Here is a 72,089-nt window from a genome sequence, read left to right on the forward strand (position 1 = left end):
GTGTTTGTTTGTTCTGATGAGACGTGGAGGCTCAGAGCGAGGAAGAGATTCTGTTGCTTCCTATCTGGAGCCATTTGTGTGAGTTGGGATGTAGTGACAACAGTGATGGACAGCTCTACAGAGAGAAAAGATTGAGATTCAAAGAAATTAAAGAAAAGTATAGCATCAGAAGTTACAAAGATCTTATGTGAGATCACTGTTTGTACAAAATTGTTTGTGTTTTCATATTTATTCCTCTGGGAGATCAAATTCTCATGGGCCCTAAACTGCTCAGTGACAAAAGTGATTCATTCAGGCATCTGGGCAAGATCTGACTTTCCTTTCCCGAATCTCTTTCCAGACAGAAGCACTGAGCTAAAGAGGATGAGTTATTCAGACCAGTCCCAATCCATAACCATAGTCATAAAAACAGTGAAAATCAAAGCTCAAACTGGAATGGATAAGTTACAGGTGTGATTTTCCATGTCTTTGCAGCTTCATCCATTCCTGAAAAGCTTCCAGCTTCACAACATTTCTGCGCGTGGAGTTTATTTGGACAAGAATGGAATTCCTGCTGCTGACTTTGATATCATGAACTGGGCGGTGTTTCCCAACAGGTCTACTGCTGGGGTGAAAGTTGGGAGTGTAGAAAGAGACGCCTCCTCAGACGTCAAGGTCTCCATTGATCGAAGTGCTATTATATGGCCAACATCATTTAATAAGGTACTTGATGTGGCTTGTTTTTGGCTTTATTATTTGTCTGTCTGTCTTACATACAGCTGCTTAAAAAATAATTCCCTTTGAGTTCAGTGGGGATTATGTGTCTGTAACGGAGCATAAAGCCTCATTAATTCAGTAGACATTATGCAGAATTACATGTTCTTGGATGCTGTGCATAATACATCAAGGGTGCAAAATCTGTCTCAATGATTTCAGTCAGCTGAGGCAGGAAGCACAGTAAAGTTGTGTAGGGTTGTCTCCTGTTACACCAAACACACAGAAAGGTGTTTATAATGCTCCAGTTTAGGAAAGCTATAGAGGCATTTCCCTTTGTCAGGTCTTCATCAGGCAAAACAGGCATCTCTCTATTATGACCTATTTTTCCTAATATCACTGCCAGACATTTTGGCTTTCAGAACTATTTGGTGTGTACCAGGAAGGCTCCAAGGTTCTGGTTATGAATCTGCTACAACCTATTTCCTGGGTCAGAAGAGAAACATTCAAAACATCACTCATTCTTTATATATATTTCCTGATGTTTCAATATAGTAAAAGTATACAAAGCAAACTGAAAAAAGAAAGTGAGAAAAAGAGAAAAAGAAAGGGAATGAAAAGAACACATACAATTATGCCTTCCTCTCTTCTTTCCTTCAGCTAATTATCATCTTATTCTTTTCCTCATCCTATTGGCCCCTTTTTAATCCCCAAATCCAAAAATCATCCATTCAATCTTTTCTTCTTTCAACAAAATTCCATATAAGGTTTTCAGTCTTTCACACACACAAAAAAACTTTATCATTTTTTCTCTGACCTAAAAAAATCTTTGTTGCTTTTTCTCTGACCCCAAATCACTGATTCTTATTTTACTGAATAACTGTTACTCCTGGGATCTGAGGATCTATGAGGTTCTTAGTGTCAGAGACTTGTTTCCTTCATCCTTGGTTTGTGATATCTATCCAAGAACATTGGGTTTTGGGCAGCTTAAATGGGGAGGAGGAAGAAGAGGATGAGGAAGATGCAGCTGGAAAAAACTGTTTGGCTGGGTCTAGGTCTGGTAAGTGGTGAAGCGCAGCTACTCAGAGGAATTGGTCTAATTTGAACCCACAAAATTCTTGAATTTATCTTCAAGCTGCAAATATTTTCTTGGGGGAAGGCAATATAGTAATGAAGAAATGGCTGTCTCAGAACTCCAGATGATCTTGGATTACATCAATGATCTGAGCTACTTTCAGTCATAACAGCTTTGGCACCTTGGTGAAAGTCTATGCTGGGAAAAGGGTATGAAGTTGATCTTGCTATTTCTTCTGGAGAGCTGATTCCAGCAGATCCCAGCATTGTTCTGGTCCATTGGGGGAAATGTTGTTGTTGGTTAACCCAAAACTCTTGAAGCCTTATGAGGAAAACCAAGTAGGCTAGGAAGGCCCTTTGAGAGAGGAAGGACTTCAAGTAATACAGGGGCTGTCAAACTGTGGGTCATGACCTCTTTGGTGGGTGACAAATAGTTGAGGGCTTGAACACACAGGGCAGACTTGCTGCTCAAATGATTCCCGTTCTGCCTGAACAGATGCTTGCCTGGGTAGAGCAGGAGCAAAGTCTGGCAGGGATCTAGCCTTAGCTTATTCAAAGGTCTCCTGGTGGAGATTTTTAGCAGTTGCCACTATGGAGAGCAAATGTTGATCAGGATGAATATAGATGGGGGAGTGAGTATGGCTGCCTCAAAAGTGAGGTTCTGCACATCGAGTTCTTCCCAAGAACCTAGGATGTCATAATATACTGGCATGGAATATGTGCAGATCCAAGCAATGTGGCCTTTTGCAACTGACAGGTGGAAATTCAGCCAATGCACAGATTTTCTAAGTGCCATCCAAGGCTTTTTGGTATGGCACCCTGTATGCCGATAACTACTGGCACCACCATTGCTGGTTTATGCCACAATCTTTCCACTTCAGTTTTCAGGATCTTGATACATTATGATCTTCTCCAGTTCTTTTTCTTCTATTCTACTATCCCTTGGTATTGTCACATCAATTATCCACACTTTCTTCTTTTCAACCACAGTTAAATCCAGTGTGTTATACACCAAAACTTTATCAGTTTGTATTTGGAAGTCCATTGCTATTTTAACCTGCTCATTTTTGACTACTTTTCCACTATATGTCCCCACCTATTTTTCATTACTGGCAGATGATAATTTTTACAGATATTCCAGTGAATCATTTTGGCGACTGTGTGATGTCGTGGTTTATAGTCAGCTCGTGCAATCTTTTTGCACGAGCTGAGTATATGATCTCCTGTTTCTTCTGCTTCTTTGCACAATCTGCACTTTGAATCATTTGATGATTTTTCAATTCTGGCCTTGATTAGATTAGTATGAATAGCTTGCTCCTAAGCAGCTAAAATGAAGCCTTCAGTTTCTTTTTTTAATCTTCCAGTTATAAGCCATTGCCAGGTTTTATCTTCATCCACTTCACCCTTGATCTTTTGTAGAAACTCTCCAATAATGGTCAGTGTAATCCTTGCCAGAATTCCATTCATGTTTTTATTACATTGTTTCCATATTCATGTTTTTGTTCCTGTACATTCAGTCAGTTCCAATTTTTAACTCGCATCGGTGCTTGTTCTTGACTGTCTTTTACATAATCAGTCAATGCATGCTTTTCTTCCTTGACAATTTGCTTGACTTGAAGTAAAGCTCTACCTACATTTCTGCAGGGCAGGTATAATCTATCAGTGTCACTACGGGGATGTAATGCATAGTGAATAATCATGAGTTTTCTTGTTTTTGGGTCCAAACTGTCCATTTCAGTTTGTGTCCTGTTAATAATTCTAGCAGTGTATCTGTGATGGAATGGAATTATGAAGGCCACGCTCAGGGAGGCAAGTATCCTCTTTCGTCTCCAGAAGGGCGAGGAAGAGATAAGAGGATGAGGCTGGCACCTCCCTGAGGAATTCACTCTGTTTTCATAGCTACTGTGGGAACAGAGTTTCAGTCTGGGAAGATTGATGTCAGGCCTAGCCCAAGGAACTCCAGGAGACTATACAGATTCAGTTCAGCAATGTTTATTAGCTACAACCTCTATCAAGAGTCTTCCCAGACTGAAACTCTGTTCCCACAGTAGCTATGAAAACAGAGTGAATTCCTCAGGGAGGTGCCAGCCTCATCCTCTTATCTCTTCCTCGCCCTTCTGAAAATGAAAGAGGATGCTTCTCTCCCTGAGTCTGGCCTTCATAATTCCATTCCATCACAGTATCGTATAAAAGGTATGGCCCAGGTATTGATGGCTTTGATGGTGTTTCCATCTTTCAGTTTTGTCTTTAACAATTTTCTCACTCTTTGGATGTATTCTTTACTTTTCACACTTGTCCATGCTTGATGTTATCCAGCTCTAAAATGCCCAGATACTTGTAGGCTTCATCCTGATGGCTCCTGATGGTTTGGCCATTCGGCATTGCAATTCCATTACTCTTTGTGATTTTACCAAGATTTATTGCTACTGTAGCACATTTCTCTGGGCCAAATTCCATTGCTATATCTGTGCTAAAAATTCTTACAGTATTTGTCAATGACTGGATTTCCATTTCTGATTTTCCATAAATATTCAGTTCATCCATATAAAGTAAATGTGAGAGCCTTTTTACCGTTTGGTAGCCAAAATTTTTTTTTTTCAAAATCACTGAAAGTGGGATCATACCAATGACAAATAATAAGGGCGATAATGAGTCACCCTGGAAGATAACTCTCCTAATGTTGACAAGCCCATATTTTTCATTTCCAACCTCCAATTCTGTCTTCCACTGCTTCATTCTTTTTTTTATAAACATTCTGATGTTTTTGCTAACACCAATTGTTTCCAAACATTTGGTGATCCAACTACATGGCAATGAATTAAACACCTTTTTGTAATCAATCCAAACCATATGTAAATTGGTTTTTTGGCTTTTGCAATTCTCCAAAGCCAGTTTCCAAAACCAATTCTCCAAAACCTATGATTATCATGGTTGTTCGCACAGTCAGCCAGATGTTTAGACTGGATGTGGCATTTTTATCCACCTATCAAGTCCTTCCCAAGGATCTGGGATAGGCAAATGTTGTTTGACGGTGTTAAAGGTATCGTCACAGGATATAAGCTGTTCCAAGTAAAGCTGCCTTTTGCAATTGACTGATGGTGATTTTGTCAATGCCGATAGTCTTCAAGTGGTGCTCCAGATGTTTTGGGATTGCACCTAAGGCACCTATTACTATCTTTGGTTTCTTTTGCCATAGTCATTCTACTTCTATTTGCAAATCTTTATATTTTGTGATTTTCTCCAGTTCTTTCTCTTTTATTCTTCTGTCTCCAGGTATTGCAATGTCCACTATCCAGACTTCTTTGTCTTTCTTTTCAACAATTGTTAAGTCTGGGGTGTTGTGTGGCAGGTGCTTGTCTGTTTGAATTCTGAAGTCCCAGAGCACTTTAGCTTCTTCATTTTCTGTTACTTTGTCTGTTTTGTGGTCCCACCAGTTCTTGCTTGCAGGCAAATAGTATTTCTTGCAGATACTCCAATGCACCATTGTTGCTACTTTGTCATGCCATTGTTTGTAGTCAGTCTGTGTAATCTTCTTGCAGCAGTTAACTAGGTGGTCCACCGTTTTTTCAACTTCTTTGCAGAGGTGGTATTTGCTGTCTGTTGCTCAGTGGAAGGACTGATACTGAAGCTCAAGCTCAAATACTTTGGTCACCTAATGCGAAGAGAGGACTCTTTGGAAAAGACCCTGATGCTGGGAAAGACTGAAGGCAAAAGGAGAAGGGGACAGCAGAGGATGAGATGGTTAGATAGTATCATTGAAGCAATGAGCATGAAACTGAGCAAACACAGGGAGGCAGTGAAGGACAGGAAGGACTGGCACGATATGGTTCATGGGGTCACGAAGAGTTGGAGATGACTTAATGACTGAACAACAACAATGCGTTTGTTCCTAAGGCATGGTCTTATACAGCCAGAATTAGCCCCTCTGTCTCTTCCTTCAACTTTCTTGCTCTTAGCTGTTGCCAGGTCTTGTTGCTATCTGCTTTGCCTATTTTTTTTTGTCTACTGTCTGTGTGATACTTTGCTTTGCCATGTCTCTTTTCTATTCTTCATTTGATCTTTTTTATAGGCCAGTTTGGTTTCTTTGGTTATTCAGTAAGCCTTCATAGTGTACTAGTTTCAGTTCATCTTTTTCACTGCCCTTCAGATATTCTTCCAATGCCCTTTTTTCTTCATCAGCTGTCTGGTGTACTTGTAACATTCAACTTATGCTCCTTCGTAAGTAGAGTCTGTCAATGTCGCTGCGTGGATGAAGGACATGATTCATTGTCATTATTTTTCTGGCCTTCCTATCCAGGGCTTTACTTCAGCTTGAGTCCAGTCCATTATTCCAGCTGTATATCTAATGATTGAAATTGCCCAGATGTTAATGGCCTTGATGGTATTTCCACTACAGGTTTGGACTTTAAAATCTTCTTCACTCTTCTGATGTATTCACTACTAGCCTTCTTCTTGACTTCAGTGTGCTTGATGTTGTTACCTTGAAGGATTCCAAGGTATTTGTAGTGATCTTCTTCATCCAGACTCTTGATGTTATTTCCATAGGGCATCTTGATTCCTTCAGTTTTCACTATTTTTCCCTTGTTGATGGTACGGGTGGCACATTTGTCCAGTCCAAACTCTATTGCAATATCTTGGCTATGTATTTGGACAGTGTTGACTAGCGATTCCATTTCAGATGGTGTTTTTTCATACAGCTTCAGATTGTCTATGTAAAGGAGGTAGGATAACCTGGCAGATGTTTTAGATGTTTGGTAGTCATGTCCTGACTTGTTCAGTATTGCTGACAGAGGAATCAATGCAATGACAAATGGTAGTGGTGATAGTGAGTCTCCTTGAAAGATTCCTCTCTTGATTTTAACCACTCCCAGTCTATCGTCATTGACCAGCAACTGTGTCTTCCATTGTGCCCAGCAACTGTGTCTTCCATTGTGCCATTGATATTTGTCCAAAGCTTCTGATGTTTCTACTGACTCCTGTTATTTCTAGGCACTTGATTATCAAGTCATCTGGTAGGGAGTCAAATGCCTTCTTGTATTCAATCCATGCTACATTCAAATTGGTCTTCTTTCTCTTACATTTTTCCAAAATCATCTTGTCAATTAGCAGCTAAGTTTGAAAATGAATTTCTGAAAAAAATATTTTCACTAAACTTGGAAGGAAACCTTGAAGTCTATTCTTGAGTTTCATGAACTGGATATAATTGGCTTAGAGAATCAGGAGATTTGGGAAGTACAGATCCTTTACCATTTTGGGTTAAGAAGGTTAAACACTATTATAGTCAAGAATGAGCTAGAATACAGCTTCTGTTTTGCTCCATCCCAAATCCTGCTCTCAGAAAGGATCCCAGGATCTCAGGAGGTAAACCCATCAGTGACTAGGTTCATTGATTATATCAAGATATTATGAGAGTAATTTAGCCCAGGGTGGGAACCCACTCTGTGATTCATTTCCATTCAAATAAATAACCCCCTAATTCACTCTTTATTTTTATGTTTAGAAGGTGCCTTTTTCTAGATGTACTGAAAGTTGTCACCCAGGATACACCAAACTCACCAGAGAGGAAGCACCAATCTGCTGCTATGACTGTTCCCCATGTATAGAAGGAACTATTTCCATCCAAGAAGGTAGGTGGCTCCAGAGCAAAACAGTGCTTGAAGGTCCAAGCAAACAATTGTTCATGTTCTTAATGGAAGACTTTCAGGGAACGATGGGCCATGGTTTAATGGAGCACAGGGAAGAGAAATCTGGGGGACAAAGTCCCCCAGATTTGTCTGGAGCTGAATGCCAGCTAGGCAAATCCTATGAAGGTGGTGGTGCCTATCTCTTGCAAAGTTAACTTGAATGAGTTTGAACCTGTTGGTCCTAAGGAAGTGGAAAATGTGCTCTGTGAGGTTAGCTCTGCCACCTATGATCTAGATCCCTGTCCTGTTCTGAGCAGACACCCACACACACTGAGATGCAGTGATCAAGTGGGAGACTTGCTTGGGAGAGCAGAATGCAAGCAGTGGCTGGTGGGGCATGGAGATGCGCACATGCACACAGTCCTATTCAGGCTCAGAGTCCCACTTAGTTTGCCTAAGGAATGAGTCAAAGTGTGGTCCAAGATAGTCTGAGGGTCTGAGCATTGTAGTGAGGTCGCCAGCCAGCCAGGTACAGAGGAGCAAAGGAGGAGCTCCAGACACAAATGGACAGAGTTTTCAATAAGCAGAGAAATTGTCTGCAGCAGAAAAGTACTGGGTAGTAACAGTTGTTAAATGGAACCTGCACCAAGTTCAGGCAACCAAGGCCATGCGAGGAACCTCACAGATCTCCTCTCTTCTGCTCTGCACTCGGCTCTACATGCTCTAGTGCTGGAAGGAGGTTCTAGATCCAGCCCCTCACCTTCTGCAGCCCTCAGCTGACTTGAATGTTCCTTGGCCATGTCAGTCTCGGGTGCTTGATTCCTAGGTTTCCGCTGAGGCTGGTATTCATCTGATGCATCCTCATCAGCTTCCTGCTCATCATTATCCCAGCCCTTCCTGGCTAGGGGAAGAGTCTAGGCAGATAACACAGGTGGGGTCAGGGCAGTGGCTAATGAATCCTTGAGAGAAAGGGTGGTTCTACCTGTTTTGAAGGAAGTGGTGTTTCACCCCCTCCTCAAGAACCCATCTCTGGCTCAGCAATCTTAGGCCATTATTGGCCTGTCTCCTCAAGGTTGTTGAGAAGATGGTGGAATTTACAAGAATTCTGGAGAACGTTGAATATTTCTATCCTGTTTTCAGGCCTGGATGTGGTTCAGGTTGTCCAGAACCCTGAACTTGTTGATTATTTGGGCCTCACTGGTGAAACAACCTTTTTCAGTCATGGATCATGATTGGCTCTTAACTGACAAGCTGAGGGATGCAGTCCAAAAAGAAGGTGTAGACAAGACAAAAGTTAAGATTCAACTTCAATCCAATTAAAAATAATGAATACAACTATTACCCATTCATTCAATAACTTCCTTCTTCTGCCAGGCTAAAAATTAGTCTGGTAATTAATTTAGGAGGAACTTTGAAGCCAAATTTCAGGATTTCAGGGGCAGTCCAAGAGATGGTCTCCTAAGCCAGAGACAGGGGCTTTCAATGGGAAGACTAAGGAACCTCAGGGCTTTTGTCTACCTGATGAAATAGAACTCTACAAATCCTTCATGGAGGTCCTTCAGAACACACAGGAGTGCCCAAAAAAAGCACATCTTTTTGTATCATTAAAAATTGCATCTTTTTCCAGGCTTTCATTATTGCCTTGGAAACTGTTCTTGGCTCTAATGCAGGCATATGAATGCAGCTGGGCAAATCTGGGAAAATTTCACGATTTCATGATTCCAAAAGAGGTAGTTGCTCCTTTGTATTTCATAGCTCCACTTTCAAAGGTTTTGCACATCCCAATGGCAGAATAGTTGTGAGAACCAAAGGGGAAAACTTTATATGGATTCTGTGCTGTCTTATAGAGGAAGGAGAAGAAATATGAAACTGGATCCATTCTATTCTATTCTATTCTATTCTATTCTATTCTATTCTATTCTATTCTATTCTATTCTATTCTATTCTATTCTATTCTATTCTATTCTATATTCTATATTCTATATTCTATATTCTATTCTATTCTATTCTATTCTATTCTATTCTATTCTATTCTATTCTATTCTATTCTATTCTATTCTATTCTATTCTATTCTATTCTATTCTTTTTTGTGCCTTCAAGTCAGTTTTTGACTCCTGGTGACTGCCAGGACTAGTCCCTGCAGTTTTCTTGGCAAGGTTTTTTGGAAGTGGTTTACCATTGACTCCTTCTTACAGCCCAAGGTCACTCAGCTGGCCCAGGGTCACCCAGATGGCTTCATGCCTAAGGTAGGACTAGAACTCACACTCTCCCAGTTTCTAGCCTGGTGCCTTGACCACTACATCAAACTGGCTGTCAGTGTTATTGATTAAGAAGAATAAAAGTCTGATGAGAGCCAAACATAGCAACATTGCATTGGAGGGAAAGAATGATGGCTTAACTTAACTAATCAACGAAATAGATAAAGCCTTCTTATAGTCAAGCTCAACTCCTGGTGATTTCATAGATACATCTGTATTATTTTCTTGGCAACTCTGTGCAAGAGATTTGCCATTGCCTTGTTCCAGTCCCAGTTCCCAGTCTGACCTACAATTCCCCTGATCTTCCCTAAAAGTTTCAATTCCAAGTACTAACTGAGCTTCCAGATCCAGAAAAGATTAGCCAGGTGTTGTCATCTTCTGAAGGAGTTTACCTGTTTACATCCTGCTAATCTACTACTTTTGCAAATACCACCATTGCACCATCACAGGAGTACTACTGTTTACTTTTCTTGCCAGAGACTTACCCAAATATCAGTGAAAGACTGTTCTGACCTTTCATTTTGAACTGCATTGTGGATGCTGCTGGAATTTTCTGTGTGCACAACATACTGGTTTCTACCCTGTGTAAGGTTTGCCCCGTTCGACAGAGAAACTCCCGTGACACGTGTGGTTCACAAAAGAGGTTTACTCATGCGTAACATAGCAGTCACAAGCAAAGCCAGGGCTGGCTTGGTACAATTGCATCACTCGTTATATTCCCCCCTTCCCGCGCTTTTTTCGCCCCGCGATCGCGTTACCGCTGCGGATTATCGGCCCCCCAATAATCCCTCTTGATTGTCCATGATGGCAGGTTCGGTCAGGGTCCATTGTCCTTGATTGGCAGTCCCCCTCCGGCTTGGGTTGGTCCCCCCCCCCGTTACGTGCAAGCCTGAGGGTTCTGCGTTGCACGGTAATCTTGTTTCGCTGCCTGTGGCCCCGTTCATTGTTGGCTCGCGCCGTTATCAGTGTAGAGTTAAAACTTCTGCTGCGGTTTTCCTGTTTGGCTGGGCGCAGGTGGCCCATTAATTAGCGGCGCTTTCAGTTCCTCTTTCCCTCGCTAGCTGCCGCCGGTGGAGTTCGCGTGGTCTGGCTGCGAGCTTCCCCGAAGCCCCGTGCTGACCGAACCTGACACCCTGGACAGTTACCTCTGCTAAGATTCAGAAACAATGACCAAATTCTACTTTTTCTGGCAAATTCTATTCAGCACCACATTGCATCTGAATCTGGAAGTTCCATAGCACCTCCTCACTGTTACACACTGAGTCTTCTTTCTTCCATGAATGCTGCTTTTTCTATTTCATAACAACATTAGATTCTGATCCAGCACTGTTAGATGTGGGCTGCATCTATTCCTTTCAAAATGTTGTTCTCCAGAAACAGTTTTACATAATGTGGGTGAGATTGTTGGGTATATACATGCAGACTCTTATGTGTACAAGATATGTGCTAATTAAGCAAAAAAATTGCTTCTGCTTTTCAGATGCTGCTCATTGCAAAAGGTGTCCGGATGATCAGCATTCCAATAAAAAGCGAGATCATTGTGATCCCAAAGTTATAAATTTCCTGACCTATGAAGAAACATTAGGTGTCATCCTGGCTATTTCTGCCCTTTTTTTATCACTAACCACTGGCTTTGTTCTACACATCTTCATTAAATACCAAGAAACTCCGATAGTCAAAGCCAACAACCGTGATCTCACCTACATTCTTCTGGTCTCCCTCCTCCTTTCCTTCTTGACCTCCCTCCTATTCATTGGTCGCCCCAAGAAAGTGACCTGCTTTCTTCGACAAACTGCCTTCAGTGTTGTATTCTCAGTTGCCATTTCTTCCTTGCTGGCCAAGACTATCATGGTGGTGGTGGCATTTCTGGCCACAAAGCCAGGCAGCAGGATGAGGAAATGGCTGGGGAAGAGTCTGGCCAACTCCATTGTCTTGTCCTGTTCTGGGATTCAGATGGGCATCTGCCTTATATGGCTGGGAATCTCTCCCCCATTCCCAGACTCTGACATGCATTCCCAGCCAGGGTACATCCTACTGCAATGTAATGAAGGCTCAGTCACTATGTTCTACACTACACTGGGCTACATGGGCTTTCTGGCTGCCATCTGCTTCTTGGTGGCTTTCCTGGTCCGGAAGCTGCCAGAAACTTTCAATGAAGCCAAGTGGATCACCTTCAGCATGCTAGTTTTCTGCAGCGTTTGGGTGTCCTTTGTTCCCACCTACCTGAGCACCAAAGGGAAATCCATGGTGGCTGTGCAGATCTTCTCCATCCTGGCCTCCAGCCTGGGCTTACTGGGCTGCATTTTCATCCCCAAATGCTATATCATTATCCTGAGAGCTGACCTGAACATGAAGGAGCATCTTATGATGAAAAAGAATGAGGGGGGCTGAGTTTGTTAATTACTTTTTGTAGTGTATGCAATTGAAAACATTTTTTTAAAAAAAATAACTTTATGATAAACGTTTAGTCACTTAACATTTGGGGTGATAATATACTATAAAGAATATAGATACTAAAGAATCCGACACTTAAATTAAAATTCTTTAAGAAGTATATAAATAATGTAAGGGGAAAAAAAAAATCTTTAGCAAAATTTCATCTTCCCTTTCATTATTCCCAACAATTAACCACTACTCAGATGTTTATACTTTTCTTTGAAGATTAAAGATTGCTTATATCTATTTAAATCATGTCATCTGTTATCTTTCTTCAGTCTCTTAACTCTTTTTCTTAGAATCCATATCCTAAATGTTTCCAAAATATATCTTCTAACAAATCTTTTTTTCCAGCCATGTGAGATTTGAATTATGGCTCAATAATGAAACTGATATAGCAACAGATCATCTTCTTTTATATAATTAGCACCCTCTGAATTTAGGTACATTATTGTAAGGGATGGCATGAGCGGGGAAGATTCTGGAATGGAACTTCAAGGTTGTCAGGAGGGGGAAGAGTTATTCCAGGGCAAGCGCCTCCTACCCTAACCCTAACCCTAACCCTAACTCTTAGGCCAGTCTCTCCCTCTCAGCCCTAGGAAGAGGGCAATGGCCAACTACTCCCAAAAGTCTTGCCAAGAAAACCCTGACTGAAAGATTTCACAGAAGCTGGAGAGGTAAAAGTTTCTGCAAAGAAAACATTGTAAATGCCATGCCAGGCAGTGTGCCAGGTGCAATAGAGATAGCGAGGATCATGGCAGAAAGTCTTTTCCCAGAGACGTATCCCATTTCTGAGAGCCCAGAAAGATGGCATTGAGGTAGCCTCTGATGCAAAGAGCTCCCTCTAAAGCCATTTCCTAATTTTTTAAACTGGATCTTTTGCTTTTATTCCACTCCATTTTATCTTATTTTTATTTCATTTTCTTTTATTCTTATATACCATTTCATGGCAGCAGCCTTCAGTATAGCACTTTTCAAAGTTCCTATTTTCAAGAGAGACGTGCTGCCTCAAGTGAGATTTTTGTCCTGGATTTGCAATGGAATGATCTCCTTTAGGCATCCTTTATCTTCCCCTTGCTTCCCAAGATTTTATACACAGACACCCAGGCACACAGGCACACAGACACACAGGGGTTTGGAGACTTCTCCCTCCGTTCTCCATGAGAGAAACCATCCTGGAGAAAGATTTCATACGGTTCTCTTTTTGGTTATCTCTGTCTCCTTTGGGGGACGGGGAGAAAGATTTATGCTTAGGTTTCATTTGTGCTTTCCCTTGTCAATTTTTCACTTGCTTCTGTAGGTTGATGTTTGTGCATGTGTGTGTAAGAGATGGTTGGAGGGTATGTGCATATGTTTGTGACAAAGAGGGGGAGGTCACACTCTGGTTTTGCCGGGGGGAGGAGAAGGCGAGGAGGAAGCAGATGTGAAAGGCTCGGCATTGAACTTGGATGCAACGTCTGCCTGGAGGGCACAATCAATCATCCCACATCCAAAAGTCTTACAAATGGCACCAAACGTTACTTAAGATAATACTGTATAGAAGTCAGAAGTAAAATCGTAAGTATTGTCACCTGATTTTTTGCTTGGCAACTGCAGTGCTTCGCTTAATGATTGAACGGGAAGTAAGGTTAAAAGCCCATCATGGTTATGTGATTTTCTACATAGTGACTGCATTGCTTAGCGACCGAGTTGTCGGTCCCAATTGTGGTCACTAAGTGAGGGCTATGTTAAATAAATATACATAAATATTGAAAGCAAATAATCAAATTTGTAATAATAATATGTTTCTGAGGAAATGGCCTTGAAGGACAGAAGGATGAGATGCTACCAAGGCAATGGTCAGATAAGTGGGGCATGAGCCGGAGGCAAGAAAATAACATGAGTAAACTTCTCAAACAACCTCCTCCCTAGTTCATATGAACATAAGGTGAGGAAGGGGGAAGTGCATTCAGACTTGCAAGATTCTGTTAATGTAACATTACAATAAAAGTTGTACTGACCCACATGGCCTTTGGTTTCCTAATCTGGTGTACTTCAGAGGACTGATCTATCCAGATTTCTGCTTCTTCCCTTGATGCAAGTGTGGGGTCAGGCCTTCAGAGCCCCCCAGGCTTTGCAAAGGTCTTCAACTGAGATCCTCAATGTAGGAGCACACCTGTCTGCTAGTAGGCATCACATTCATTTCAGCACTGAGCAATAACAATTGACATTTTCAGTAAAAATAGTGAAAATACTAAGTGGTCAGGGACCTTGGGAGAATTTTGTTCAACCCAGATTGAATTTTAGGCAGGTTGCATGACTTGATTTGTTCCCCTCTGAGAGTTTCAATCAGCTGAATTAGCTGCTCCCGACCCAAGAAGAGAAGCCTTCTGGAGCTCCGCATGGCTGCCTCAATAGGAGATGGTGCATTCTGGGTCTGTTGGAGAGAAAGAGGAAGACCAATGCTGCAGCAAAAGTTGCAGATGTCAGCTGAGCAAAGCCAGAGATGCCCAGGACAAAGCTAGCTGAGGACTGCATGGGGCCAAAGCATGGTGGATGGCTGAAGACGGAGGAAAAGCCAGAGTTCCTTCAGAAATGCAGCCAACTGAGTGGCTGCTTGCTGCGGCTACCGACTGAGCAGAAATGAGCAGAAAAGCATCCTTAGGCAGGCACAACAACTTCAAGAGATGCACCAACTACCAACTGCCAACCTGAAGCTGAGAAACCCCCAAGTCCCAGGGGCAGCTTGGGCCAAAGGCAACCAATCCCTGATTGTAGAGCCTGGAAGACACCAGCCACCAACCAAGCTGCAATATTCTACAGTTTCAAATCTGACTTTCTTTTCCATAAAGTGTCTCAGTGAAAAACCTTGCCTGGATAATTCTGACCTTGAAGTGCAAATGTTCGGAAGAGATAGGGAAGGTCTTCCTGTCTGTGAGACTTGCTAACTCCAGGTTAAGTTTGCTTATCCCACTCTTTAAGGTTAGGCAATCCAAGAAGGACATCCTAGAGGGAAGGAAGGAAGCTATTTGGGAAGGGGTTGAGAGAGCTACTTCAGGAACAGATATCAGACCTGAACTCTGGATGTGGGAATGGAGAAGATTCTGCAGTCAAACACTTATATGTGCTCGGTCCATATATCCAAATTAAAGTACATCACAGACCGTTGGTTGCCTATCCCATGCTTCAACACATCCAAAGGTGAAATGAAACCCACCTCTTCCCTAGGTCCTTGGCATTCATCTTCACCTGCTTGTAGGATTAGCATGTTCCCCCCCCCCCCAAAACATTGAATCAGAATCTATTTATAACTTAAAGCTATTGCTACATGAGAAAAGAGGGAAAATTAGTATTGCCAGGGCATGATTCTGCCTTAGTTAGAAAAAGCCAATTAAAAAGTATTAGCACTGGTTCCCAGTGTTTTTTCAGATACAATTCAAGATGCTGGGAGTCAGTTTTAAAGTCCTTCATGGCTTGGGACCAGGCTATTTATGGGACCGTCTCTCCCCAATTGTTTCTACCTGTCCCACCCTGTCTGGCAGGAGGGGTATATTCCAGGTGCCATTGGCTAAGGAGTGTCAGCTGGCAGGGCCATGGAGGACAACTTTTCTGCCATGGCGCCTGCCCTGTGGATCATTTCCTCTGAGATAGGTTAGCTCTGACTCTGATGGCCTCTCGCAAGGCCCACAGAACTTGGTCTTGTGCCCAGGCTTGGGAACCCAGATATGTGTGATATAGCCTGTCTCTTGGCTTTGTTGACGTTATGTTATGATGCTCAGCTGCCATATGTTCTTAATTTATATTATATATTTTATTGATTTCATCTATTTTATTGTAAGCCACCAGAGTCACATATATGAGGTGGGCAGATATATATGAGGGAGGGAGGGAGGGAGGGAGGGAGGGAGGAAGGAAGGAAGGAAGGAAGGAAGGAAGGAAGGAAGGAAGGAAGGAAGGAAGGAAGGAAGGAAGGAAGGAAGGAAGGAGATCCTTTTGTCTGGCCATGTCCTCTACAGCAGCCATTTTGGAATAGCCATTATAAGCTTTCAAACTTCCAAATTCACCCACTCATCCAAAAGGATAGGAACTCTGCCTTGTAACATATCAACACTTGTGCAAAGGAACCTAGTTTTCATGATGACGGTACACAGGGAATGTAATCATTTTTCGCTTTTGGAGAAGTGTTTGCAGCAATTCCCTCTAACGGTTGGTCAGGATGATGTACCATCTCCTAGATATAGTTCTCCTGGGGTATCTGACCTCATCTATACAAGAACAAGATAGGTGAAGTGGAGGGTAGAGATGGCCTTGACGAAAATATGTAGCAACTGTGAGAAAAAACATGAACTTGGCCCTGAAAAACAAGAAAGAGAAGGAAACTCTTAAGATTATTCTGCCATACCTATCTTTGGAATAAAAGAGAGGAAAGAAGAAATGCTGTAGGGCTTTAAAGATTCTGTTTTATAACATCTGTCTGTCTGTCTGTCTGTCTGTCTGTCTGTCTGTCTGTCTATCTATCTATCTATCTATCTATCTATCTATCTATCTATCTATCTATCTATCAATCATCTATCCAGCTATATTTGTGCCTATGAACAATTGTTGACTCCTGGCGACTGCCTGGACAAGTCCCTGCGGCTCCCTTGGCAACATTTTTGGAAGTGTTTTGCCCTTGCCTCCTTCTTCCTAGGGCTGAGAAAGAGTGACTGGTCCCAGGTCACCTCCCTCTTGCTTTCTAGCCTGGTGCCTTCACCACTACACCAACTCGCTCTTGTGTCAATAAAAAGGAGTTCTGGTATTTCTTTGGTGCCTGTTTCCTGACCTGGCCTACCTCAAAGGGCTGATATTAATCTTGAAAGCCTGATAGTGGAAAGGAATCTTACTGTTCCTACTGCCTACTGAAAAATCTTATGTTTTCTTATGGTATTACAACCTTCAGTATCTCAAGTACTAACAGAAGTCAAACTTTCCTGAATTGTTGCCTTGATGGAACAAATAAACTCCACAACTGGAATATGCCCCTGGGTCACACACATTGATTTCCCCGGCTGTGCATCTCCAGATGAAGTCAGCGAGAGAGTCCACTGTGATCCCTAAACCCTTCATGATTATCCAAATCATGGTGATTTATTCTATTTCCAACAAAGCCTATGAGATTCCCCCCCTACCCCCCCGCAGATCATCTTTGAAAGCAAAATAAGGAATATTTCATAAAAAGTCATCAACAAAACTTGACAACATTTGGTAACTCTTTCAAAACCAAAACAAAACAAAAACAAAAAATTGAATATACCACAAGCTGTACAGAGAGGATATGGCAGGATTAACACAGGCAGTGACTATGCCACTCTGAAATTTAATGTTGCCCTTTCAGATCTGGTGCCAGACTTCATTTCATCACCCTCAGTAAAGTCAGTGCAGTTCTCCTTTATAATTATGAAAGTCATGGTGATTTACTTTATTTCCATCAAAGCCTGTGGGATGGCCACCCACTCCATTCCCAGTCATGCTTGAAACCATAATAAGAAATACTTAGAAACTCCCTATCAAGAAAACCTGATCAATATTTGGTATCTTCTCATATAAAACACTTCAAAATACATCCACCTCCATGGAGAGCATCTGGTGGGATTCCTATAGGGAGGGACTGTGCAGGTCTGAAATTCAGTGCTGCCCCTTTAATGCGCCAGGCTGCATTTCACCTCCCTTGATAGAGTCAGTGTGGCTGAGCTCTTGGGTGAGAGGATTGTGCTTTTCCTCAGACAGCTCTGAGACCAAAGACGGTGGCACCTGTCTCAGAAAACTGAAGCAGATCTCCATCATGGTATCTCAAACGCTGCTGCTGCTTCTCTTGGTGTCCCACTTTCCTTGTGGGACATTCGTGACCAGATGTCCATTGAATGTACAAAAAGAGGAAAAAACCATGTTTAATTACTACAAGCCTGGAGATTTCCTGATTATTGGAGTCATATCTACATGGACTTGTATATCCCAACCATACTTTTTCTCCTTTCCACCAAGAAATATGTTTCTAAGGTAATTACTGATGTGTAGTTAACTATGCTAATTGTTTCTATCCTTTCCACTGCCTTCTTTTTAATAAGGAATTGTTCCTATTTCCTGGTACGTGGGCACTGTTGATCTGCTCATCCTTTTTTCTCCTATTTGGTTGAAGGAAAAGGGTTAAGGGTGGGTGTGGCCTTGGCTGACTCTCTGGGATACCAGGTAAAGTCACCAAACATCCTTTTAGCAGATGGCAAACAAGTGAGATTCCTTCCCACCACATCTTTCCCATTCTCTACAATGCTTCTATGACCTACTGCTATGTAACTGTATCATTCATCTCTCTCTCTCTCTCTCTCTCTCCCCCCCCCCAATCTTATCTCTAGTCATCCATCCATCTATCCATCTTCTCCATCTCCTGGGCTGGTGAGCCCAGTCCTCATCAATTGGTTTATAGCTTTCTTGTAAGATCGCTTGTCAGACACTTTGGTTTCCAGAAGAAAAAAGAGGCTGGCATTCTGCTATGGATGGAGAAAGTCCAGCTTCCTGTTTAATTTTTCTTTAAAGTAAAGGAAAATTTCTTTAAAAGTAAAGAATGTACAGAGCATGCCAGGCACCAAGGGAGTTGGCCATCGGCATATTGTGTATTGAGACTGGGAAAGGACTGGGAATTCAAGTGAGACGAAAACCATTTTTAATAAGTGGTTCGTTCTATACACCTGGAGGTATAAAATGGGTTACTAATTTGATGATATAGCTATGATATCCTACTTTTATAATCCTATTTTATGTGTTCTATTTCCGTCAATGACCCGTGTAATATAACATTCAAACTAACTCATATGAAAAAAAAATTAAGAAGAAAGTAACAAATAGATTAAAATGAATATTAAGGTAGAACTACAGAACCATTGCAGGGTTAAATGATTACAGTTTTTTATAACTAATATGAAATGTAAAACTTCATATAGTATAAATCTTAGTATGGGTATGTAAGACAATCGCCATCCACTGTTAAAAAGTAAGGAAACATTATAAGATATTATTCTATGCAGTATACTCTCTGGAAAGAAGATAAAATAGAAAGTAAAATACTATTGTGTGCCAAAGATATATTAAGACATAGCAGTAAAAAGTACAATTCTAAGTGATTAAAAGTCACTAAGCATAATAATTAAGGATCCAACAGGGCAAGTGTCTTAATGCAAATGCAAATGGTCTACAAGCTCTAGTAATGAAATCCAAGGACCCTAATGAAAAAATGGGACTAAGATTAACTATAAAGGAGGCCAAACTGATGACAACAGACCTTGTTCTTTCAACCTGGTGCACTCATCACCACTTTAATGGAGTCTATCCACCTTGCTGCTGATCATCCTTTTCTTCTCTTTTCTTCTACCTCTCCCAGCATTAGAGTCTTCTCCAGAGATCTAGGTCATTGCACAATGTGTCTGAAGTAGGATAATTTGAGCCTGGTTATTTGTGCCTTGAGTGAGAACTCTGGGTTCGTTTGTTTGATGGTCTGTTGGTTTGTTTTCTTGACTGTCCACAATATTCTCCAACAGCAAAGTCCAAATGGGGCAATACTCTTCCTATCCTGCTTCTTCAAAATCCAACTTTTCCTTGCAAACAGTATCACAGGTAATACCATGACTTGCATGATTCGAATCTTTGTAGTTATGGACACATCATAGTATTTAAATATTTTTTCCAAGGACTTCATGGTTGCCCCTCCAAGTGCTCTTTTGTGGTCTATTTCTTGACTGTTCCTTTACTTCTGATGGTTGATCCTGAGAGGCAGAAGTTATCCACCACTTTGATATCTTCATTTTCTGGTTGTTCTATCTGTTGTTAGTTTGGTCTTCTTTATCTTTAATTTTCTTCCTGTGTTTTCCCTCTGCTCCTTGACTTTTATTACTACCCCTTTCAGATCCTTTGTATTTGCTCACCATCCAGAAAATACAGGTTATTGATGCATCTTCCTCCAATTTTAAACCATGCTGATCTTCTTCCAATCCAGCTTCTCTTAATACAGTATATAAATTCAGGATATAGGCTAAATATATATGGGGAGACACTATAGCGTTGTCACACTCCTTTGCCCACCTGAACCAGTCTGATTCAACATGTTCTCCCCATACTGTACTTTCCTGACCTGTATATAAGTTGCCCACGAGGACAGTGATCTGCCCTCCACCTGGCCTTTAAGTTCTCTCAGTAGGGAGATTAGGAACCAAATTTAAAAAAAAAACCAAGAAGAACTGGGGGCAATCCATATGGTAAGTTTGTGATTCAGTGCATTGTGCAAATTCCAGAAATTCAGCAACCAAGTTAAGTCTACTGTAGCAACCACCCAAAGTATGTATGAAAGAGGACCAGATGAGAACCTTTTGATATAGAGCAATGGCAGTGCAAATTTTGGACAGAATATTTCCTTTGAATATACACACAGTCTATAATCAGATAAAACCCTAGATGAAATACTGAACAAAAGAGACATTATTTAGTAGAAATAGTTTAGTAGAAACTATTTGGGGATGGTTTTTGAAAGTTAATTTTACAGAAATGTTTCCGGTTGCTAAGACACTTGGTGCAGTTGTACCCATCTGGATCCTTAATATAAATGTCTTAATGTTGCTGGAAGTCTGTTCCTCCAAGTCATAATTAAGAGAAAATAGTAGTTTGGATCAGCTCTAGGGCTTCTGATGAGGATTACTTGGAGCATGATGTAAAAGCATTTCTTCCTGCTATTTGACTTGGGAAGAAACTCCCACTGGTGTCAATGAAGCTGTGATCAAATGAGAACATCCAGAAAATGGTATGACCTAGAAAGGCCCTGGAAATAAATGATCAGGAATTTGGTATTGTTTCATCAAACAATGAACGTCTGATAATATTTCCAATGTAGTGAGATTGAGCTTCAGGTAAACCTTTGCCCTTCTTGGCCCTTCATGAGATCAGTCAAATTAGTTGGTATCATTTTTAAGGTGATCCATGACATCAATTTTCCACAGAATTAAAAATGTGGATATCTACTATCCAGAGTATAGCCACAAGATAAGGATCCACTTCTTTTTATGAACTGAAGATGAAAATCCAAAACAAAGATGAAGGTCTATTAATATTTCTTGTCTAGCAGTACAAAAGCTATGAGCTTCTCCCACATCCTGCCCTTCTTCTTTGCCATTCATGAGATCAACCAGAATCCAAGGCTCTTACCCAACATCACCCTGGGCTACAACATCTATCAGAACTTGTTCAATGCAAGATTGACATATGAGGCTATGATGGACTTGCTGTCTAGTGGGCAGGACAATGTCCCAAACTACAGTTGTGGAGGACCAAGAAATCTTTTGACCGTACTTGAAGGGACTGGTTCTGAGCTTTTAAATCATTTGTCAGCCATGCTGGGCATCTACAAAATTCCACAGGTATGAATGTACATTAAAGCTAATTCCATTTTGTAAATTCTGCATGTAGTACAGAAGGTAGAACTGGAGTATTTCATCAAATAAAGTAAGTCAGATGATAGAACCTAAAGGCCGGCTGTGTCAGGCCCCACCCAAGAACAACAGAGAAACAGTTCAGCTGAGTTCAATTCCTTTATTGTTACACCATATAGCCAAAATCTTGCCAAACTAAATCTGTACTACTGGAAGTACCCTGGGAGAATCTAGGGAGTGGCTGTTCCAAATCTCTTACACTTCCCACGCTCCTTCTCTGGACGGTGTTGTGTCTTGTCTGTCTTCACTTCCTGGAATGAGCCCCCTCCTTCCTGAGAAACTACCTCTCTTCTGCAATGCACATCCCCCCTCACCCTCATAGTTACATCCCATCACAGATAAAATCGTTCAGGAAATCCTTGCTCATCAATCACTCATTCAGCGACAGTTCTAAATTGGAATGGGAGTAAATAAGAGGTTCTTATGACTAGTATGTTCCCCCTTATTCCAACCATGCTCAAGGAAGCCTCGGGATTGTTATTGAGGAAAAAGAAGGGAAAGATTTCTTCAAGAGGGTCTTTCCTCACTTACACCTACAGATAATACAGAATCTGGGGACAACATTTTTCTATTGAGGTCCCTTAATGTTGCATCATCCCCAATCAGGAAGGCACACTTAGCTGAACAGTATATTAATAGTATTTTGTACTATGTTCTGACACTGTCCAAGGTGTATAAAATCTGCTATATTTCTCCTCCCGTGACCTTGGAGGGAACGTAGGTAACTCTCAATGATTGAGAAGAGAAGCGAGTAAGACACAGCACAGTTCAAGGCTTGGTGTAGAGAAATTCTCTGCAGTGGGAAAAAGGCCTTAGGTTTAATCTTTGAATTCTGTTTCTAAAGGCAGAACAATAACCCACCTTTTTTTATTTCATTGTAGATTAATTACGGGGTTATCAGTCACACTCCTGAGCATAAAGAGCATTTTCCTTTTTTCTATCGGATGAGTCCAAAACAAGAGCCTCCTCACTTGGCCATTGTCAAGCTGCTCCTGCATTTCCGATGGACGTGGATCGGCCTTGCTGCTCCAGACAATGAAAATGGAGAGAAGTTCAGAAGAAACTTTGAGCTTGTGGCCATCAACAAAGGCGTTTGTGTGGCCTTCTCAGAAAGTATCCCAAAGTTGGAAACACAGAAAAAGAAGGACTTCCTTTTGTATTTCAGCCACATTGATATAAAAATTATAGTTTGTCAGTTGGACTTTCAGGCCACATTAACATTAGCCCTGATAATATTAGAAATTGAAAAAGCTAAAAAAGTTTTTGGGGAGAAAGTATGGATTGCAACAACTCTGCCAGCCATATCTATGGTATTTTTTAATCTAATCATTGATCTCCAGCATAAACATCTCTTGTTATCTTTCCAAATTCTGGCAAACAAAAGGATACCAGATTTTCATTTGAATACCTATTTCTCTAGCAGTGAGAAGTTTGGGGAGACAGCATTTCAGTGTTCCTTTTCACACCCTGTTTTGTCTAAGAAAGTTTGGAAAAGATGCACAGAAACAGAAACCTGGGAAATCCCACCACGAGATATGGTTGTAGAAATTCTGTCTCAGGATGGATCCAGTATTTCCAGTTCAATCCAGGCTGTGGCCAGAGCGCTCAATGCTGCCTACTCCTCCCACCTGAGTCAGAGGAGAATCAGGGTTGGAGACCATCTCATACCCCAGGTGGTACAGCCATGGCACGTAAGATTTTTCTTTCAATTTCTGCTAATGATCCCCCTTAAATTCCTTAGTCTTTGTTAGAAAAGGGGGGGGGGTTGGAAATGCAATGGGATATTCCCCACAGCATTTGCCCAAGTCTGAGTGTTTGTTCTGACCAAACATGGAGGCTTGGAGAGAAAGAAGGAGAGAGTAGCAGTTGGGCTTGTTTGGGAAGCTGGCAGGACAAGTAGTGAAGATGACAGGTCTTGAGATGTGGAAGGAAGACCCATCCTTTTTCCTCAAGATGTGTCTCCCCTTTCAAACTGGATTTAAAGCCCCAACCATTTTTAATATATTTCTAGCTCCCAATCATTCCTTCTTTTTTAATATCACCAACGCTCAAAGCTTGTTTGCCCGTTAGGAGGGCACAGTCCTTCCACATTAGAGGGATGTGTAGATGTGGGACCCCTGTTGTGCAGATCTATTGGACCATCCCTCACAGTTGCTGTGTCTAGCTCTTTAGAGAGACAACAGCAGAATGGCAACTGCTGACCAGTGACCAATGCAGAGAGAGCATCTCCACTTCAGCCTGAAAAGGTCAATATCACACCCCTGCTGCCCACCTCAATTACTCTTCACATTCTGCAGCTCTCACTCACAAAAAATACAACTTTTATGGGGTGCAGCTGAGGTTGACCTGAGGATTTCTCACTGAAGAGCTGTAGATGAGATGAAGGCCACGTGGAAGGGACAAGGTATGAGAACAGTATTGCGAAGGCTGGTTTCTGACATGGTTAGGTTCAAGTGAGAAAAGGCCCAGAAAAGACCTTTCATACATTTCCAAATCCCCAAGACTTCTTGTCCATTTCAGAGGCCTTCTCGAACACTAGTAACTTCAGTTTCCTGCCAATGTACCAGGGACTTGCCCTCCATATAATCCTTAAATAGATTTCTCCCAAACATTGGAGAAAGAGGAAGTGAGCTGAAGAACCCCTATTTGGACGTAGGGATCAGATAGGAATGTATAGAGTACAGCTGTCATTCCTCATGTCTTTCTAGCTTCATCCTTTTCTAAGAAACTTCCAGCTTTACAATCTTTCAGTGGGTAATATCTATTTGGATGAGAATGGAGATCCTGCTGCTGACTTTGATATCATGGACTGGGCAGTATTACCCAATAAGACTGCTGCTGTAGTGAAAATTGGAAGGATAAAGAGAAAGGCTTTTTCAGAAGTCAAGCTCTCCATCGATCAGAGTGCCATCATCTGGCCAACTTCATTTAACCAGGTGGCTGAGGATGCTTGTTTGGGGGGTGGCAGGAAGTATCATTTATCTTAGATCTTAGAGATTCATCTAAGTTTGCAGCTTAGCAGCCTTTCCATAATGATGGATGGTCTGTAGTGAAGGCACATAGAAGGACGCTCTATTATTTCTCTTGAACCTCAAAAGGTCTCCTGCTGGATGTGGAAATGCCAAAGGGGAAATGTAGGAAATGATGGGGTTGTTCAGCTCAATGAGGTGACCTGCAAGAAAGGTAAGCAGGCTAGCAAATCCTTTTCACATAGGAGGGACCTACTGTAGGGCATCTTACCAATGGCTTCCTTGGTGCTCCAGTCTACCTCTTGACTGAGCTGGTAGGAAGTTGAGATTCTCAAGAAGCACATTAGACTAAGGCACAGACTCGAGGAAGTTGTGGGAGATGCTGCCCTACCAAGATGGAAGCAAGGAGCCTTCTGCATTCCCTGCTTTGGACTACCTTTGCCACCATTCTTTGCTAGTGCTACTCGTGCTGACACGGGCAGGGCTTGAAGTTCAAAGCAGATATTGCCACTTCCAGGAAGAACAGAAACCTTTGACTTAAGATGCCTAACCACATTGGCCATCAGCCTTTCATGAGCGTTGAGGGTATTCTGGGAGCAAATAATGCTGAAATGAGATTAGTACTGGGAATATTTCACCAAAACCTGAAAACGAGTTACTTAAAAAAAGAATAGACTTAGAAAAGACCTTGATAGTATATTATTGGGTTTTACGAACTGGATGTAACAGGAATTTAGACATTTGGAAAGAATATATTCTTTAATGCTTAAGGTCAAAAAACTGCTTGGGGCAGCTTCTCTTTCTGCTGCTTGCAAATCCTGCTCTTCGAAAGGAGCCAAGGATTACAGGAAGATAATGCCAGCTCAATGACTGGGTTCATTAAGATTTCCTTGGATTTTGTTTCCGTTTAGGAGGTGCCATTTTCCAGATGTACTCCAAGTTGTCTCCCAGGATACACCAAGCTCATGAGAGAGGGAGCACCGGTTTGCTGCTATGACTGTTCTCCATGTGTAGAAGGAACAATCTCCACAGAGGAGGGTAAGTGCCCCAAGAGCAAAGAAGGAGCACCATCAGAGTCCAAAGCAAGGTTGACCTTGCTTAGTCCCCAAGGCCCACCAAGCCTCTTAAATTCTGCCATCTGCTGAGGCACCTCAGCTGTGCCTAACTTACTGAATTATTTCTCTCACAAAATGCTCCATAAGCTGGACCATTGAGTTGGAAGTCTGTGTGGGTTTTCTTGAGAGTGGGAAGCTGATCTTTGATTAGGAAAAGAAGTTTTATAAAAGAAAGGAGATTTATTTATGGGAAATACTTTACAGGGAGAGGCAACGTTAGCTAACTACTTCTTACCAGGAGGGGTGTCCAAGAGAAGGCAGATCATATAGATGTTCCTTGGAACATAGAGCAGGTAGAAGGAAATGACCTACCTTACCAATTTTTTAACAAAGCATGGTCAGCTTGATAAAGAGGGAAGAGAGAGGAAATCCTTACTGCTCTACAGATACCCAGCTGTCCCCTTGGGTCAGTTTGTCATCAGCTGCTGAATGCCACTGAATTCACTAGCTAAAAATACAACTGCTTGCTTTTCAGATGCAGCCCATTGTGAGAAGTGCCCAGATGACCAGCATTCCAATAAAAAGCGAGACCAGTGTGTCCCCAAGATTATAAGTTTCCTGTCTTATCAAGAAATGTTGGGTCTCATCCTGACCCTCTTTGCACTTGGGTTGTCCTTAACCACTGCATTTGTTCTGGGAGTCTTCATTAAATACCGAGAAACTCCCATAGTCAAAGCCAACAACCGGGACCTCACCTACATTCTCCTGGTTGCCCTCCTCCTTTCCTTCTTGACCTCTCTTCTATTCATTGGTCACCCCAAGAAACTGACCTGCCTCCTTCGACAAAGCACCTTCAGTGTTGTTTTCTCAGTTGCTGTCTCTTCCTTGCTGGCCAAGACTGTCATGGTCGTGGTGGCATTTTTGGCCACAAAGCCAGGCAGCACCCTGAGGAAATGGCTGGGGAAAAGTCTGGCCAACTCCATTGTCTTGTCCTGCTCTGGGGTTCAGGTGGGTATCTGCATCATATGGCTGGGAATGTCTCCCCCATTCCCAGATGCCGACCAATATTCTTACCCCAGACAGATCCTGCTGCAATGCAATGAAGGCTTGGTCACCATGTTCTACATTGCCCTCGGCTACATGGGCTTTCTTGCCTCCATCTGCTTCTTGGTGGCTTTCCTGGCCCGGAAGCTGCCAGGAACCTTCAACGAAGCCAAGTTGATCACCTTCAGCATGTTGGTTTTCTGCAGTGTTTGGGTCTCCTTTGTGCCCACCTACCTGAGCACCAAAGGGAAATACATGGTGGCTGTGCAGATCTTCTCCATCCTGGCTTCCAGCCTGGGCTTACTGGGCTGCATCTTTATCCCCAAATGCTATATCATTATACTAAGACCTGATGTGAACACCAAGGAGCACCTGACGATGAAAAACTAGGAGGGCTCCTGATTTGGATGGTTATTTTCTGTACCACCTAGTGGTGATATAAGATAGCTTGGAAGTAAATTCTTTTTAATGTCTTCTAAGAACTTCTTTCTCCCATCTTAACTTTTAATTGAGACTGCTAAACTAAACTGATGTGGGAAGAGGCCCTTTTATTTTAAATCATTATTTTATTACAAACTGCATTCTTCTAGAATGATAAACTATCATTAATGTTAATGTAGTTTCAAAACCCAAAAATAGAAAGCATTGTATTGGAGCTTTGCTCCTTGTAATTTTTAGAGGAGAGGAAATTCTGTTGCTAATCATGAGGATGGCTTTTGTTTTAACTTGTTTTGTTTTTATTAGTGTATTTTATGTTATTTCCTCCTGTTATGGGTTAAGCTTTCATTCTACTCCATGGATCATTATATGCTTTGACATTTTTCTTTGCTCCTACATTTTTTTCTTCCTCCCTTTTCTTCTAATGGCATTTTGAATGAGGTAGAAGTTTGGAAAGGATCATGTTTTCTGTAGAGAAAAGAAGTGGACCAGCTCATTTCGGGAGGGAAACTGTGATGCTCTCTTCTAGCTATAAAGAATCTTTGGCCAGCTAAAAGTCTGGTCAATTTATTATGGTTATGAGTTTCCTTTAATCTGAATACTGTTTTTCCAAGGGCAATCTGAGAGTCCCTTGGACTGAGATGAGCGGCTATAGAAATTGCATAAATAAACAAACAAATAAATAAATAAGTCTCAGAAACAGTTGTATGTAAATTAATTACAAAGATTGGAATAGTTGAGGCAGTTTTATTCTCTGTAAGCTTGAGTGAATTATAGGGGTATCCACAAAAGGGAGAAATTTAAAGAAAGTGGCAAAGACTCTTGGTGCTCCCTATTTGCAAATCACAACACAGGCCACATGGTCTCAATACCTGATCCATTTTTGGTGGGGAATTTTTTTCTCTCAAAACATTCACCTTCATAACCAGCAAAGTCTCTATCAGGGTGCCCTTAAACTTTGAGAGGCACTGAATACAGGAAATATTTTCTTTTGGCCCCAACTTCTTAATTCAGAAGGAAATCCAACTGCAGAGGGACCACAGAAATGTTCTGACTGTGAGAAATATCTTGGTAAATAGGCACAGCTTGTGGATTGTCAGAGTATTCACATGGAAGAGATGTGTCCTGATGGGATAAATCGTTTTACTTCTCTTGTCAGAACACCAGAAGTTTCACAGTGGGGAAAGACGCTATAAATACTTTTGAAGTGGGATTTTTTTCCACAGTCGTACCTTAAAACCCTATTTATAAAACTCTATCTATGCAACAAAAAGAAAAGAAAAGAAAAGAAAAAACCCTCCAATTCTATCTGAGGATGCTCAAAGAGGCCACAGAAGTAGACAGAATTCGCCACTCTGAGGAAAGTTTTTCTTGAAGACCAGATTTTCTGAAAGATCACAAGTTCCAGAAAGGAAGCAAACAAAACTCTGTTGTCTGTGAACTAAAAACATTCACTTGAGAGGTGCCCTAATGTGTAGTTTGTGGGGCCAGTAGATATACAGCATCAATTTGCAATATTGCACAGAAACCTGGAGGGAGGGCGGGTGGAAGAATCCTGTGTTTTACTGTGTATATCCTATATAAAGTGCCTCCTGAATTCCTCAGGCAGTAGGCAGGATTCATTTTTTCTCAAGCTGTATCTTGGGATTTGATCATGACACTCATGAATATTTAACCATTTACACTGCAGATTAGCCCTTGGTAGGGTAGCAATGCAAACCTTGGAGAAGGTATTCAGATACCATGATGCAGCTAGTATTGATGCTTTTGAAATTTGGTGTAGCAGAAGACTCTTGAGAATCCAATGGATAGCCAAGAAAACAAAAATGGATCCTAGAACAAATCAATTCAGAGTTCTCACTCAAGATAGAAATGAGTAGGCTGAAATTATCATCCTTTGGACACATGGTTCAAAGACCTAGCTCTCTTGAGAAGTCTATGATTCTGGGAAAGGTGGAAGAAAAGTTAACATGGATAGCCAGCAGCAAAGTGGATATATTCCGTGACAAGGGCAGTGGGGAGAGTGTTAGAAGAACTGACCATGTTGGGGACTGATCACCCTGGAGAATTCTACCTAGGGATTGGTAACAGTTGACACCAATGTGATGGCATGTAATTCAGCAATCAAAAATATGACAGAGAAGAAGAGGGACAGGTTCCAGTCAGGAACTTGGAACCTTCAGCAGCAACATCAAGGTGGACTCTATGGCAGGCATGCCATCCCCTTCTCTGGTTTCTTCTAGGCTGTGAGTCAATCAGAGGCATTCAGACTGCTCTGTTTATCCCTATATCTTAAAAAATATTCCTTGCCCCCTAGGAAACATAATTTTTATGCTTGTTCCCATGACACTATCTTCATCTCATCCCTTGCCAACAAGTGAGACATCTTTAAGCCACCCTTCGTTGTAGGATCATACAAGATCCGACCACTTGGGGTGAGGTAACATCAGTATGCCAATGATACCCAGCTTTATATCTCCACCCTGGGCTGCCTGAGCGATGCTGTGGATGTCCTGTCTCAGTGCCTGGAGGCTGTAGGGGCCGGGATGGAGCGCAATAGGCTTTGGCTCAACCCAAGAAGACTCAGCTGCTTTGAGTGCTTGGGCTTCCCAATGTCAAGGGTTTTCCACCTCTGGTCCTGGATGGGGTGTCACTGCACAATCCGGGGGTCCTCTTGGACTCATGGCTCCTGCTGGAAAAACAGGTGGTAGATGGCCAAGAGGGCCTTTGCACACCTTTGGGTTGTACACCAGTTGCACCCATTCCTGGACCAGGAGGCTCTGCTCACTGTCACTCATGCCCTCGTGACCTCGCATTTGGACTACTGCAACACACTCTACATGGGTCTGCCCTTGAAAAGCACTCGGAAGCTTCAGCTGGTGCAGAATGTAGCTGCATGGGTTATAAATGGTGTCGGTTATTTGGCACATGTAACACTACTTGCTTCAGGGGCTGCATTGGTTGCCGGTATGTTTCTGTGTGCAGTCAAGGTGCTGGTTGTCACCATTAAGGCCTTTCATGGCTTGGGACCAGGTTACCTGAGGAACTGTCTTCTCCCAGGTGTTTCTAGCCATCGAATCTGGTCTGGCAGGATGGGCATCCTCCGGGTTCCATGAGCCAAGGAATGTCACCTGGCAGGGACCAGGAGACGTGCCTTCTCTGCCATAGCACCTGCCCTCTGGAACAGCCTCCCTCCTGAGATTAGGATGGCCCTGACTGTGTTCACCTTTTGGAAGGCCTTGAAGACCTGATTGTGTGCCTGGGCCTGAGGTCCTGAGTGTGTGAAGGGCCCCGTTTCTTGGTTATGTTGACACCAATGAATTGTAATATCTCTTGGCTGCTATCTGTATTTATTTATTTATTTTTTCTGTATTATATCTTAACTGTTTAATTCTTTTTATGATCGTTTGCCACCCAGACTCACTGGCTTGAGATGGGCGGGTCTGCAAACTGAATCAATCAATCAATCAATCAATCAATCAATCAAACCCAGAGTTTATCTGTAAAATCCGTTAGATTTTGTCATCAGCTATCTTGAAGGGACATCTGATGACCGGTCCTGACTGAGAAGCAAAAACGACTGGATAAGAATTGGTGGGATTGTTCTTTTCAACAAACGGTGCAGACCAGAGACAAGGAGGGAAGTTTTTTCTTCTTTTATCCCAAGGAAAGTTTTATTTTAGAAAAACAAACATGTCTTTTGAAATAAGGAGATATCTGTTTCTGAACCTTATGAGAAATATAAGATTTGGAAAAAGATGAAGAGATTCTGCAGAAGGGAAAATGCAGCAACGTGACAGACACTCCACCCATCTGTACACGTGTGTGAAGTCAATGTATGAACCAAAGGGCGTGGCTTCATTAGCATTGCTGTGACTGCTATCGTGACTTTTCTGAGCCTTCCTGAGCAGGCCACTGTTCCTATGGACCATATTCAATGAGTTTTCTATGGGTTTTCTATCGCTCTGAGCTTCTTTGAACTCCTCTACTCATTTGGTATGTATCTCATTCTATGAGTCCTTTACTGGGCCTGCATCTACACTTTCTCTATCCTTCTTTTCCTCCTCTCCCCACTTTTCTTGTATCGGAAGGTGAATGGCATACCTGGATGAAATCTCAGGGCTCAGCTACCCCTCTCCTTAGCCATAGTGGGAGGAGGCCCAACGATAGCAAAGGACCAAGATGGCGATGGCAGACACATCCCACAGAGGAGGCTCCAATTGCACAGTTGCCATGGCCATCTTGCTATTGTGACCTCCCAGGCAGACACAGCTAATCAGCCCCTCTCACAACTGTTCAGGGAGGAGAAGCACAACTCTTTTGTCCTCAGTCTGAGCCCTGATGTCTTTTCTGTACGTTGCTCCAGGAACATTCCAGGAACCATAATGGGAAGAAATAATAACTTTCCAGCAAAGCCCAGGTGGGATAATATTCTAGTAAATTTTCATCCCACATATTGATAGCTGCTAACATATGAGCCCTGGGGATATTTTAGCAAGTCCAATAAACTGAAGCTCCCACACTTCAAATGGTAGTTCAATTTAGCTAATGACAACCCTGGTGGATTAGTATCCCAAATACATTTTCCTGAATGACTTACAGTCTGAAGAAAAGATTGATTTGGTATTAGCACTGAGATGCCTTTAAGGACATAAATTAAATGAGGGACAATGTTCATTTTAATAACATTAATTTTGTCTCACAGACCTAATGGGATTTTAATCCAGCTATTTAAATCCAATTCCATCTTTTCTAAAAGTTTCAACATATTTATTTCCATGTATTTAGAAATCCTTCTGGGGATATAGAGTCCCACGTAATTGATGTACTCAGTAGAAATGGCAAAACCCAACCATCAAACTGTGCTGATATATCAGGGCCTAAAGAAAGCAAACAAGATTGATTCCAGTTGATTTTATAGCCAGCAGGCTTTCCAAAATACTGTACTCTCCATATAAAATTAGGTGGAGAAATGGAATACTTATCCAAAATTGCTAATATAATTTTTACATGCTGATGATAATTAATACCCTGCCAAATTAACACCTATAATGTCTGGAAATTCCCTTACAGTAAGAGGTAAAGGTTCAAGAATTAAAATTAAAAGCAAGTGCCAAAGTGAGCATCCTGCCAAGTTCTCTACTGTCTCTCGAAAGAATCTGAAACTTTCAGTTACTATGATTTTAGCACACGGTTGTCAATAATAAATCTCTATCCAATGAACCAAATCCCTTGGGAAAAAATGCAAAGGTTCACTTATCCACTGACTTGTGCAGCGACTGTTTGAAGTTACAACAGTTGAAAAAAACAACTCGAGAAGGCTTCTCTTCTTGGGTCAGGAGCAGCTAATTCAACAAACCAAGTCATCCAACCTGCCTAAAATTCAATCTGGGTTGAACAGAATTCTTTCCAAGGTCTCTGACCACTTAGAATTTTCACTAGTTTTATGAAAAATGTCAATCTTTATTGTTGAGGTGCTGAACTGAGTGTGATGCCTACTAACAGGCAGGTGTGCTCCTTCTGTGAGGATCTCAGTTGAACTCCTTTGCAAACCCTGGGTGGCTCCAAAAACCTGACCCCACACTTGCATCAAGAGAAGAAGCTGAAATCTGGATATAGCCATGTTGCACTTACTCTCAAGGGTTGGGGGGGGGGGATGGGGTGGAAAAAGGAATTGGACACTGACATCAATAGGACATTTATACTTCCCCAATCCTATCCCTCAACAGCTTGAGAAAAAACGAATCCTGCCGACTGCTTGGGGAACTCAATAGGCACTTTATTCAGGATATGCACTGTAAGACACAGGATTCTTCCACCCCCACCCCAGATTTCTGTGCAATATTACAAATTGATGCTGTATATCTACTGGCCCCACAAACTGCACATTAGGGCACCTCTCAAGTGAATGATTTTAATTCACATAAAAAGAGTTCTGTTTGCTTCCTTTCTGGAACTTGTGATCTTTCAGAAAATCCGGTCTTCAAGAAAAACTTTCCTCAGAGTGGCGAATTCTGTCTACCTCTGTGGCCTCTTTGAGCATCCTCAGATAGAATTGGAGTTTTTTTTTCTTTTCTTTTCTTTTCTTTTTGTTGCATAGATAGAGTTTTATAAATAGGATTTTAAGGTATGGCTGTGGAAGAAAATCCCACTTCAAAAGTATTTATAGTGTCTCTCCTCCGTGTGAAACTTCTGGTGTTCTAACAAGAGAAGTAAAACATTTTATCCCATCAGGACACATCTCTTCCGTGTGAATACTCTGACGATCCACAAGCTGTGCCTATTTACCAAGATATTTCTCACAGTCAGAACATTTCTGTGGTCCCTCTGCAGTTGGATTTCCTTCTGAATAAAGAAGTTAGGGCCAAAAGAAAATATTTCCTGTATTCAGTGCTCTCCAGGGTTAGGGGCACCCTGATAGAGACTTTGCTGGTTATGAAGGTGAATGTTTTGAGAAAAAAAATTCCCCACCAAAGATGGATCAGGTATTGAGACCATGTGGCCTATATAATTCACTCAGGCTGACTGGGAATAAAACAGCCTCGACTATTCCAATCTTTGTAATTAATTTACATACTACTGATTCTGAGATTTATTTATTTATTTGTTTGTTTGTTTATGCAATTTCTATAGCCGCTCATCTCAGTCCAAGGGACTCTCGGATTGCCCTTGCAAAAAGCATATCCAAATTAAAGGAAACTCATAACATAATAAATTGACCAGACTTTTAGCTGGCCAAAGATTCTTTATAGCTACAAGAGAGTATCATAGTTTCCCTCCCGAAATGAGCTGGTCCACTTCTTTTCGCTATAGAAAAGGTGATTCTTTCCAAACTTCTACCTTTTTCAAAATGGCATGTGCTTGATCAGTGCCTTCAAATCAGCATATATTGTTTTCAAATGAACAATTAGAATATCCTAGATAATCTGTTAGAAAAAAAGAGGGGAAGAAAAAAATGTAGGAGCAAAGAAATAAGTCAAAGCATATAATGATCCAGGGAGTAGAATGAAAGCTCAACCCACAACAAAAGGGAAAAATAAAATAAAATAAAATAAAATAAAATAAACAAAACAAAACAAAACAAAAAATGAAATGAAATGAAATGAAATGAAATGAAATAATAAAACAAAACAAAACAAAACCAAAACCATCCTCATCATTAGCAACAGAATTTCCTGCCCTCCAAAAATTAGGTTGAACAAAGCTGCAATACAATGCTTTCCCTTTTCTGGTTTCAGAAACTACGTTAACATTACTGATAGTTTATGATTCTAGATGAATGCAGATTGTAATAAAATAATGATTTAAAATAAAATGGCCTCTTCCAAAATCAGTTTCATATAGCAGTCATAATTAAAAGTTAAGGTGGAAGAAGGAAAGTTCTTAGAAGACATAAAAAAGAATTTACTTCCAAGCTATCTTATATCACCACTAGGTGGTACAAAAAATAACCACCCAAATGAGAAGCCCTCCTAGTTTTTCATCATGAGATGCTCCTTGGTGTTCAGGTCAGGTCTCAGGAGGATGATGTAGCATTTGGGGACAAAGATGCAGCCCAGTAAGCCCAGGCTGGAGGCCAGGATGGAGAAGATCTGCACAGCCACCATGTATTTCCCTTTGGTGCTCAGGTAGGTGGGGACAAAGGAGACCCAAACACTACAGAAAACCAACATGCTGAAGGTGATCAACTTGGCTTCATTAAACGTCCCTGGCAGTTTGCGGGCCAGGAAAGCCACCAAGAAACAAGTGGAGGCCAGAAACCCCATGTAGCTGAGGACAGTGTAGAACATGGTGACCGAGCCTTCACTGCATTGCAGCAGGATCTGTCCTGGGTGGGAATATAGGTTGGCATCTGGAAATGGGGGAGAGATTCCCAGCCATATGATGCAGATGCCCACCTGAATCCCAGAGCAGGACAAGACAATGGAGTTGGCCAGACTCTTTCCCAGCCATTTCCTCATCCTGCTGCCTGGCTTTGTGGCCAGAAAGGCTACCACCACCATGACAGTCTTGGCCAGCAAGCAGGATACAGCAACTGAGAAAACAACACTGAAGGTGACTTGGAGGAGGCAGGTCACTTTCTTGGGGCGACCGATGAACAGCAGGGAAGTCAAGAAGGAAAGCAGGAGGGAGACCAGGAGAATGTAGGTGAGGTCCCGGTTGTTGGCTTTGACTATGGGAGTTTCTCGGTATTTAATAACGATTCCTAGAACAAAGGCAGTAGTTATGGACAACCCAAGTGCAAAGAGAGTCAGGATGAGACCCAACATTTCTTGATGGGACAGGAAACTTATAATCTTGGGGACACACTGGTCTCGCTTTTTATTGGAATGCTGGTCATCTGGGCACTTCTCACAATGGGCTGCATCTGAAAAGCAAGCAGTTGTATTTGTAGCTAGTGAATTCAGTGGCATTCAGCAGCTGATGACAAACTGACCCAAGGGGACAGCTGGGTATATGTTGAGCAGTAAGGATTTCCTCTCTCTTCCCTCTTTGTCAAGCTGACCACTCTTTGTTAAAAATTTTTTTAAGGTAAGTCACTTCCTTCTACCTATCTTCCAAGGAACACCTACATGATCTGCCTGCTCTTGCACGCCCCTCCCAGTGAGAAGTAGTTAGTTAGCTTTGGTTCTCCCTATAATGTATTTCCAATAAATAAATCTCCTCTCTTAGAAAGCCTGTTTTACTAATAAGGGGTCAGGTTCCCATTGTCATGAAAACCCACATGCACCTCCCACACAACTGTCTGGTTCACACTGGGGACAAAGCAAGATCAGGCCTGCTTTGGACTCTGGTGGTGCTCCTTCTTTGTTCTTGGGGCACTTACCTTCCTCTGTGGAGATTGTTCCATCTGTACATGGAGAGCAGTCATAGCAGCAAACTGGTGCTCCCTCTCTCACGAGCTTGGTGTATCCTGGGAGGCAACTTGGAGTACATCTAGAAAATGGCACCTTCTAAACAGAAAGAAAATCCAGGGAAATCTGAATGAACCCAGTCATTGAGCTGGCATTATCTTCCTATAATCCTTGGCTCCTTTCGAAGAGCAGGATTTGCAACGAGCAGAAAGAGAAGCTGCCCCAAGCAGTTTTTTTACCTTAAGCAGTAAAGAATATATTCTTTCCAAAAGTCTAAATGCCTGTTACATCCAGTTCTTAAAACCAAAACCAAAAATCTACTATCAAGGTCTTTTCTAAGTCTATTCTTTTTTCAGTAACTCATGTTCAACATCATACTCTTTTGATGAAACATTCTCAGTACTAATCTCATTTCAGCATTATTTGCTCCCAGAATACCCTCAATACAAATGAAAGGCTGATGGCTCATGTGGTTGGGCAACTTAAGTCAAAGGTTTCTGTTCTTCCTGGAAGTGGCAATATCTGCTTTGGACTTCAAGTACTGCCCGTGTCAGCTCGAGTAGCACTAGCAAAGAATGGTGGCAAAAGTAGTCCAAAGCAGGGAATGCAGAAGGCTCCTTGCTTCCATCTTGGTAGGGCAGCATCTTCCATAACTCCCTTGAGTCTCTGCCTTATTCTAATGTGTTTCTTGAGAATCTCAACTTCCTACCAGCTCACTCGAGAGGTAGACTGCAGTACCCAGGAAGCCATGGGTAAGATGCCCTCCTATGTGAAAGGGCTTTGCTAGCCTGCTTACCTTACTTGCAGGCCACCAGAGGCTTTGAGTGGACCAACCACATCATTTCCTACATTTCCCCTTTGGCATTCCCACAGCCAGCAGGAGACTTTTTGAGTTTCAAGAGTAAATAATAGAGTGTCATTCTATGTGCCTTCACTACAGACCATCCATCATAGTGCTAAAGTTGCTAAGCTGTAAACTCAGATGAATCTCTAAGATCTAAGAGAAACGATACTACCTGCCACCCCCCAAACAAGCATCCTTAGCTACCTGGTTAAATGAAGTCGGCCAGATGATGGCACTCTGATCGATGGAGAGCTTGACTTCCGAAAAGGGCTTTTGTTCTACATTCCCAATTTTCACTACAGCATCAGACTTGTTGGGAAATACTGCCCAGTCCATGATATCAAAGTCAGCAGCAGGATTTCCATTCTCATCCAAATAGAGATCACCCACTGAAAGATTGTAAAGCTGGAAGTTTCTTAGAAAAGGATGAAGCTAGAAAGACATGAGCAATGACAGCTGTACTCTATACATTCCTATCTGATCCCTACGTCCAAATAAGGTTTCTTCAGCTCAGTTCCTCTTTCTCCAATGTTTGGGAGAAATCTAGTTAAGGATTATATGGAGGGCACGTCAGGTACATTGGCAGGAAACTGAAGTCACTAGTGTTACAGAAGGCCCCTGAAATGGGCAAGAAATCTTGGGGATTTGGAAATGTGTGAAAGGTCTTTTCTGGGCCTTTTCTCACTTGAACCTAACCATGTCAGAAACCAGCCTTGTCAATACCGTTCTCACACCTTGTCCCTTCCACGTGGCCTTCATCTCATCTACAGCTCTTCAGTGAGAAATCCTCAGGTCAACCTCAGCTGCACCCCATAAAAGTTGTATTTTTTGTGAGAACTGCAGAATGTGAAGGGTAATTGAGGTGGGCAGCAGGGGTGCGATATTCACCTTTTCAGGCTGAAGTCAAGATGCTCTCTCTGCATTGGTCACTGGTCAGCAGTTGCCATTCTGCTGTTGTCTGTCTAAAGAGTTGGACACAGCAACTGTGAGGCATGGTCCAACAGATCTGCACAACAGGGGTCCCACAACTACACATTCCTCTAATGTGGAAGGACTGTGCCCTCCTAACAGGGGCAAACAAGCTTTGAGAGTTGGTGATATTAAAAAAGAAGGAATGATTGGGAGATAAAAATATATTAAAAATGGTTGGGGCTTTAAATCCAATTTGGAAGGGGAGACACATCTTTAGGAAAATGGATGGGTCTTCCTTCCACATCTCAAGACCTGTCATCTTCACTACTTGTCCTGCCAGCTTCCCAAACAAGCCCAACTGCTACTCTCTCCTTCTTTCTCTCCAAGCCTCCATGTTTGGTCAGAACAAACTCTCAGACTTGGGCAAATGCTGTGGGGAATATCCCATTGCATTTCCACCCCACCCCCCTTTCTAACAAAGACTAAGGAATTTAAGGGGGATCATTAGCAGAAATCAAAAGAAAAATCATACGTGCCATGGCTGTACCACCTGGGGTATGAGATGGTCTCCAACCCTGATTCTCCTCTGACTCAGGTGGGAGGAATAGGCAGCATTGAGGGCTCTGGCCACAGCCTGGATTGAACTGGAAATACTGGATCCATCCTGAGACAGAATTTCTACAACCATATCTCGTGGTGGGATTTCCCAGGTTTCTGTTTCTGTGCATCTTTTCCAAACTTTCTTAGACAAAACAGGGTGTGAAAAGGAACACTGAAATGCTGTCTCCCCAAATTTCTCACTGCTAGAGAAAAAGGTGTTCAAATGAAAATGTGGTATCCTTTTGTTTGTCAGAATTTGGAAAGATAACAAGAGATGTTTATGCTGGAGATCAATGATTAGTTTCAAAAATACCATAGATGTGACTTTCAGAGTTGTTGCAATCCATACTTTCTCCCCAAAAACTCTTTTAGCTTTTTCAATTTCTAATATTATCAGGGCTAATGTTAATGTGGCCTGAAAGTCCAACTGACAAACTATAATTTTTATATCAATGTGGCTGAAATACAAAAGGAAGTCCTTCTTTTTCTGTGTTTCCAACTTTGGGATGCTTTCTGAGAAGGCCACACAAACGCCTTTCTTGATGGCCACAAGCTCAAAGTTTCTTCTGAACTTCTCTCCATTTTCATTGTCTGGAGCAGCAAGGCTGATCCACGTCCATCGGAAATGCAGGAGCAGCTTGACAATGGCCAAGTGAGGAGGCTCTTGTTTTGGACTCATCCGGTAGAAAAAAGGAAAATGCTCTTTATGCTCAGGAGTGTGACTGATAACCGCATAATTGATCTACAATGAAATAAAAAATATGGGTTATTGTCCTGCCTTTAGAAACAGAATTCAGTGATTAAACCTAAGGCCTTTTTCCCACTGCAGAGAATTTCTCTACACCAAGCCTTGAACTGTGCTATGTCTCACTTGCTTCTCTTCTCAATCATTGAGAGTTACCTACATTCCCTCCAAGGTCACGGGAGGAGAAATATAGCAGATTTTATACACCTTGGACAGTGTCAGAACATAGTACAAAATACTATTAATATACTGTTCAGCTAAGTGTGCCTTCCTGATTGGGGATGATGCAACATTAAGGGACCTCAGTAGAAAAATATTGTCCCCAGATTCTGTATTATCTGTAGGTGTAAGTGAGGAAAGACCCTCTTGAAGAAATGTTTCCCTTCTTTTTCCTCCAAAACAATCCCGAGGCTTCCTTGAGCATGGTTGGAATAAGGGGGAACATACTAGTCATAAGAACCTCTTATTTACTCCCATTCCAATTTAGAACTGTCGCTGAATGAGTGATCGATGAGCAAGGACTTCCTGAACGATTTTATCTGTGATGGGATGTAACTATGAGGGTGAGGGGGGATGTGCATTGCAGAAGAGAGGTAGTTTCTCAGGAAGGAGGGGGCTCATTCCAGGAAGTGAAGGCAGACCAGACACAACACCGTCCAGAGAAGGAGCGTGGGAAGTGTAAGAGATTTGGAACAGCCACTCCCTAGATTCTCCCAGGGTACTTCCAGTAGTACAGATTTAGTTTGGCAAGATTTTGGCTATATGGTGTAACAATAAAGGAATTGAACTCAGCTGAACTGTTTCTCTGTTGTTCTTGGGTGGGGCCTGACACAGCCGGCCTTTAGGTTCTATCATCTGACTTACTTTATTTGATGAAATACTCCAGTTCTACCTTCTGTACTACATGCAGAATTTACAAAATGGAATTAGCTTTAATGTACATTCATACCTGTGGAATTTTGTAGATGCCCAGCATGGCTGACAAATGATTTAAAAGCTCAGAACCAGTCCCTTCAAGTACGGTCAACAGATTTTTTGGTCTTCCACAACTGTAGTTTGGGACATTGTCCTGCCCACTAGACAGCAAGTCCATCATGGCGTCATATGTCAATCTTGCATTGAACAAGTTCTGATAGATGTTGTAGCCCAAGGTGATGTTGGGTAAGAGCCTTGGATTCTGGTTGATCTCATGAATGGCAAAGAAGAAGGGCAGGAGATGGGAGAAGCTCATAGGTTTTGTATTGCTAGATAAGAAATATTAATAGACATTCATCTTTGTTTTGGATTTTCATCTTCAGTTCATAAAATGAAGTGGATCCTTATCTTGTGGCTATACTCCTGACAGTAGATATCCACACTTTCAATTCGATGTAAAATTGATGTCATGGATCACCTTAAAAATGATACAAACTAATCTGACTGGTCTCATGAAGGGCCAAGAAGGGCAAAGGTTTACCTGAAGCTCAATTTCACTATGTTGGAAATATTATCAGATGTTCATTGCTCAATGAAACAATAGAAAATTCCAGATCATTTATTTCCAGGGCCTTTCTAGGTCATACCATTTTCTGGATGTTCTCATTTGATCACAGCTTCATTGACACCAGTGGGAGTTTCTTCCCAAGTCAAATAGCAGGAAGAAATGCTTTTACATCATGCTCCAAGTAATCCTCATCAGAAACCCTAGAGTTGATCCAAACTACTATTTTCTCTAAATGATGACTTGGAGGAACAGACTTCCAGCAACATTAAGACATTTATATTAAGGATCCAGATGGGTACAACTGCACCAAGTATCTTAGCAACCGGAAGCATTTCTGTAAAATTAATTTCAAATACCATCCCCAAATAGTCAAACATGTTTCTACTAAATATATGTCTTTTCTGTTCAGTATTTCATCTAGAATTTATTTGATTACAGGTCGTGTGTATATCTAAGGTAATATTAAGGCCGAAATGTATGTTTGCATTGGCATTGCTCTATATTCAGAAGGTTCTCATCTGGTCCTCTTTCATACATACTTTGGCTGTTCGCTACAGTAGACTTAACTTGGTTGCTGAATTTCTGGAATTTGTGCAATGCACTGAATCACAGTCTTACCAAATGGATTGCCCCCAGTTCTTTTTGATTTTGTTTTAAATAGGGTTCTTAATCTCATTACTGAGAGACCTTAAAAGCCAGGTGGAGGGCAGATCATTGTCCTCATGGGCAATTTATATACAGGTCAGGAAAGCATAGTATGGGGAGAACATGTTGAATCAGACTGGTTCAGGTGGGCAAAGGAATGGGACAATGCTATACTCTCTCCATAGATATTCAGCCTATATCCTGAATTCATATACTGTATTAAGAGAAGGTGGATTGGAAGAAGATGAGCATGGTTTTAAGACTGGAGGCATATGTATCAATAACCTGTGTTCTGCTGCTGATGAGAAAATAGAAAGGATCTGCTAGCTGTAGTAATAGAAGTCAAGGAGTAGAGTGAAAACATGGGAAGAAAATTAAATATAAAGAAGACCAAACCAACAACAGGTAGAACAACCAGAAAAGGAAGATGCCAAAGTGGTGGATAGTTTCTGCCTTTCAGGATCAACCATCAACAATAAAGGAACAAACAGTCAAGAAACAGACGACAAAAGAGCACTTGGAAGGGCAGCCATAAAGTCCTTGGAAAAAATATTTACAGTAAATACTATGATGTGTCCATAACTACAAAGATCCGAATCATCCAAGTCATGGTATTACCTGTGATACTCTATGCAAGGAAAAGTTGGATTTTGAAGAAGCAGGATAGGAAGAGTATTGCCCCATTTGGACTTTGGACAGTCAAGAAAGCAAACCAACGGACCATCAAACAAATCAACCCAGAGTTCTCACTCAAGGCACAAATGACCAGGCTCAGATTATCCTACTTCAGACACATTGTGCAATGAAGTAGCTCTTTGGAGAAGACTCTAATGCTGGGAGAGGTGGAAGAAAAGAGAAGAAAAGGATGATCAGCAGCAAGGTGGATAGACTCTGTTAAAGTGGTGATGAGTGCACCAGGTTGGAAGAACAAGGTCTGTTGACATCAGTTTGGCCTCCTTTACAGTTAATCTTAGTCCCATTTTTTCATTAGGGTCCTTGGGTTTCATTACTAGAGCTTGTAGACCATTTGCATTTGCATTAAGACACTTGCCCTGTTGGATCCTTAATTATTATGCTTTAGTGACTTTTAGTCACTTAGAATTGTACTTTTTACTGCTATGTCTTAATATATCTTTGGCACACAATAATATTTTACTTTCTATTTTACCTTCTTTCCAGAGAGTATACTACATAGAATAATATCTCATAATATTTCCTTACTTTTCAACAGTGGATGGCGATTGTCTTGCATACCCATACTAAGATTTATACTATATGAAGTTTTACATTTCATATTAGTTATAATGAACTGTAATCATTTAACCCTGCAATGATTCTGTAGTTCTACCCTAATATTCATTTTAATCTGTTACTTTCTTCTTAATTTTTTTTTCATATGAGTTAGTTTGAATGTTATATTACACAGGTCATTGACGGAAATAGAACACATAAAATAGGATTATAAAAGTAGGATATCATAGCTATATCATCAAATTAGTACCCCATTTTATACCTCCAGGTGTATAGAACGAACCACTTACTAAAAATGGTTTTCATCTCACTTGAATTCCTTTCCAAATCAGAGAGTCCTTTCTCAGTCTCAATACACAATATGCCCATGGTCACCTCCCTTGGTGCTTGGCATGCTCCCTACATTCTTTATTTTTAAAGAAATATTCCTTTACTTTAAAGAAAAATTAAACAGGAAGCTGGAGTCTCTCCATCCACAGCCTCTTTTTACTCTGGAAACCAAAGCGTCTGACAAGCGATCTCACAAGAAAGCTATAAACCAATTGATGAGGACTGGGCTCACCAGCCCAGGAGATGGAGAAGATGGATAGATGGATGGATGACTAGAGATTAGATTAGATTAGATTAGATTAGATTAGATTAGATTAGATTAGTAGATGGGGGAGAGAGAGAGAGAGAGAGAGAGAGAGGAAAGATACAGTTACATAGCAGTAGGTTCTAGACAGCATTGTAAAGAATGAGAAGATGCGGTGGGAAGGAATCTCACCTCTTTGCCATCTGCTAAAAGGATGTTTGGTGACACTCCCTGGTATCCCAGAGAGTCAGCCAAGGCTACCAACCCTGAAACATTTTCCTTCAACTAGATGGGAGAAAAAAAAGGATGAGCAGATCAAAAGTGCCCAGGGAGCAGGAAATAGAAACAATTCTTTATTAAAAAGAAGGCAGTGGAAAGGATAAAAACAATTAGCATAGTTAAGTACACATCAGTAATTACCTGAGAAACATATTTCTTGGTGGAAAGGAGAAAAAGTATGATTGGGATATACAAGTCCATGTAGATATGATTCCAATAATCAGGAAATCTCCAGGCTTGTAATAATTAAGCGTGATTTTTTCCTCTTTTTGCACATTCAATGGACATCTGGTCATCAATGTCCCACAAGGAAAGTGAGACACCAAGAGAAGCAGCAGCAGCAGCAGCGTTTGAGATACCATGATGGAGATCTGCTGCAGTTCTCTGAGACAGGCGCCACCTTCTTTGGTCTCAGAGCTGTCTGAGGAGAAGCACAATCCTCTCACCCAAGAGCACAGCTACAGCTGACTCTGTCAAAGGAGATGAAATGCAGCCTGGCACAAAGAAGGGGCAGCATTAAATTTCAGACCTGGACAGACCCCCCTTATAGGAATCACACCTTATGATCTCCACAGAGGTGGATGTATTTTGAAGTGCTTTATATGAGAAACTACCAAATATTTATCAGGTTTTTTGATTGGGAGTCTCTAAGTATTCCTTATTATGGTTTCAAGGACAACTGGGAATGGGGTGTGTGGCCATCCCATAGGCTTTGGTGGAAACAGAGTAAATCATTATGATTTTGGTAATTATAAAGGAGGGGAACTTCAGTGACTTTACTGAGGGTGATGAAATGAAGTCTGGCACCAGATCTGGAAGGGGCAACATTGTCAGACTGGCTTAGTCACTGCCTGTGTTAATCCTGCCATATCCTCTCTGCAGAGATTGTGGTATATTCAGGGTTTTTTTAATTTGTTTTTTGTTTTTTTTAAAGAGTTACCAAATGTCAAGTTTTGTTGATGACTTGTTATGAAATATTCCTCATCTTGGTTTCAAAGATGATCTGGAGAGGTGGGGTGGGTGAAGTCTCATAGGCTTTGGTGGAAACAATCACCATGATTTGGATAATCATGAAGGGTTTAGGGATCACAGTGGACTCTCTCGCTGACTTCATCTGGAGATGCACAGCCGGGGAAATCAATGTGTGTGACCCAGGGGCATATTCCAGTTGTGGAGTTTATTTGTTCCATCAAGGCAACAATTCTGGAAAGTTTGACTTCTGTTAGTACTTGAGATACTGAAGGTTGTAATACCATAAGAAAACATAAGATTTTTCAGTAGGCAGTAGGAACAGTAGGATTCCTGTCCACTATCAGACTTTCAAGATTAATATCAGCCCTTTGAGGTAGGCCAGGTCGGGAAACAGGCACCAAAGAAATACCAGAACTCCTTTTTATTGACACAAGAGTGAGTTTGGTGTAGTGGTGAAGGCACCAGGCTATAGAAAGCAGGAGACGGTGAGTTCTAGTCCGGCCTTGGGCATGAAGCCAGGTAGGTGACCTGGGACCAGTCACTCTTTCTCAGCCCTAGGAAGAAGGAAGCAAGGGCAAAACGCTTCCAAAAATGTTGCCAAGAGAGCCGCAGCGCATATCCTGTATAAAATAGAATGAGATACATACCAAATACTATTTATGAAGAGATGAGTTCATAGAAGAAGTAGGCAGGATTCATTTTTTCTCAAACTGTTGAGCAATAGCATTGGGGAGGTATAAAAGACCTACTGAAGTCAATGTCCAGTTCCTTCTTCCATCCTCATCCCGCCCCCCACAAACCCTTGACAGCAAGTGCAACATGGCCATATCCAGATTTCAGCTTCTTCCCTTGATGCAAGTGTGGGGTCCGATTTTTGGAGCTCCCCAGGCTTTGCAAAGGGGTTCAACTGAGATCCTCATGGAAGGAACACACCTGCCTGTTAGTAGACATCACACTCAGTTCAGCACCTCAGCCATAACAATTGACATTTTCAGTAAAAGTGATGAAAATGCTAAGTGGTCTGGGACCTTGGAGAGAATTCTATTCAACCCAGATTGAATTTTATGCAGGTTGCATGACTTGATTTATTCCCCTCCAAGAGTTTCCATCAGTTGAATTAGCTGCTCACGACCAAAGAAGAGAAGCCATCTGGAACACCACATGGGTGCATCAGTAGGAGATGGTGCATTCTGTGTCAGTTGCAAAGAAAGGGAAAGGCTAATGCTGCAGCAAAAGTTGCCGATGTCTGCTGAGCAAAGCCAGAGATGCCCAGGACAAAGCTGGTTGCCTGGGGACTGCATGGGGCCAAACAGTGGGTTGTGGGTGGCTGAAGATGGAGGAAAAGCCAGAGCTGCTTCAGAAGTGCAGCCAACTGAGTGGCTGGTTGCTGAGGCTACCGACTGAGCGGAATGTGGCTACCGACTGAGCGGAAAGGCAGCTCCCTGCAGCCACACCAACTTCAAGAGATGCACCAACCACCAACTACCAACCTGAAGCTGAGAGACCCCCAAGTCCCAAGGGGAGCTTGGGCCAAAGGCAACCAATCCCTGGTTGTAGAGCCTGGAAGACACCAGCCAGCAACCAAGCCAGACAAATCTGGAAGGGTAAAAGGGGAGCAGGGCTCAGACTGAGGACAAAAGAGTTGTGCTTCTCCTCCCTGAACAGTTGTGAGTGGGGCTGATTAGCTCTGTCTACCTGGGAGGTCACAACAAGATGGTCGTGGCAACTGTGTAATTGGAGCCTCCTCTGTGGGATGTGTCTGCCATCACCATCTTGATCCTTTGCTATTGTTGGGCCTCCTCCCACTATGGCTAAGGGGAGGGGTAGCTGAACCCTGAGATTTCATCCAGGTGGGCCATTCACCTTCTGATACAAGAAAAGCAGGGAGAGGAGGAAAAGAAGGATAGAGAAAGTGTAGATGCAGGCCCAGTGAAGGACTCATAGAATGTCAGGTTTAGCCCAAAGAACTCCAAGAGACTATGCGAAATCAGTCCAGCTATGTTTATTAGCTACAACCTCTAGCAAGAATCTCTCCAGACTGAACCCCAGCTCCCAAGCCAGCCAGCCACCACACCGTGAATTCCTCAGGGAGGTGACAGCCTCATCCTCTTGCAGTTCCCACACTCTTGCGGTGAAGTAAGAAAACGCTTATCTCCCTGAGCCTGGCCTTCATAATTCCATTCCATCACATAGAATGAGATACATACCAAATACTATTTATGAAGAGATGAGTTCATAGACGCCCAGAGCAATAGAAAACCCATAGAAAACTTGTGACTGCTAAATGAAACTGATGTTGGAAGAGGACCTTTTATTTTAAATCATTATTTTATTACAAACTTCATTCATCTAGAATGATAAACTATCATTAATGTTAATGTAGTTTCTGAAACCCAAAAAGCGAAAGCATTGTATTGCAGCTTTGCTCATTGTAATTTTTAGAGGAGAGGAAATTCTGTTGCTAATCATGAGGATGGCTTTTGTTTTAACTTGTTTTGTTTTGTTTTGTTTTATCTTATTTTATTTTATTTTACGTTATTTTACGTTATTTTATTTTATTTTATTTTACGTTATTTTACGTTATTTTATTTTATTCATTTGTTTTATTTTGTTTTGGTTATTTTATTTTTTCCTCTTGTTGTTGGTTGGGCTTTCATTCTACTTCACGAATCATTATATGCTTTAACATATTTCTTTGCTCCTACAATTTTTTCTCTCCTCTTTTTTTTAACAGATTATCTAGGATATTTGAATTGTTAATTTGAAAACTATATATGCTGATTCAAAGGCACTCATCAAGCACATAGGGTTTTGAATGAGGTAGAAGTTTGGAAAGAATCACCTCTTCTATAGAGAAAAAAAGTGGACCAGCTCATTTTGGGAAGGAAACCTTGATGCTCTCTTGTGCCTATAATGGATCTTTGGCCAGCTAAAAGTCTGGTCAATTTATTATGGTATCAGTTTCCATTAATTTGGATACTGTTTTCTCAAGGGCAATCCAAGAGTCCCTTGGACTGAGATGAGCAGCTATAGAATTTGCATAAATCAATCAATCAATCAATCAATCAATCAATCTCAGAGTCATATGTATGTAAATTAATTACAAAGATTGGAATAGTCAAGGCAGTTTTGTTCCCTGTCAGCTTGAGTGAATTACAAGGGTATCCACAAAATGGAGACATTTCAAGAAAAGTGGCAAAGACTCTTGGTGCTCCCTATTTGAAACCACAACATAGGCCACATGGTAGAAATATCTGATCCAACTTTGGTGGGGTAAAGTTTTTTCTCAAAACATTCAGCTTCACAACCAGCAAAGTCTCTATCAGGGTGCCCCTAAACCTGGAGAGGCACTGAATAAAGGAAAGATTTTCTTTCAGCCCAAACTTCTTAATTCAGAAGGAAATCCAACTGCAGAGAGATCACAGAAATGTTCTGACTGTGAGAAATATCTTGGGGAACAGGCACAGCTTGCAGATCGTCAGAGTATTCATATGGAAGAGATGTGTCCTGATGGGATAAAACGTTTTACTTCTCTTGTCAGAACACCAGAAGATTCATGCTGAGGAGAGACACTATAAATACTTTTGAAGTGGGATTTTTTTCCAAAGTAATACCTTAATATCCTATTTATAAAACTCTATCTAGGCAAAAAAAAAAAAAAAAAAGGTTGATTCCCCTCCAAGAGATTCCAGCAGCTGAATTAGCTGCTCCTGACCCAAGAAGAGAAGCCATCTGGAGCACCACATGGGTGCATCAGTAGGAGATGGTGCATTCTGGGTCTGTTGGAGAGAAAGAGAAAGGCCAATCCTGCAGCAAAGGTTGCCGATGTCAGCTGAGCAAAGCCAAAGATGCCCAGGAAAAAGCTGGCTGCCTGGGGACTGCCTGGGGCCAAAGCAGTAGGCGGTGGGCGGCTGAAGGTGGAGGAGAAGCCAGAGTTCCTTCAGAAGTGCAGCCAGCTGAGTGGCTGGTTGCTGCGGCTACCAAGTGAGCAGAAAGTGGCTACTGACTGAGCAGAAAGGCAGCTCCCCGCAGCCACACCAACTTCTAGAGATGCACCAACCACCAACTTCCAACCTGAAATTAAATCCCCAGGTCCTAGGGCAGCTTGGGCCAAAGGCAACCAATCCAAGACACCAGCCAGCAACCAAGCCAGACAAATCTGGAAGGGTAAAGGGGGAGCAGGGCTCAGACTGAGGACAAAAGAATTGTGCTTCTCTTCCCTGAACAGTTGTGAGAGGGGCTGATTAGCTGTGTCTGCCTGGGAGGTCACAAAGGCAAGATGGCCATTGCAACTGTGTCATTGGAGCCTCTTCGGTGGGCTGCATCTGCCGTCGCCATCTTGGTCCTTTGCTATCATTGTGCCTCCTCCCACTATGGCTAAGGAGAGGGGTAGCCGAGCCCTGAGATTTCATCTAGGTGGGCCATTCACCTTCCAATAAAAGAAAAAGGGGGAGAGGAGGAAGCGAAGGTAGAGAAAGTATAGATACAGGCCTAGTACATGACTCACAGAATGAGATATATACCAAATACTGTTTATGAAGAGATGAGTTCATAGAAGCCCAGAACGATTAGAAAACCCATAGAAAACTCACTGAATATGATCCATAGGAACAGTGGCCTGCTCAGGAAGGGCCAAAAAAGTCAAGATAGCAGTCAAAGCAGTGCTAATGAAGCCCTGCCCTTTTGTTCATGCATTGACTTCACACATGTGCACAAATGGGTGGAGTATCTGTCACGTTGCTGCATTTTCCCTTCTGCAGAATCTATTCATCTTTTTCCAAATCTTATATTTCTCATAAGGTTCAGAAACAGATATTCAGGCAGAGAAGATTTGGAAAATAAATCTTCCTTATTTCAAAAGACATGCTTATGCTAATTCTTGTTTCCACTATAAAAGAAGACAAAACTTCCCTCCTTGCCTCTGGTCTGCACTGTTTGTTGAAAAGACCAATTCCGCCAATTATTATCCAGCGGTTTTTGCCTTTTCTTAGTCAGGACTGGTATCAGATGTCCTTTCAAGATAGCAGATTTTACAGATGGACTCTGGCTTGCGTGCATGCGTGCGTGCATACTTGGTCACTTGCTCGCTTGCTCATTCATTCATTCATTCATTCATTCATTCATTCATTCATTCATTCATTCATTTCTGGAGCCACCCATCTCAAGCCAGTGACTCTGGGTGGCAAACAACCATAAAAAGCTAGGACAGAATACAGAGAAAAAAAAATTAAATACAAATAGCAGCCAAGAGATATTATAATTCATCAGTGTCAACATAACCAGGAAACAGGGCCCTTCACACACTTAGGACCCCAGGCCCAGACACATAACCAGGTCTTCAAGGCCTTCTGACAGGCAAACTTGGTCAGACCTTCCTAATCTCAGGAGGGAGGCTGTTCCAGAGGGCAGGCACTATGGCACAGAAGGCAACTTTTCTGGTCCCCACCATGTGACATCCTTTGGCTGATGGGACCCAGAGTAGGCCCATCCTGCCAGACCAGATTTGATGGCTAGAAACACCTGGGAGAAGACAGTTCCTCAGGTGACCCAGTCCCAAGCCATGAAAGGCCTTAATGGTGACAACCAGCACCTTGACTGCACACAGAAACATACCAGCAACCAATGCAGCCCCTGAAGCAAGTAGTGTTACATGTGCCAAATAACCGACACCATTTATAACCCATGCAGCTACATTCTGCACCAGCTGAAGCTTCCGAGTGCTTTTCAAGGGCAGACCCATGTAGAGTGTGTTGCAGTAGTCCAAATGCGAGGTCACGAGGGCATGAGTGACAGTGAGCAGAGCCTCCTGATCCAGGAACAGGTGCAACTGGCGTACAACCCAAAGGTGTGCAAAGGCCCTCTTGGCCATCTACCACCTGTTCTTCCAGCAGGAGCCATGAGTCCAAGAGGACCCCCGGATTGTGCAGTGACACCCCATCCAGGACCAGAGGTGGAAAACCCTTGACATTGGGAAGCCCAAGCACTCAAAGCCACTCAGTCTTGCTTGGGTTGAGCCAAAGCCCATTGAGCCCCATCCAGGCCCCTAAGCCTCCAGGCACTGAGGCAGGACATCAACGACATCACGCAGGCAGCCCAAGATGGAGATATAAAGTTGGATATCATCGGCATACTGATGATACTTCACCCCAAACCATCAGATCTTGTACGATCCTACAACAAAGGGTGGCTTAAAGATGTCTCACTTGTTGGCAAGGGATGAGATGAAGATAGTGTCATGGGACCAGGCATAAAAATTATGTTTCCTAGGGGGCAAGGAATACTTTCTAATATATAGGGATAAACAGAGCAGTCTCAATGGCTCTGATTGACTCACAGCCTAGAACAAAGCAGGGAAGGGGATGGCATGCCTGCCAAGGAGTCCATCTTGATGTTGCTGCTGAGGGCTTCCAGGTTCCTGACTGGAACCTGTCCCTCTTCTTTTCTGTCATATTTTTGATTGCTGAATTGCAGGCCATCTCATAGGTTTCAACTGTTAGCAGTCCCATGGGTAGAGTGGATGATCTCTCCCCATCATGGTCAGTTCTTCTAAAACTCTCCCCACTGTCCTTCTAACGGAATATATCCACCTTGCTGCTGGATATCCACATTATCTTTTCTTCCACCTTTCCCAAACCATAGACTTCTCAAGAGAGCTAGGTCTTTGAACCACATGTCCAAAGAACGATAATTTCAGCCTAGTCATTTTGACCTTGACTGAGAACTCTAGATTGATTTGTTCTAGGAGCCATCTGTTTGTTTTCTTGGCTATCCATTGGATTCTCAAGAGTCTTCTGCAACACCAAAGCTCAAAATTATCAATACTAGCTGCATCATGTTATCTAAATATCTTCTCCAAGGTTTGCATTGCTACCCTACCAAGGGCTAATCTGCAGTGTACGTGGTTCAATATTCATGAGTGTCATGATCAAATCCCAAGCTACATGCCAATATGGCCCAAAGATTTCTTACAGCCCACACTCCTTGAAATAAGACATCTTTTCTCTATGTTGCTCCAAGAACATTCCAGGAACTGTAATGGGAAGAAATAATAACTTTCAAGAAAAGCCCAGGTGGGATAATATTCTAGTAAATTTTCATTCCACATATTGATGGCTGCTAACATATGAGCCCTGGGGATATTTTAGCAAGTCCAATAAACTGAAGCTCCCTCACTTCAAATGGTAGTTCAATTTAGCTAATGACAACCCTGGTGTGATGGACTGGAATGGTGGGAGGGGAGTTAAGAATGTACTCTTGTCTCCAGAGGAGCACGGAAGAGATAAGCGCAGGAGACTGGCACCTCCCTAAGAAATTCCATTGCTGTGAACTGGCTGAGCCTGGGAACTGGTTTTCATTCTGGGAAGATTCTTGTGAATAGGCTGTAGCTAATAAACCTTACTGGATTGAATCTGCATGGTTTCCTGGAGTTCCTTGGGCTAGGCCTGACACCTGGTGGATGTATGTATCCAAATAAATTTTCCTAAATAACCTATCAGTCTGAAAAAAGGATTGATTTGGTATTGGCACTGGGATGCCTCTAAGGATTTAAATTAAATGAGGGACAATGTTTGTTTTAACAACATTAATTTTGAGTCACAAACCTAATGGGATTTTAATCCATCTATTTAAATCCAATTCATTCTTTTCTAAAAGTTTCAACACAAATATTTTGACATATTTAGAAATCCTTCTGGGGATATAGAGTTCCAAGTAATTGATGTACTCAGTAGAAATGGCAAAACCCAAATATCTAACTGTGCTGATACATCAGAGCCTATGATGGGAGGCATGAGTAAGGAGGATTGTGGCACGGAGATCACTGAGTTTCTTGAGCTGAACCTGACAGAGCCTGAAGAAAGCAAACAAGACAAATCCCAGTTGATTACACAAACAGCATGCTTCCCAAAATACTGTACTATCTGTATAAAATTAGGTGGAGACATGGAATACTTATCTAAAATTGCTAACTTGCCATCAGCATGAAAAAATTACCGTATTTTTCCAACTATAAGACGATACTTGTTTCTAAAATCCTTACCCTAAAAATTGAAGGGCGTCTTATTCAAGGAAGTCAGCAGAGGAGAGAACCGCGCGGTTGCAAAACTGCCCGTACTTTGTTTCTGCAAAGAGGCTGCCTCCTATTGCTAGCCTCCAGTCACGAGTGAAATAGCTTGTCTCCCAAACAGACTTCCTCCAATCACGAGCCTTATGTAACTGACGTCAGCTGATGCTGAACAAACCAATTAGAGGAAGGCTGTTTGCAGAGACAAGCTATTGGCAGTTTCACTCGTGCTTGAATGTAATCAGTTATGCAAAAGAGCCTGGAAATAGAGCTGCAGAGAGACGGTTTGGACCTCCTCCCACCGAGTGTATCAGGTAAATGTTAACTAATTACTAAATAAAAATGTGTTCTGCACTATCTTTAAAATATTGATTTCTTAATTTTGGGTTGGAAAAGTGGGGGTCGTCTTGTACATGGGGGCGTCTTATTGATGGAAAAATACGGTATTTCTACTCATACCCTGCCAAATTAATACCCATAATGTCTGAAAATTCCCTTACAGTAAGAGGTAAAGGTTCAAGAACTAAAATTAAAAGCAAGTGCCAAAGTGAGCGTCCTGCCACGTACTCTACTGTCTCTCAAAAGAATCTGAAACTTTCAGTTACTATGATTTTAGCACGCAGTTGTCAATAATAAATCTCCATTCAATGAATCAAATCCCTTGGAAAAACATATCTAATCATTGTTTGCTTTAAACTTCTAATCTGAGCCAAATCAATGGCTTTTTTTTGCATCCAGAGATACTGGTATAATAGAATCCATTCCAGCTTTAGCTATATCCAATATATCAAATCATAACCATAGATTATGTGATGTATGTCAGATTTTGATAAACCTGCACTGGAAAGGATGAATGATATACAATAAAGCCTTCTGCAACTACTTAGCCCATGAAGTAGTTCCAATCTTTTTGTTTGCTTGTTTTTCCATTCAGTTGTGTGTGATTCTTTGATGTACAGAATGTAACAGCATCAGATGTTATGATGTGAGAATGCTGAGAAAGAGGTGATCAGCACAGCCAGCCAGTCTGGTGAGCTTTGGAGAGATGACATCTTTCAAGCTCAGTGTCATATCACACTTTGGAGACTTTCAGTCTCCCAGAGTCACAGGGACTATTCTGGAACAGAGTTTTTTCCCCTATAATTTCTGTATTTTCCAAAGCATTACACTCCCCAAAGCTGAAGGCCCTTCAGGCCTTGGGAACTTCTGGCTGCCCAAGATGGGGCACAGAAGTCACCAGATACCTTTGACTGCTAGTGATAAGGAATGCAATGTAATTAAGGAGTGATAAGACAGCATTGATGGGGAAACTTGTGAGAAACAAATACTACAACAATAGCAAACGTGGGAGACCGCATTTGGTAAGTTTGGGATTAGTCTACTGTGTCCAGTCATCCTAAATGTGTCTGAAACAGGATGACAAGGGGAAATTTTGAATATAGAGCAATGTCTTAAGAGACATGGCTAATTACAAAACTTTCTCTTATTTTTAATTATGATATTATCCATACAACTGGCAATCAAAGAAATCCTAGATGAAATATTCAACAATGGAGAGTTATTTAATAAACAATGCATGTACAGCAATGTCTTAAAAGACATGGCTAATTGTGCAACAAAACTTTTCACTGACCTTTCGCTGTTAGTGATAAGGAGGTCATTATAATTAAGGACTGATAAGACAGCATTGATGGAGAAACTTATGAGAAACAAATTCTAGGACAACAAACTTGGGAGACTATGTTTGGTAAGTTTGAGATTACTGTATTGTGTAAACTCAACCTAAATGTCTCTGAAACAGGATGACAAGAGAAATTTTTGAATATACAGCACTGTCTTAAGAGACATGGCTAATTGTGCAACAAAACTTTCTCTATATCAGTGTTCCACGCACTATTCTACCCAATATGAGCACTCAAGGGAATTAACACTAAATTACTTGCAAAAAGCTTAATAATTTGCTAGAATATTTCCTTTCAAATATGCATACAACAAACAAAGAAATCCTAGTTGAAATATTCAACAAAAAGAATTATTTAATAAAAAGCTGTTTCTACATTGGGAATGGTTTTCCAAACTGAATTTTAAATCAATGCATCTAGTTTATATCCATTTGCATCCTTACTGGGAAAGTTTAAGTGTGCTGAATATTTCTCCAATAAACCATCAAGCAGAGAAAAAGTAGTTGGCATTAGGTCTAGGGCTTCAGCAAGGATGATTTTGCACCTAAAGAATATCTCTTGGAGAGGAGGTCTCTCTGGTGTCAATGAGAGACCCAGAGAAGTGCATCAGCTGGACAGGCCTTCATTCAGGGAATTTGTTAGTTTTTAACGGGGCAGTAAATGTCTGACCTTATTTCCTATATGGCAGTGTGGTGAGAGTAAGCTCCTGCCCTTCTCTGTCTGCTGGAGAGCAACCTGATTCATTTGTACTGTTTAGGGTGATCCAAACCATCACCATTCCCCAGATTTCAGAATGTGGATTTCTTAACTGCCCATATTCATAAAATGGAAATCCAATTGATAATTATAAATGTCCTTAAAGGAAGATTTACAAGAAATATCACACAACTGCTTTTTGAACTTAACACCCCACAACTGAAGGTGAAGACCTATTCAAATCTCCTATCTTGCAGTCAGACTGTGAGTTGTTGGCACGTCCTTCCCTTCTTCTTTGCCATTCCTGAGATCAATCAGAAACCAAAGACACTGCCCAACATCACCCTGGGCTACAACCTAGAACATTTTATCTTCTTTTGAAGTTCTGCCACTTCCACTAAATCTAATTGTTCTTTAGCTTTATTTAGCTCTTTCCATGCTTGTCGATCTGGACTGGTTTTATGAATCTGTTCTAATTCCTTATTTTCGCCTCTAATTGTGATTTCCAGATAGTATGTTCTTTTTTCTGATTTGCTGCAGTTATATGAGAGGAATCTTAATAATTGCAGCACATCACAAAAAGGAATAGAATGGATGGGAATCAGAATTAGAAAATAAAATAAAGGAATTAGAAGAGAGAGGGAAAAGGAATTAGATAAGCTTTATTTATCTGGAGAATGCTTTCTAGAAATAATGGTGTTTCTTTCAATCTCTATCATGGTCTCTATATATCACTAAGCTAATCTGCAGTTCTTTGATAGATGGTGTGAGAGCTTTAGAGACCTAGCACAGATCTGTTCTTGAGTGTGTTTGGTGTTTGGCTGGAATTTTTTTTTTTTTTTAATGTAATCTCTGGATGTTTCGATATACTGAAAAACCTTTCTTGGGAGCTGTCCTCCTTTTTATCCCTTAATATGATTTGTCTAAGCTTGGTTGTAGCACTCAGTTCATGTGTCCTAGAATGATTATTTCCTCCTCTGCAATTCCTGTTAACATCTGGAAAAATCGTTCTTGAATTCTTCCTTATCTGTAGTTGGAGCACAAATGGATGCCAGAGTTAAAAACTGACCTTTTCTTAATTTCAGGATGAAAATTCTTCCTTCTTTGCCTTTTGATTATTCTACTACTTCCAAGGAAGGTGTTTTGAGATAAATTGCTATTGATTCCACTTTCCTTTCTCTTTCCTGATGCTGTAAAATCCTGACCTACTTTTGTTTGTTTCAACAAATTAACATGGTTTTGTTTTCTATGTGTTTCTTGCAGACAATATCAGCTTTAAATGTTTTGAGTTTATTAATAATTAGTTTTCATTCATGAGTTATATTTAGTCCATTTTCATTTAGTGAGATCAATGTTTATTTATTTATTAAATTTGTATGCCGCCCATCTCCCCCAGTGGGTGATTCTGGGCAGCTCACAATAAAAGTAAAAGCCACAAACAGTTAAAAAATAAATATCTCCACCCATTAATTAAAATTAATTAATTAATTAAAAAGTCAAACTAGAGAAACAAGCCCTATACATAAAAACTAAAAAATATTCAGGATGACGGGAGAGTAACATCAAACATGAGATAGGACTGATGTTCCAGAAAAGCCAAATTGGGACACTGATGCTTTTGCTTATAGAAGGACAAGTTGTCATTTGACACCAGTTCACCCCTAGTGATTCGGTCAATTTACACAGCAACTGATTGCTGAAGTTCAAACATGTTTCTGATCTGAGATTAGGAATTTCATAAAAGAGAGCAGGCCAGAGTGATCAACCAAAAGGAGAGGGAGGGAGAGTAAATCCTTGACTAGATTCTGCCACCCAACATTTCCAGACAGACACACTGAGCTGAAGCAACCTAGTTTTGACTCAGGGCTCAAATGGGAATATAGAAGGTACAGAGGGATTCTCCATGTCTTTGTAGCTTCATCCTTTTCTGAGAGAGTTCCAGCTTTATAATCTTTCAGATGAGGTTTATTTCGATGAGGATGGAATTCCTGTTATGGATTTTGATATCGTACACTGGGCAGAATTTCCCAATGGGTCTAACGGTGGAGTAAAACTTGGAAAAATGGAAATTTGGCCCCTTCAGAAGTCAAGGTCTTCATCGATGAGAATACCATCATATAGCCAACGTCATTTAAGCAGGCAGCTGAGTCTGATTGTTTCTGGGTTTTTATTTCTACTCTGCTCCCATACATCTCTCTTAAATTAGTGTTCACCAGCCTTTCGATTCTGATGGAGTGTCCATTTTAGAAAAAGGGCATGTTGAAGGAGACTCTCCTATTTCTCCTGAACCTCTCAAACACCTTATGCTGACTGTGGGAATATCAGCCTTATTCTGGAGGAGGATGGTATTTTTGTTTTTGTTTTAGCTTAAGGCTGCTAGTAGACTAGCAACTCCCTTGATAGGAGGAAGAAATAACTGCATGGTATGTAACTCCAGCCTTCCTCAGAATTAGAGTCCAATTTGAAACTTGGCTAATAGAACATAGAGATTCAGGAGATTCACGATGGAAGAAGCAGAGAGATCAAGGACAAGTTATTCTCAATGCTGTCCTAGCAGTTACTAAGAGAGAAGCAAGTGACTTTCTCCTTCCCCTGCTTTGGAGTACACTTGTCACACTTTCTTCATATTGGGCATTCAGGATGAAGCTGTTGGGACATGAAGGCCAAACTACATGTTACCTCTTCTTAGAACAAGAGGAACAAGACTAAAGGTACCTGGGCAGAGGTGCCATCAGCTGCTAATTAATGTTGAGTGGACTGTGGAACCCAGTTCTTCTAAAATTGGAGTGTTCCTTGGGATTCTGTAGAAAAACAGGATGAGGTCAGAAATGAGTTTCTGAAAAAAATATGTTCATTATATTTTCAAAGTATATATGAACTGGCCATAATTGGCATGTAGAATTAGGATATTTGACAAGTATAGGTCCTTTAGCACCTTGAATTTAAAAAAAAATTAAAGTCCTTGGAAGATTTTTAAACATTGTTACTGTCTAGGGCCAGCTTGAGGGCAACCTCTTCTGCTCATATCAAATTCTGTTCTTAGAAAGGAGCCAAGAATCCTTGAAGGATAAACCCATGTGAACCACATTCCACAAATTAAAGTTAAAACCAACTGTTGTTTATGGAATGCCCATAAACCTCCAACACAAAATTCTGGCTTCTGGGACATTTTGTCAGAGAAAGAGACTGGCATGTTTATGGGCATTCCTGAGAGGAGGAATCAGATCTTAGTATTGATTAGTAAAGTAGTTTTAAAAGACAGCATATTTTTAAAGAAATGAGCAGGTAGTGTGACAAGGAGGGAAGTTAAAGTAAACTTCTAATGCTCTGTCTGTACCCCAATAGAACATTGTGGTCGGTTGATCATGAGGTGATGAATGCCACTGATAATACAAATTTACAGCAATTATTTCTGATTTTCAGATGCAGCTCACTGGGAAAAGTGTCCAGATGACCAACTTCCCAATAAGAAGCTAGATCAATGTGTCCCCTGGACACACAGTTTAAGCTTCCTGTCCTATGAAGAAAGCTTGGGGGTCATCCTGGGTCTCTGCCTCTGTCTTCTTTTTGTTGTATTCTGTCTTCTGGCTTTGTTCTGAGAATCTTCATTAAATACCAAGAAACTCCCATAGTCAGAGCCAACAACCGGGACCTCACCTACATTCTCCTGATTGCCCTCCAGCTTTCCTTTTTATCTTCATTTCTATTTATTGGTCACCCCAAGAAAGTGACCTGCCTTCTTCAACAAACTGCCTTCAGTGTTGTTTTCTCAGTTGCTGTCTCTTCCTTGCTGGCCAAGAGTATCATGGTGGTAGTGGTGTTTTTGGCCACAAAGCCAGACAGCAGGATGAGGAAATGGCTGGGGAAGAGTCTGTCCAACTCCATTGTCTTGTCCTGCTCTGGGGTTCAGATAGGTATCTGCATCATATGGCTGGAAATCTCTCCTCCATTCCCAGATTTTGATCTATATTCCTGACCAGGACAGATCCTCCTGCATTGTAATGAAGGCTCAGTTACCATGTTCTATACTGCACATTGGCCTTCTGGCTGCCATCTGCTTCTTGGTGGCTTTTCTAGCCTGAAAGCTGCCAGGGAGCTTCAGTGAAGCCAAGGTGATCATCTTTAGCATGTTGGTTTTCTGCAGCGTTTGGGTCTCCTTTGTCCCCACCTACCTGAGCACCAAAGGGAAATCCATGGTGGCTGTGCAGATCTTCTCCATCCTGGCCTCCAACCTGGGCTTACTGGGCTGCATCTTTGTCTCCAAATGCTACAACATTATCTGGAGACCTGACATGAACACCAAGGAGCATCTGATGATGAAAATCTGGGAGAGCTTCTGATTTTGGTGATTATTTTTTCTACTACTTACTGGTGATATAACATAGCTTGGAAATAAAGCCCATTTTATGTGTTGTAAGGACTCCTTATTTCTCTCATGTGAGATTTCAATTGTGACTGATAAATGAAACTGATGTAGCAAGAGCTCATCAGTTTCTTTTAAACCCTTACCTTATTTTATCACAATCTCTTCAGTTAGAATCATAAATGATTACTGACATTAATAGATTTTAGGAAACCAATTTAGAAAAAGCGTTTATATAGCAGCTTTGCTTGATCTCATTTTTAGATGGGAAGAAAATCTGTTGCTAATGAATTACTTGGTTTCAGTTTGGTTTCAGTTTGTTTTTTTTGGGGGGGGAGGGTGTCAGCTTTCATTCCTCTCCCTACATGATTATATTCTTTGCCTTAGTTATTTGTGCCTACATTTTTTTTCTTATTCCACCTTTTTTTCTATCAGATCATCTAGACAATTCCAATTGTTACTTTAAAAACTATATGCCACTATGAAGCCACTACTCCCAACATATGTTTTTTGAATGAGGTAGAAGAAACACCTTTTGAGTAAAATAGAAGACTGGGTGATGGAAAAACAAATCTTTTAGTGGAGGAACAAGCTAGAATTAGACCAGAGCACTCCACAATAGGCAATTGTTTCATTTTTAACCTGCCACCAAAGAATATTTTCCTCATCTTTTCTTTATTGTCAGCTCTATGCCACTTTTAGGCTTAGATATTTAAAATCCCTACTTGAAAGTACAGCCCACTGGACCTGAATCACAGATTGTCCTAGTTCCTCCTGGGATCTAACATATCAATTGTTAACAGAACTGCTACATTTTTACAAAAAATCCATTCTATTGAACGCATCAGATTATCATGTAAAGGTGATGTATTTATCTAAACATTGAGTCTTTGTATTTAGCATGTATGTTTTTTATGATTGTATTTATTTTTACCTATTTTTCCTGGAAATGGACCATGTATTTTACCTTTATTTTATTTCCTTTGATGTGGTAATTGTAAGGAGTGCTGCATTCAGCACTGAACAGAAACCTCGTGAGACACAGGCTCGGACGAAAGTGAGTTTATCCAGGCGTAATGCATAGCGGTTATAGACAAAGCCAGGATTGGCTTGGCGCGGTTTCTTACAATAGTTTTATAGGGGTCCCCCTGATCTGTAGTTACCCCTCGGTTCCACCCCTTGCCCTTGTCGATTCTGCCCCTTGCCTAGTTCAGAACTGACCAATGGTTCCAAACTAGGAGTGTGTGGCTTCTAGGCTGAATCTGACATACTGCCCCCCTGAAGAGACCCTCCCTCTATTTGTGCTTATTGGGGTGTTTGTCATAGAACTCCTTGACTAACCTGGGTGCCTTGGCATGGGCTTTTTGACCCACTCATTGTGGGACTTGGGGAAGTGCTTCCACTGTACCAGGAATTGAAGCTGGCCCCTGCACTTCCTGGCGTCCAGGATTTGCTTAACTTCGAAATGCTGCTCCCCATCTGTCATAGTCGGGGCAGGTATAGGTGCTTCATCATGCCAATTGGGTGACGATTTGTACGGCTTGAGCAAGCTACAGTGGAAGACTGGGTGGACCTTCCCTAATACCTTGGGGAGCTCTAACCTTAATGTAACCAGGTTTATTATTTCCTTAATGGGGAATGGCCCCACGTATTTCAGACTTAGCTTCTTAGATGCCTGGTGGGTATTCAAGTTCTTTGTCGATAGTTACACCTTGTCCCCGATCTCCCATTTCCACTTGGGTAGCCAATTGCGGTCCACATACTTCTTGTACTCTGCTTTGGCTCCCTCTAGCACCACCCAGGTCGCCCACCATGTGTCGCCAATTTGGGCCATCCATTTGCCCAGGGAGCCTATCCAGGATGGTAGCTGGGGTAATTCCGGCATGACCATGAATTCCTGCCCTGTCGCTACTTTGAACAGTGAAGCCAGTGCTCTGGTGTACTGCATTATTCTAAGTTACCTCCATGAATGGCAGCAACTCAGCCCAATCATCCTGCTGGTAGCTCATGTAACACCTCAGGTACTGCTCCAACCCCACGTTAAGGCATTCAGTAGCCCTGTCCGTTTCTGGATGCGCCCCCCCTCCGCACGGACAATGCCTGACAGGTCCCCACCCACTTCAGGAACTGCCTCCAGAACTTCACAATGAAGTTTCCACCTCAGTCGCTCACTATCCATGTGGGTGCCCCGTGTAGCCGGTACATGTGCTGTATGAACGCACCAGCTTCTCAGCTGTTGGGACCTGCCTGCATGCCACAAAGTGTGCCCGCTTGGCAAAAAGGTCCGTGATCACCCAGATAGCTGTCTTACCCCTGCTGTCCGGCAGCTCAACAATGAAGTCCATGGCAATCTCCTGGCATGGGCTCTCGGGGTTTGCCACTGGCTGGAGGAGTCCCCGGGGTTTCTCCTTGTTCCCTTTAGCCATCGCACAGGTTGGGCAACTGGTCATGTATGCCTCTGTGTCTTTCCAGAGTGATGGCCACCAGATCTGTCTGTGCAGGAGGTGGAGGGTTTTCACAAAACTAATGTCCCGCATTCTTGTTGTCATGGCCCCCCTCCAGCACCTCCCTCCAGCACCCCTCTGGTACGCAGATTTTCCCCTCGTGCCACCACAAGCCCCCTTTCCCCCTCAGTGATTATTTAGCGCCAACCAAGAGTCTCTTTCGCCAGTTTCTGAGAAGGTTCACCTTAGCTCTGGTTCTGCCTCCCACTTCTGCTTCTCTGCCTGGGCTTGGGTCACAGCTTTCATCGCCAGCTGGGTCGCAGGTATAATTGAATCCACCACTTCCTCCCTCTGGTTGTTGTGCTGGGGTAGGCTGGACAGGCCATCCACTAAGAAGTTCCTCTTCCCTGGTATATGCTTGAGTTCAAAGTTGAACCTGGTGAAGTACTGCGACCAGTGCACTTGCTTAGGCGACAGCTTCCATGGGGTCCTAAGTGCCTCCAGATTCTTATGGTCCATGCAGACCTTGAACGAGTGGCTCGGTCCCTCCAGCAGATGACTCCAGGTGGAAAGTGCCCACTTTATCGCAAAGGCTTCTTTCTCCAAGATCATCCACCTGTGCTCCATCTCACTGAACTTCTGAGAGGCATATGCGCATGGGTGGATGCCCCCCCTCAGTCCCGGCTGCAGGAGAACCACGCCTGTCACCACATCTGAGGCATCTGCTTGGATGATGAACTGTCTGGGTCGGGGTGCCACAAAATGGGTTCCGCGGTGAACCGCCGTTTCAAGTCCTCGAATGCCTCTTGATGTTCCTGAGTCCATCCCAGGATCATACCCAGTTTAGGGGGTTTTCCATTCTGTCAGGTCTTTAGTAGGTCCGTTAGGGGGAGAGCGACTTGGGCGAAGTTGGGGATGAACTGGCAGTAGAGGTTTGTGAACCCCAGGAAGCTCTGGAGTTGCCTGCGGGTTCATGGCACCTCCCACCCCATCATGTCTTTTACATTTGCCAGGTCCATCACTACGCAGCGGCTGGATATTCTATATCCCAGGTAGTCCAAGCTCTCCTGGTGGAATTCGCACTTGGAGAGCTTGGCATACGGTTGTGCCTCCAGTAGTCTCTTGAGCACCGCTCTGACCAGTTTCACATGCCCCTCCAGTGTCTCTGAGTATATGAGGATGTCATCCAGGTAGATCAGGACCCCCTGGTAGAGGAAATCATGCAGTGTTTTGTTGATCAGCTGCATGAATATTCCTTGGGTCCCCTTTAACCTGAAGAGCATCACACGATACTAGAAACTGCTCAAGGGGCAATTAAAGGCAGTTTTCCATTCATCACCCTTGCGTATTCAAACCCTGAAGTACCCATCTCTCAGATCCAGTTTGGTGAACACCTTCCCTTTGGACAGGTGTGACAGCAAGTCTTTCATGAGGGGGAGGGGGTACTTGTTTTCCGTGCTGATGGCATTCAGCCCCTGGTAATCCACACATAGCCTCAGCGAGTCGTCCTTCTTCTCCCGGAAGAGTGCAGGGGCTGCCATGGGGGATTTTGCTGGCTGGATGAAGCCTCTCTTTAAGTTCTTGTCAATAAACTCCCTCAGGGCAGCCATCTCTTTCCCTGACATGGAGTACATTTTGGGCTTAGGCTGTCTGGCCCTGGGCTCCAGCTGGATAGTGCAGTCTGGGGGTCGGTAGGGGGGGGGAGTTGGTCTGACTCCACCTCACTGAAGGCTGCCTCCAGGTCCTGGTAGGGACCTGGTATACTGCTGGTCTCTCTCTGCTTGCCTGGTGCTGCCTGCTCAGCTCCCGCCACTGCTGACTCTGCTGCCGTGGTTGCCTTGGTCATTGCTGCTGCCATTGTCTCCTCTCACTCTTTGGCTGCCTCTTCCTTTACCGGCATTTCTAGCCCCGCTGGGTCCTCTACCACTAAGCCCCCTCTGTAGCCCAATCCTGTCTGTCTGTTAGTGCAGCCAAACCACAGGGCTTTGGCTTCCCAGTTGATGCATGGATTCTGATGCTTGAGCCATGCCAGGCCCAGCATCAGTGTGTAGTCGGCCATTGGGGTAACTATGAACCTCAGCTCCTCTCATTGGGTTCCGATCGTCATTCCAACCACTCAGTTTAGTACTACGCCAGTCTCCCCCAGCCTTCAATCTGTCCAGGTGACTGAATACAAATAGGTTCCCTAAGTTTCCTCACCCAACCACTCAGTTTAGTACTACGCCAGTCTCCCCCAGCCTTCAATCTGTCCAGGTGACTGAATACAATAGGTTCCCTAAGTTTCCTCACCTGGAGCCCCAGTCCTGACACCTGCACCAGGTGGATGAGGCAACGGGTACATCACGAATCCAGCAGGGCCTTGAGGTTCATCTCCACTCCCAACCTCACCTGCTTGAGGTGGACCCTCACCCGCATGGGTGAGCGGTCCCTGCTTACCAGTGGGTCTTCATGCTGTGACTCATCTGCCTGCACTGGGGCACGCTTCAGTGCAGGCAACTGTTACTTCCTACCAGCTTGTTCTCTTCCTCTGAGGAACCTGACTCTGAAGTGGACCAGCCGGTCCTACCACGCACCACTCCGCTGGCCGCTGTCCCCTTTCAGGGCCGGTTAGGGGGTCTGTTCACTGGAGGTCGCTGAGCCCCATCCTCTATGCGGCTTATCAGGTCGTCCTGCTCCAAGGGGCATTTAATTGCCCAGTGCCCCTTCCCTCCACTTCGGTAACAGAGTCTTGCCTTCCGCCAGGCTTCTCTGTCGTCAGGTCCCTGCCATTTGCTCCCACGACCCACCTCTGGGTTTGTCTTGCCATGGACAGGTCTGGCTGGTTTCTGGGCTCAAGTCCTCTGCTTGATCCGGTCCCAGGCAGCTTCCGCCATCCCCGCCAGCCAGATCCATTCCTTTAGGGTCTCTGGGTCATCTTGGCTGAGCGCTTTCTCCAGGATTTCTGGGTGGAGCCTGTGTTGGAAATAGTCCACCTTCAGGTACTCCAGCCACTCAGGCAGCTTCTCCACAAGGCACCTGAATTCCAGGGCATACTGGACTCACCTGGCACTCAGTGTGTCCTCAAATCTGTCCCTGAGCGCTTGCATGAACTCAGGGTAGTCCCCTAGTTCTGAGGCATTGGCGTCATATAGGTGGATGACCCAACCGGCTGCTCGCCCCTCCAACAGATTGGCCACATAGGCAACCGACTCCCTGTCACTGTTGAACAGGTGCCCACTTGTGATGGAATGGAATTATGAAGGCCACACTCAGGGAGGCAAGCATCCTCTTTCATCTCCTGAAGGGCGAGGAAGAGATAAGAGGATGAGGCTGGCACCTCCCTGAGGAATTCACTCTGTTTTCACAGCTATTGTGGGAACAGAGTTTCAGTCTGGGAAGATTCTTGATAGAGGTTGTAGCTAATAAACATTGCTGAACAGAACTTGCATGGTCTCCTGGAGTTCCTCAGGCTAGCCCTGACATCACTGCAGTCCATGAAATTCCTCACCTGAGTGAGGAAACAGGGCAGTTGCTCGGGGTCCCCTGAGAATTTACGTTTCAGGTTCCTAAACCTGAGTGCCTTTGGTGGCGATTGGTCCTCTTCGCCAGCCATCGGTCGTCCCACCGCATCTCCCACAGGTCTAGCCATTGCTGCCAGTCTGGGTGTGGACTCCGTGCTGACTTCTGCTCCCGTGTTGCCTTCCTGGACTCCCCCAGCTGGGACTCCAGGACCGCAAAGCAGTGTCTGCAGCATCCCTTGCATGGCCACCAGCTGGCTTCTGAAGTCGTCTTCCATTTGGGACATTCGGCTCTCCAGCTCCCTGCTCCAGGAGCTTGAGCCTTGGCGCGTCGTGACTCTGTGTCCCGACGGGCCCCTGGGTCCCAAACCCACGCCTGTTGACTACCTCATGTGGCCAGGTGTTGGCATGGTGGGTGCTGTCCTCCTCTTCCTTCGGACCATCTCCTTCACCTCCGGGGTCTCTGGTTTGGATTCTGCACCCTCTCGCCTACTTGCACCCTCGCTGTCACTTGCTGTCACTCCGCAAAGTTGAACGGACTTGGTAGGTCGTCGGCGAAAGGAAGAACGTGAGCGCTCCTCAGTAGGGTTACTCTGGGTAGAGCTCAAGGTCAGTCCTGACTTTAGGTAAGGAGTGCTGCATTCGGTGTTGAACAGAAATCTTGTGAGGCACAGGCTCAGACAAAAGCTAGTTTATTCAGGTGTAACACGTAGCAGTTACAGACAAAGCCAGGATTGTTTTGGCATGGTTTCTTACAATAGTTTTATAGGGTTCCCCCAGACCTGCAGTTGCCCCTTGGTTCCACCCCTTGCCCTTGCCCTGGGCTACCCATCTGTCCATTGCGTCCTTCCTCCCCCTTGCCTTGATGGCAGATTCATCCGGTTTCTGTTGTGTTGTAATCTTCTTCCTTTTTCTGCCTTGCCCTTGCGTTCCTGGAGCTTTTCTTATGGTGAGTTGGAGTGGTTGTTTTAATCTGGTTTTGAATTGCCTGCTGATTGCCTCTGGATTGCTAGTTAACTTGCAGTTACATTGTTTCCTTGCCCTGACCCCATGCCTGGGGTGGTGAATCTGACCATAAAAGTGACCAACAGCTCCGAACTAGCTGTGTGTGGCTTCTAGGATGAATCTGACAGTCATCAGTCTAATCAGTCCATAAACAATCTATCTGTCTCTAACTCAGAAGGTGCCCCATTCATACCAGTACAGGGTGGGAAGGAATGAGGCAATTTCCTGTGGCCACTTAGAGACTGTTCAGTGGAGAAAGTGGGGAACTGCAGGATGCAAGACATGGAATCCTCTAAAATGGCCATAAAAGTAAACAGATGTACAGCATTTGGACAGAGATAAGAAAGGTATTCCTGTCGGCAAGATTTTCTAATTCCAGTTTATGTTTTACTAACCCCAGTCCTAAGGGACAGGCCATGGGAACAGAGCCAGAAGGGAAAAAAAGAGTTCATTTGAGAGGGGGCTGGGAGAGCTGGCACAGGAACATGTAGAAAAGGTGGGGTTTAGATATGGCAGTAGAGAAGAAGAGGAGAGGGAAAGGAAGGGAGGAACTTTGAAATGAGGAGGGTGGTTAGAAAGATTACTCATGAGGAAGAGGTAAAGGCAAGAAGGCATGAGGCTTGGTGCAAACAATTCCAGAGCAACAATCGGCAGCTGAGGCAATGCAGGTGGGTGGAGAGCTGGAAATTTCATCTATGGGGAGCAGTGGAGAAACAGTTTGGAGACTCAGGTCAAGAGGAAAATGTTGGGATATGAGAAGAGAAGGTCTGATTGAGGACCTGATCCATGAAGGCAGAAGTAGCCAGCCAGATCCATGAGACTGGAGAGAAGGAGAGAAGGAGTTGGGTTGCTAGATGGTTCATTCAATAGCTTAGCATCATCTCAGGATTCTACTGTAATGTGTGGATACAGATCATGGGTTTATAATGACTTTTTAGGAATATAAGTAAGGTTGCCAAAGGTTGACCACTAGAGGCAGGACATTCTTGTTTCTTCTTGGATGTCCCAGGAAGGAGGGAAGTCATCCCATAGAACTTAAGAGGTGGAAGGGGCAATTGAGATTCTGGACTCCAAGGACTGTTCACATATGCTCAGTGCAGATGTCCAACTTAAAGCACATCCCAGACAGATGGTTGCCTAGCCTTGACTTAAATGCATATAATGAAAGGGAAGCCTGCCCCTTTCAAGATTCCTGGGTTTACTCTTCAGCTGTTCATGAAATCAATTTATTTTTCCGCCTAACCCTGGATCAGATTGTCTCTGCCTGTAACATAAATCTATTCTTCATGAGACACGAGGGAATTTAGCATTGCCAGGAAGTGATTCTGTGATAGTTAGACTGAGGTAGAAAAGACTTTTTAGTCCTCCAGGAAATACAGATTTTGGGCTGGCCATCTCCTCCATGCCAACCATTTCATCATGGCCTGAGAAGCTCTGAAACGTCCACATTTGCTCACTGAGCCCAAAGGACATGGACTCTGCCCTTTCCTTTATCAACCCTTGTGGTTATTGGCTTAGTTTTCATGGTGACCATAGACAGAAAAGTAACTGTTTTTCTCTTTCTGGAAGAGAGAAGACTTTGAAACAGGTGGCTCTGATGGTTAGTCAGGACATCTCCCTTACTGGATATACAGTGCTTCTTCTGGGGCATCTGCCCTGAATATAGGAAGGGGTCTCATCCCTACCAGGACAGGGTGGGAAGGAATTTGAAAGTGTTCACATGCTAATGAAAAGCTGTTCAATTGTCTGAGCATATTACAAATGTTAGCGTCTTAATAATAGGTTGGATGAGTAAAAGGAAGTAAAACTTTCCTGAATTGGTCCCTTGACAGAACAATCAAAATCTTCAATTGGAAGTATGTCCAAGGTACCAAAACATTGTTTCTCCAGCTGAGCATCTGCAGACCAAGTCATACTGAGAGTCCACTGTGATTCTGTCTTCCTTTATAATTATTGAAATCATGGTAATTTACTTTATTTCCAGCAGGTCCTATGGGATGCCCAGCCACCCCTATTCCCAGTTATCCTTGAAACCATAGTAAGCAATACTTAGAAACTCACAATCAAGCAACTTGATAAATATTTGTTTTTCTCCTCATATAAAAAACTTCAAAATGAGAGCATCTGGTGGGGTTCCTGTAGGCAGGATTGTGCAAGTCTGAAATTTAATGCTGCCTCCATAATGTTCCTGTCTGCATTTCATCTCCTTTGGTAGAGTCAATGTGGAGGTGTTCCTGGGTGAGAGGACTGTGCTTCTCCTTAGACAGCTCTGAGACCAAAGACAGTGGCACCTGTCTCAGAGAACTGCAGCAGATCTCCATCATGGTATCTCAAACGCTACTGCTGCTGCTTCTCTTGGTGTCCCATTTTCCTTGTGGGACATTGATGACCAAATGTCCACTGAATGTACAAAAAGAGGAAAAAATCATGTTTAATTACTACAAGCCTGGAGACTTCCTGATTAGTGGAATCATATCTACATGTAGTACTACATTCCAACCGTTCATCTTCTCCTTGCCTCCAACAAATACATTTAAAAAGTAAGTACTTAACCATCTAATTGATTTTATCCTTTCCACTGCCTTATTTCTAATAAGGAATTATTCCTATTTCCTGGTACGTGGGCACTGTTGATCTGCTCATCCTTTTTTCTCCTCCTGTATCTCTCATCTCTCCCACTCCCACTCCCACTCCTTCTCTCTCTCTCTCTCTCTCTCTCTCTCTCTCTCTCTCTCTCATTTATCTACATCTATCTGTCTACCTATCATATCTCTACATCAGATAGAGGTAGACAGATAACCTATAATATTTCTATATCTATATCTATATCTATATCTATCTATCTATCTATCTATCTATCTATCTATCTAATCTCTATCCATCCATCCATCCATCCATCCATCCATCCATCCATCCATCCATCCATCCATCCACCTTCTCCCTCTCCTGGGCTGGTGAGCACAGTCCTCAACAATCAATCTGGCTTGTCATATGCTTTAGGTCCCAGAAGAAAGAAGAGGCTGGCATTCTGCTGGGCATGGAGAGAGTCCAGCTTCCTGTTTAATCTTTGTTTAAAGTAAAGGAATACTTAAAAAAAATTAAAAAGTCAGGGATATTTTATATTGAGACTGTGAAAGGATTCTCTGATTTGGAAGGGAATTCAAGTTAGACCGAAACCATTTCAGCTCCTGTTTAGCAAGTGGTTATTTTTGTACTCCTTGAGGTACAAAATATGTTACTAATTTGATGATATGGCTATGCTATCCTACTTTTATGAACTTATTTTATTTCAGGCAATGACCAGCATAATCTAATATTCAAACTAAAATTTACAACTGTCTCATATGAAAAAAAATGCTTCCAAATTATGAACAAAGGAAGAAGAAGAAGAAGAAGAAGAAGAAGAAGAAGAAGAAGAAGAAGAAGAAGAAGAAGAAGAAGAAATAGAAGATTAATAGCATAGAACTACAAAATCATTGCAAGTTTAAATGATTACAAGTAGTTATAACTAATATAAAATATAGAACTATATATATAGTATAAATCTTATATTAATATGTAAGAAAATAGCCATCCACTGTTGAAAAGTAATGAAATATTATTGGATATTGTTCTATGCAGTATATTCTCTGAAAAGAAGATAAAATAGAAACTAAATTATTCATGTGTACCAAAGGTATCTTAAGACATAGCAGTAAAAAGTACAATTCTAAGTGACTAAAAATTAAGAACTGTTCTATGCAGTATATTCTCTGAAAAGAAGATAAAATAGAAACTAAATTATTCATGTGTACCAAAGGTATCTTAAGACATAGCAGTAAAAAGTACAATTCTAAGTGACTAAAAATTAAGAACCCAATAGTGCAAGTGTGTTAGTGTAAATGCAAATGATCTGCAAGTTCTAGTAATGAAACCCAATGACTAATGAAAAAATGGGACTAAGATTAACTAAAAAAGGCCAAACTGATGACAACAGACCTTGTTCTTTAAACTGGTGCACTCATCATCACTTTAATTAAGCCTACCCACCTTGCTACTGATTTTCCACATCTTCTCTTTCCTTCCACCTTTCCCAGCATTAGAGTGTTCTCCAGAGAGCTACTTCATTGCATAATGTGTCTGAAGTAGGATAATTTCAGCCTGGTCATTTGTGCCTCAAGTGAGAACTCTGGGTTCATTTCTTTGATGATCTGTTGCTTTGTTTTCTTGACTATCCACAGTATTCTTCAACACCAAAGGTCAAAAGTAGCAATACTCTTCCTATCCTGCTTCTTCAAAGTCCAGCTTTCACCTGCATAGAGTATCACAGGGAACACCATGACTTGCCCCATTCTGATCTTTGTAGGTATAGATATATCATGGTATTTAAATATTTTTTCTTCCAAGAACTTCATGGTTATTCTTCCAAGTGCTATTCTGTGGTGTATTTCTTGAGTGTTGTTCTCTTACTGTTGATGGTATGCAGAAGCTATCCACCACTTTGCAAAATGCAGAAGCTATCCACCACTTTGGTGTCTTCATTGTCTGATTGTTCTATCTATTTTCATTAGTTTGCTCTTCTTTATATTTAATTTTAGTTGCATCCTTGAATTTTATTATTAGAGGTTGCAGATCTTTTGCATTTTCTCATCATCAGAAATCACAAGTTATTGATGCATCTTCCTCCAATTTTAAAACCATGCTCATCTTCCAGTCCAGCTTCCCTTAATACAGTGTATAAATTCAGCATATAGGCTGAATAAATAAGGGGAGAAAATACAGCCTTGATGCACTCTGCTCACCTAAACCAGTCCATTTCACCCTGTTCTATCCATACTCTGCCTTCCTGACCTGTATATCAGTCGCTCATGAGGACAATGAGATGTTCTGGGATTGGAGAGATTAGTTATTTGAACTCTTTATCAAATGACCAGTGAAAAGGGGAAAGTTGGAGTGTTTCAATCTATGCAGATCACAGTGTATTATTCTGGAAGAGCTATTTTTTAATCTTCCATCAAGAACAGCCAAAGAACATTACAGTACACCAAGCTGAAGCCTGTGTAGCCATGGGAATTTTTAGCTGCGTAAAATTGGGTGGAGGAGTTACTGTATACTTTCAATTGCTAGTGAAAGGGAGGTTATAGATAAGGACCATACAAATTGACTTTTTCCAGGATGACCTGTCCTCCAACTGGCCTTTAGGGAGGTAAGGAACCCTATTTTTTAAAAAAACAAAAAACTGGGGGCAATCCATTTGGGAAGTTTTTTATTCAGTGCATTGAGCAAATTCCAGAAATTCAGTAACCAAGTTAAGTCTACTGTAGCCAAAATATGTGTGAAGATATGTGTGAAAGAGGACCACATAAGAACTTTTTGAATATAGAGTAACGCCAATGCAAAATTTGCTATAATATTTCCTTTGAATATACACACAACCTGTAAGCAAATAAATTCTGGATGAAATACTGAACAAAAAAGAGAAATATTTAGTAGAAACCTGTTTGTACATTTGGGGATGCTTTTGAAAGTTAATTTTACACAAATGCATCTGGTTGCTAAGATATTCGGAACAGTTCCATACATTTCCATCCTTAATATAAACATTAATTTTGCTGGTCATCATTTAGAGAAAATAGTAGCTTGGATCAGCTCTAGGGCTTCTGATGAGGATCACTTTGAGCCAGATGTAAACCCATTTCTTCCCACTATTTGCCTTGGGAAGAAGCTCCTACTGGCATCAATAAAACTGTGATCTAATGAGAACATCCAGAAAATTGTATGACCTAGAAAGGCCCAGGAAATAAATGAACAGGAACTGGGAATTGTTTCATCAAGCAATGAATGTCTGATCATATTTCCTTCCTTCCACTGTAGTGAGATTGAGCTTCAGGCAAATTCCTGCCCTTCTTGGCCCTTCATGAGATCAATCAGATTAATTTGTCTCTTTTTAAGGGGATCTATTACCTGTACATCAAGATTCCAGATAATTAAAAGTGTGGATTTCTACTCTCCAGAGTATAGCTATAAGATAAGATTCCACTTGATTTTATGAACTGAAGATAAAAATCCAGACTGAAGATGAAGGCCTGTTAATATCTCTTATCTTGCAGTATAAGAAGTATGA

At 42.3% G+C, this 72,089-nt stretch overlaps 1 pseudogene; it reads right to left on the reverse strand.

The window, feature by feature from the left end:
* Nucleotides 1-2,454: 2,454 nt before the first annotated feature.
* Nucleotides 2,455-40,129, reverse strand: LOC148216809 (uncharacterized; annotated as a pseudogene).
* Between the last annotated feature and the right edge of the window lie 31,960 nt (nucleotides 40,130-72,089).

Source organism: Python bivittatus, unplaced genomic scaffold (assembly GCF_059951505.1).
Source record: "Python bivittatus isolate LINGU-HERP-01145 unplaced genomic scaffold, Pbiv_v1 ctg000080_np1212, whole genome shotgun sequence".
NCBI classification, from domain to species: domain Eukaryota; kingdom Metazoa; phylum Chordata; class Lepidosauria; order Squamata; family Pythonidae; genus Python; species Python bivittatus.